Source organism: Salvelinus fontinalis, chromosome 14 (genome assembly GCF_029448725.1).
Source record: "Salvelinus fontinalis isolate EN_2023a chromosome 14, ASM2944872v1, whole genome shotgun sequence".
Taxonomy (NCBI): Eukaryota; Metazoa; Chordata; class Actinopteri; order Salmoniformes; family Salmonidae; genus Salvelinus; species Salvelinus fontinalis.
In genome coordinates, this window is record NC_074678.1 from 40085928 (window position 1) to 40156563 (window position 70636).

The following is a 70636-nucleotide window of genomic DNA, read 5'->3' on the forward strand; positions in this document are numbered from 1 at the left end:
TAAATGGAAGAAGTTTGGAACCACCAACACTCTTCCTAGAGCTGGCCACCCGGCCAAACTGAGCAACCGGGGGAGAAGGGCCTTTGTCAGGGAGGTGACCAAGAACTCAATGATCACTCTGAAAGAGCTCCAGTTCCTCTATGGAGATGGAAGAACCTTCCAGAAGGACAACCATCTCTGCAGCCTTTATGGTAGAGTGGCCAGATGGAAGCCACTCCTCAGTAAAAAACACATGACGGCCCACTTGGAGTTTGCCAAAATACACATAAAGGGCTCTCAGACCATGAGAAACAAGATTCTCTGGTCTGATGAAACCAAGATTGAACTATATGGCCTGAATGCCAAGCGTCACGTCTGGAGGAAACCTGGCACCATCCCTACGGGAAGCATGGTGGTGGCAGCATCATGCTGTGGGGATGTTTTTCACTGGCAGGGACTGGGAGACTAGTCAGGATCGAGGGAAAGATGATTGGAGCAAAGTACAGAGATCCTACCCAAGAAGACTTGAGGCTGTAATCGCTGCCAAAGCATTATGTAAATGTGATATTTCAGTTTTTTATTTGTAATAAATTTGCAAAAATTTCTAAACACCTGTTTTTGCTTTGTCATTATTGGGTATTGTGTGTAGATTGATGAGGGGGGAAAAAACAATTGAATCAAATTTAGAATAAGGTTGTAACGTAACAAAATGTGGAAAAAGGGGTCTGAATATTTTCCAAATTTACTGAATTTATATCTGCTGTTTACTCATCTCAATCACCTCGATATAATCATTTGTGGCAGGAAGCCTAGCGGTTAAGACCGTTGGGCCAGTAACCAAAAGGTCACTGGTTTGAATCCTTGAGCTGGCAAGGTGGGGAAAAAATCTGCTGTTCTGCCCTTGAGCAAGGCAGTTAACCCCCAACAACAAATGCTCCCCAGGCGCCAAAGACGTGGACGTCAATTAAGGCAGTCCCCCGACCCTCTCTGATTCAAAGGGGTTGGGTTAAATGCTGAAGACACATTTTGGTTGAATGCATTCAGTTGTGCAACTGACTAGATGGCCGTAGATGGCCGCTATGGGTTCTAAAGAATAAGGAAAGCTCACCCAAATGTCCTTAGAATGTAAGCAGTCTATGGACAAGGTATGACAAACAGTCCATGCTTTGGTTTTGTTTACCTGGCCACTGTTTCAAATGCAAACTTTTTTTGCATTTGTGGCAACAATCCAATGCAAGTCAATAGTACCTATATACAATGTGTTTACAACATATTATGAACACCTTACTAATGTTGAGTTGCATCTCCTTTTTCAGAACAACCTCAATTCATTGGGTCATGGACTCTACAAGTTGTTGAAAGCATTCCACATGGATGCTGGCCCATGTTGACTAATGCTTTCCAAGGTTGTGTCAAGTTGGCTGGAAGTCTTAGGGGTGGTGGACCACTCTTGACATACAGGGGGAACTGTTGAGTGTGAAAAACCCAGCAGCATTGCAGTTCTTGACACACTCAAACTGGTGCGCCTGGCACCTACTACCATACCCCGTTCAAAGGAACTTAAATTTTTGTCTTGCCCATTTACCCTCTGAATGGCACACATACACAATCCATGTCTCAACTGTATCAAGGCTTAAAAATCATTCTTTAACCTGTCTCCTCCCCTTCATCTACACTGATTGAAATGGATTTAAGTGACATCAATAAGGAATCATAGCTTTCACCTGGATTCACCTGGTCAGTCTATGTCATGGAAAGAGCAGGTGTTTCTAATGTTTTGTACACTCAGTGTATTACCATTCTGTGCACTACATGTCAGAAGCTGTCTGTTTTTCCTATGCTTCATGTTACCTGTTGCAACTTTTTATGAACCAGATAGATATTTGATTGACTACATCTGCAACTGCTCTTTAATTTAAATACATAATTTGATAGCAGAGTACTTAACTGTGATTTGGGGAGTAGCAGGTTTAATATATCCCCATATAAGGTCAGTGTGGCAGCGTGCATCTAGCCACCCTCTGGGTCGGGAATCTAGGCGGGAACTCAACCTTTGTGCAGTACAATCGTTTTGCACCAGATATGGGCCACACTTTTTACAATTAACAATTTTACAGAGGGCCACACATTTCAATTTGATCAGTCTGCACTCTGTGGACCAGATCCTTTTTAATCTGATGGCGATGCAGTATTTGACCCAGGCATAACGTCCAGAAAAAACACAAAGTATGTGTCCCACAGCTGCACCAGAGTCATTTTGCTAACTGGGGCACAGGAGAAAAGGCCAAGAGGCCATTGATTTTAGGCAGTTACCTTGAGATGCATGCCCTGTCAAACACAAAGCATAATTCTGTGAGAAAGACCACCATTTATTCTAGTGTTAATGAATCCTCCATGACATGAGTTTTCCAGTTGCCAATTAAATGAAGTCCTTAAAAAGTAGTGGGCATTCAGTAAAGCTCTTGACATAATAACTATTTTCTTAATTGGCAGGTAGTATGCCCATCATACAAACAAAGAGAAATACTGTAACGGGCCTGCCTAACCCTTTTCTGGGCTACACCCCAACCTTGTCCCAGGACATTACAGGATCCATGATGATGACTAACCACGGAAGGCAGTATGACATCACCAACCCTGCCTTTACATGCCAGGAATCATTTGCTAGTTGTTACTCACGCTTAGCAAGTTGCTTCGAGTATTGTATGTAATGAAAGGCGCAAAAACGACTTTAGACCGTTGAGTTATTTGCAACCGGGGACAAACACAAAAGTGTCTGACCAGTCTGAAACAATGTCTTTCATCCCAGGACAACCAGTTACTGCTGTTGTGGTAAGTTTTGGAATGATAACGTTACTCTTCATTCAATAGCTACGGAATCCATTGTCCAGGCCTACAATCTTTCAAGCAATGCCTCGATGCAAACTATAAATACCTACCTGAGGTATTTCATTAAAAAAATCGGTTTCACATTGTAGTATTACTGTTTACAATAGTGAATGTAATATTGTGGTCATGCTTGCTTGTTTCTACTCTTGACAATGTATCCTGGTTATTCGAATTGACCCTTGTAAAATTGTTACATTCTGGCAGCAAAACTCGTTCGAAACTTTGCTGTTCGATAATCCAACTACCTATCAACGTTTTACTCCTTTCTCTGTTTGTTGTCAGCCTTGTTTCTTTTAGATTCTATGAAACTGCTGTAGCTAGCTTGCTAACAGTTTAGGAGAATTTAATTTAACCTAATGGGCTATGCATTTCCTTTTCATATGCGCAATCTAGTATTAACCTAAAGTAAATTAATCTAGCTAGCTAATGTTACACTTCTGTCTTGGCAACATTTTATTTCTTTAGTAGCCTGTTATCTCTTCACTATGGATAGCAGCTAGCATTAGCCAAATTGTTCGCTAAGCTACATGCATGAAAGTGAAGTGTTTCAGAGGAAGGCGTCACCTAGTTATCTGAGACAACTTGGGTACAAGCACCCCCCCCCCCCCCCGGTCAAATAGCCCTTACATAGCCTGGAGGTGTGTTTGGTCATTGTCCTGTTGAAAAACAAGTGATAGTCCCACTATGCCAAGAGTGTGCAAAGCTGAGTTAACGGAGTAATAATGACCAGCAACAGAACACAATGGATAGATACTAATGGTAATGGCAATCAATAATCATTTTTGCAGCAGTAGTAGTTTTATGGCCAGGGGATAGAAGCTGTTTAGCAGTCTGTTGGTCTGAGCCTTGATGCACCAGTACCAGACGGGAGCATGGAGAACAGTCCATGTCTCGGGTAGGTGTCGCTGGCAATAATTCGGGCCTTTTTTAGACACCGCCTGGCATGTAAGTCCCCAATGGCTGGGAGCTCAACCCCAGTGATGCGCTTGGCTGTTCACACCACCCTTTGTAGGGCCTTCTGGTCGAGAGCGGTGCAGTTGCCATAGCAGACGGTGATACAATCAGACAGGAGGCTTTCGATGGGATTCCTCGCAACACACTGTTTATTCCTAACATCAGCAAGAAATATGAGTCATGGAGTAATTGCATAGTAGCCTAGTGACAAAATTATGTGATTTAGGCTACAGGCTACACGTACCAATCTTATTTAGTTGCATGATTTAGTATGTGTTGCCCACTCTTATGCAACAGCTATCTTCCATACACTCTATAAGTTGAATGCCATAGTATGCTGCTGTTTTCTGGTTGATCTTTTTTGACAAATCTGGTGTCAGTCATGTGAACAATGGGTTACACAGATACTTTGGGTTGATCTTTCTGTTAATATGGTCAGCCTGCGTTATACATTTCCATGAGTGTTTCCGTGTTCTCATCACCAAGAACTTCAGATCCACTGAATGATTGTTGACCATGTTGACCACTGAGTGCAGTGGTTGGAAGAACTTTGAACCACTGACACTATGAACCACACTGCTGAGGCTCCTCTTATTCACCATCACACAGACTGGCTTTGTGCTGTAAAGAGCAGCGAGCTGGATGTGCCAGAACTCTCCATCTGCTCTAATGAGAGGGCAGCTGTCTGAGGACCACGGGGATAGCTAGACTGAGAAATAATCTGTCTCCAGTCAGTTGGTGGCAGAGGGCTTCCCTTTCAGCCGGTCACTCGACTTCACACGACAGTGGGATTCTCTTTGTTCCTTCGGGGGAACTACAGCCTATTCATAACCGTAGTGTTCTACATTCTTAAAGGGAACACAGTGCTCAGCAATCAATTTTACATTCTATTCATTTACCACATTTTTATTATTGCAATGGTGGAATGGGAATATAACAACTACTTGATGGTTGTTGAAGTTCTGAATTCTTTCCTCTCCAAGCTCGACTCCCAATGTTCATGTGTTTTACAGCAACGGATAGAAATCCGCAAACTCCGCCAGGGTGAACATTTGATCCTGGGTTTCAGCATTGGAGGAGGAATAGACCAAGACCCTGGCCAGAACCCCTTCTCTGAAGACAAGTCAGACAAGGTACGAGTTAAACAGGGAAAATACTCTCCCTGTCAGTTCTCACGGAGCTCAGCTCTGGCCAAACTCCATTAACATCAGTCGTAAGGCATCAGAGAAGCAGGTCTGAACACATCAACTGTAGCCTCAGGTAGCAACACCGCAGACCCAGATAGCTCATCTTATACAGTAGCATACAGTGTTACACAAATAGTGGCATTTTATAGTTCTATAATCAAACCAGTTTATTGAAGCTAGTTAGTTAATACATGTTATATGTAGATGCACAGATGTTACACTTTCACATATTTCTCTTTTGTTGTTTTGGTCTTTTTCTGTGGCTGTGTGATCACAGGGCATCTATGTGACACGGGTGACACCAGAGGGACCAGCAGAAGTTGCAGGCTTGATGATGGGAGACAAAGTAATGCAGGTAAACTTCAAAATATTTGTAGAAATGCATGTTTCAAACTTTTGGCCTCGAGACCTGTTACCTAATCCCTCTTGGACAAATTACGTAAACATACATTTGACCAAATTACGCATACTTTTAGTTCTGGGTTAAAGGTAGACTCAGCACCACCGCAGATATTGAAATGAGCGAGATTCAAGACTCAGTCACACAGTATCTGCGCATGGGTTTGCGTCACGCTGTTACAGCGTGCTGGCCAGGGCACCAAAACAGCAGAGAAGTTAAGCCTCACGCTTCAACGCTCTGAGTTGTGGATATTGACCCACCATGCTGTTTACTTTCTGCATCTACGTCAAATCACTGAGTCTACCTTTAACCGGGATGACGTTTTACTTTATTGATACATTTCCACAAGGTGGCACCATTTACTCAGTTTCAGTTGTGATTGGACTTTGCCGAGTGACTGTAAAAGACCAGCACACTATTCAATCCAGATATTATACTTACCTCACATCAGGAATAATACCTGCTGTTTTATTTATTTATTTATTTTACCGTTATTTTACCAGGTAAGTTGACTGAGAACACGTTCTCATTTGCAGCAACGACCTGGGGAATAGTTACAGGGGAGAGGAGGGGGATGAATGAGCCAATTGTAAACTGGGGATTATTAGGTGACCATGATGGTTTGAGGGCCAGATTGGGAATTTAGCCAGGACACCGGGGTTAACACCCCTACTCTTACGATAAGTGCCATGGGATCTTTAATGACCTCATAGAGTCAGGACACCCGTTTAACGTCCCATCCGAAAGACGGCACCCTACACAGGGCAGTGTCCCCAATCACTGCCCTGGGGCATTGGGAACTAGTTTTAGACCAGAGGAAATAGTGCCTCCTACTGGCCCTCCAACACCACTTCTGTAAAGAAGAATATTATAATTATTGATGTCTGTTGCCACCAGGTAAATGGATGGGATATGACCATGGTGACACACGATCAGGCACGCAAACGGCTGACGAAGAAGAACGAAGATGTCGTGCGGCTACTGGTGACCAGGAAATCACTGGAGCAGGCTGTCAAACATTCTATGATGTAATGACTCCAAACAGTAGCAGCAGCTTGGTGACCTCATTGTCTTTCGACAGGTGGCGTCCCTCCTATGCACCGCTAGTCCTTTTTTGCAGACTGAGTTGGCTATCTGACGTCAGACAATGCCAGTGACCGAGAGCACAGTATTCCAAAGCTTTTCTTGCAAACTGTAAGGTTGGGGTGAATTCCATATAAATTCTGTCAATTTAGGCGGTGGTAAGAAAATGATATTCAAGAATTGAAAATTGCCATTTATTTTCCTTCACAGATTTTTCACTTCCTGAATTGATGGAGTTGAAATTAAATTGATTACAGTCCTACTCACATTTTCCTAATTCAAACATGGTACAACTCTTTTATAACATCACTATAGAACCAATATGGTACAAGTTATTGGGATCATTAATGCCTTTACTAGCTGACATGAGCATTACTTAAGTAATTAGTACACTTCATTACAGTTAATGATCTGTCATTTTTCATTTAGCCAACTAATAATTTTATGTTTTCAAGTTGATGTCTTTACAAGCCAAAGGAAAACAATGTCAAGAAACTGTAGATTGATAGAGGATGCTTTGCAAACACATGCGTACAACGCACATAGCATTTATCTGCTACGGTAATTTGTATGTATTCCATAGAGGCTTCCTGTTTATATGAGTTATGTTTGATGTATGGCATTAATAAGAATGGAACACTTAGTGCTTAACACTGCTCTGTGTTGGTCGAAATTAATGAATATTCATCGGGCTTGGACGATATATCTTTATTTTGGTATCTTTATCCATGCAGTGCATCTACCAAAGTAACAAGCACAGCCAAACTGCATACTTTATATTTCATTATACTCTAATTGTACTTGTTTACCAAGTACTGTAATACTCATTTGAGGATTGGACTTTTGTAGGTAGTGTAGCAGGAAGACAGCTACTTCTCATTCTCAACCCTCTGGGTATAATTCATTTGGTGTTGCCATCGTTGCCTGGAAATCAAGGCTAGGGTATAGTCAACTTTAAGTGCCTTCTTTCTCAGGTTTATATAAAGAAAGTGGCATGTTGGATTGTTAATTAGGTTGCTTGCTGGTTGATGTCAGACAGCTAATACACTTTAGTTGCATGCTGAACCAACGTTGAAGGATCAAATGAAATGAGACGTTTGAATACACTTGAATACAAATTACACTCTAGTGAGTACCACTAAATTATAGGGTTTTAGTATTCATGCTCTTTTCCATTCCTATATAGTTCAGTAATATATCCTTTTTCACTGCCTCAGCCATGTTTTACACAGCGATGCCGCACTTTTTTAATCCAAACTTATCAATTACTATTCAAATGAATCAAAGGTAAAGTAATGTTGTAATGTGGATTACAATAGTACCTAATATACATACACATCCTAGTATGTTCTACTAATTCAATATTTTGTATGGCTTTGTTTTTGCTAGAATTCTTTGAATTGGGAGATTATCATTATACTGTATATCATTGGCAGAGTGATGTAACTAAGTCTACACACAACTTTATAAAGAATTAACACTTCAAAAGACTGCCCAACCTTTTGATAAATGTAGCCTTGCATGAACATTTTCTACAAAGTTGATTTCTATCAATATGTCGTTTGTGTTAAAATATCTATTTTATAATTACTCCCAAGTATATGAGGAAAACCTTTGAATTACCATTTTGGCATATGATTGTATACTGGACACTTTCCGAATGTTCTTTAACATAAATCAAAAATGAACTGAAAGATTGCTTTCTTTTTTGTGGTATTATGTGTTTGTCAGGCACTTTACAACATTTGTGGTTGTCACCCATAGACTGTCACCCATACTGTAGGTCCCAGGGGGATGGATAGAGAAAAAGAGAATATTTGGTTATAAGACATGAGCAGGGATATTACCTTCCCAGTGTGCACTGGATGTTGGAAGAAATATCCCAAAACTAGCTGTTTTTGTGAGAAAAAACCCCCAGCATCAGCTAAGCCATGAAGAGCAGCTGTTCTTCACAGATTCACAGCTGCTAATTAAATGGTGTTAATGAGCATAAGAGTGGTGGAGAAAAAAGTGTGAATGTTAGATTTGAAGTAATTGGATCATCCTGGTGTGTGCATAGATTCATGGTGTGTGTGGGCAGTTCCACAGCTTACCATCACCCCGTCATCCACCATTGTATGTAGAATATTAATCAATAGAAAAACAGATGTGTGTTTGTGATACAGTATTTTCATAGGTTGATTCTTCTAATTGTCATATTGAAAGATGTGATCTTCAATATTGTTTGTTCATTGTACTGTATTTTGTCAAATTGTCTTGATCTGCATGGCCTTTATCACCACTATAGATATATTCATGTCACCAACTCGAAAGTAATTGGATGACATTTCAAAGCAGCAAATCTATTACCTGACCTTTCCCTGTGTGCTCAGGCATTTTATATGGGGGGTCAATAGAAACACATTTAATAACACATTCATAGATGGCAAAAGAGACATTCAACAAATGTATCATAAGGAAAAAGGTTTTGAAGTGTCTGTCCTATATCTAGGAGATATAAGAAAGCTCAGGAAATATTTGTAAAAATTGGACACATTTTTGTTGGCACTAAACTACCTCCATACTTCCATTTATTTTTTTTAACTGGTACCGGGTTACCTTCAGATGAGTCCTTGACACTTGTGGCACCATCGAGTCCCGTGACACAATCATGATCGTGTGGTCATATTTGTTTCTAGGCCAAACCTTTCTGACACTACATACGTTTTCGTGAGAAGAGCGATTTTTGGGATGTCTGAGAAACAGTGCTGTAGCTCTGCCACTTTCCATCCCAGTTGAGGAAGGTCGACATACGCGGATGCGGTGGATGGAGACGCAGCCCTCACAAAAAATCTGATATCTCTAGTTTAAACAGACAGATTCTAATGGGGATTTTTGTTCTCGCGGGTGTGTCAATTAACTCTTAAGGATTAATATTGCCACTTGTCTAAAAACAAACATTGTCTAATAACAAACCTTCCCCTTTTAACTGCAGGTGTTGCAACAACACCTGATGCCCCGCCTAGAGCAGCCAGGTCCATCCTCTCCCTCATCTTCCTTTAAGAATAACATCCCTGCATCACATCAGCATCTTTTATCCAATTCAGCATATTTGCATTCATGACTGTCATTAACAAAGATGAAGACATGACACTATTTTTCCCTTAATTGTCTTACTAATGAAGTGGTCCCATCATGGGTTACTGGTCCCTGTACCAGGTCAGGTGAGAGGTAACTCTGCTATCCAAAACATTTTGTGTTTTGTTTGGGGGGGGGGGGGGGGGGGGGTCGATTCAGTGAGATGCTAGCTAAAATCTTTTGAGAAATAATTGATGAGGAAACTGCATGCGCCGCACACATTGTGTGGGTGTGTTTCTCCTTATGAGAGAGAGAGTGAGTCTGTTGACATGAAGACATCAGTAAGAGTATTGTTTGTCTCATCGGGACTGACTTTTTGGGGGGGGTCTACTGCAGAGGGAAGCATGCGGCATTCCACTTGCCTTAACACTGCAGGGAGATTTTACGTGGGGCTACAGTGGATGTGGTTGACCACAGATTTCTTGTTTGCCTGTTGCTAGGTAACTGGATTTTATGAGATAATCACCTTCTAATAAATAATACTGTAGTAACTGTAGTAGAGTAGTTGTTCATGTAGAGGAAATCATTTCATTGAAGTAAACTCAAACCAAAACTATGCCAAAACAATAAGCTTATTGAGAAACTATTCATACTGATATTCTACTAATAACCTGGACTCTTTTTGAAAGCCAGAGATAGAATTGGAGACTTTCTTATTTTTTCTCCCTTATCTGTACTGATTTACATTGGATCAAGCAACCATTTCACACTTGAGAAAATCACATTGATTTAATTAACAATTCAGATGTCATGCAAGACAATGGAGCCATCACCCATCACACATACTTTCCTGCAAATGACATGCCTTAATTATGCACTTCTCTGTAGAAAGTATCTGGCTAAATGTGGATCATACATGGTCCAAACCTCCCACGTTGTGACAGGGCAATTGTGTTTCCATAGTGATGCAATCTGCTCCCATCACTTTGGAGATACCAGATTGGAATCATGTGATCATGGAACCATAGCTTCCAATCTCTGCTTGTTCTGAGGGAAATGGATTTTCAAGCCATTGGTTATGATGATGGTTCACCACTTAAGACAGTGAAATAATGCAGCACACAATTAACAGTATTCAGCTGTTGGACAATTCCAGCCCACTGGGCGCAGATGTCATTTTAACGTCTAGTTTTGATATGCATTTGGTTGAGATGTCAACTAACATGAATTCCACGTAAAATCAACAAAACATTTCACTCTGTCATTGGTTTTAGGTTAAAAGTTGGGTTCAAAAAAGATGAAATGCCCTTATGTTGATTACTTTTTGCAAATCTAATCAGTTTTCCAAGTAGCTTCATCGTCATCACATTGTATTTTTTGGTTGAAATGACGTGGAAACAACTTTGATTCAACCAGTTTTTGCCCAGTGGGAACCTTCACAGTTTGAATGGGAAAAAAACTAGAGAAAGAACCTTGCTCATACTTGGTCAGAACTAGGAGACACACATTTAATTCTAATTAAACACTAAATAGAGGATAGACCATAACCTACTTGTTTGTAAAAAGTATCAGAGAAAAATGGCCTATTGAGCCATTAAGAACTCTTTTGGCTTGAACTTTGTCTAGGCTAAACATTGCATACTATTTTGAGATGGATGGTATTCACGTCTCCATCTGACTTATGTAAAGGCCCCCTGGGACAGTTTTTCTAGAAATGTCAAATTCTCACAGTACAACCAGTATGTCCAATGCACTTCCTGTTTGTCCTTAAAAACCACAGTTGATCACCGTTGTTGTTTTTGTCAACAATAAAAATCAGTCTAATTCACATCTATAAGAGGACAATATCTGAGTTTGAAGAAACAATGGTAAGACTCACATGATTGAATGTCTCAAGGGTATACACCTTTTTCTATTGATAAACATATACTAGCGCATGACCTCACCCACATTACAGCTCCAATACTTAACATTATTTTACTACTTTGGAGAATTTAATGGTGATATTTCAGTGAAAATACTATAATGTCAATAACATGATGATGAGGAGCCAATGGATTCTGAACAAGGAGTTATTTGAAGCCCTCTGAAAAAGTTTTAGAACATCCGCATTGAGGCAATGCTTGTGTACGCAGAGGGCCTAAAACAATGTGTGGGTGGGAGTGTGGGTAGTCAGGAGTTGAATGTTACACATAAGGTTTCCTTGAGCTGCTAAAATCAGACCCGGAGCAATTGCAGGAAGGCAGGTTGTCATGGAAATAAGAGCAGGGTGTATATACCTTTTCACCCCTCTCTCTCCCAAGTTCACAACATTCAATGAGATGTAAAAAAATATATATATATTAAAATGTGTTTTCTGAAGAACAAAAATATCGTCAACCTCACAGTCATCCCTATAATGACAGCAAATCGATTACACTTTTAATTGGTTGAGCAATTACTGTGGCCAGTAGAGAGCAAATTATCTATGTTATTATTATTGCAATAACCACTATACCGCCCGCATTGGGACTCTGCTCCTGTATTTGAGCTCTGCCGATTCGGATGGGCAGCAGGTGTCTTTTCTTCGCGCCAGAAAAACTCTTAACCTCTTTCCTCCCACGCAGACCTCTGCTCGATGTCAAGGCGTGTTTCTATCGCGCCAGAGGGCTGGAGAAAAAGCGCGTACGCTCATGTAGTAAATTAAAATTAACTGTAGATGTGTGTGCTACTGTACTTTATGTGAGTGGAAAGCAGGCAAGGAAAGAATGAACCATACCGTGTGAGGACCGTCTTGAGATAAGGTATGAAAATATAACAAGGCCTACTTTTTTGGGTTGTATTCATTTTAAATGAATGGTTAATTATCACATGCAAAACATGTATTTCACCGGTTTCAATTCTTTCCTTCTCGGTTCATAGCTACATGATTTCATGACTCCTATAAGTGGTACCAACTATGAAAGCTGATTATCAAGTGCTAATATTGCAATTTAAACGCTACATTTGTACGATTATGACCTAGAGTGAAGAACCATCAGTTGAAGACGTTCCACCTGGACCAGAGAACCTCTCCATGACTGTAGACCATCTTAATCCGTGAAGACAAGAAAGGAAGCATCAGAAACAGGGTATCTTTCTCTTTGCCTATTTTATTAACAGTGATTAAATAGGATATACATTTAAATGATAACTTATTAATTGTCCAGATTTGTTGTCAGTCGGTGTTTGGAGAAAAAAAGACAACGACAACAGCTAATTTCCTCCATCATTGAAAAGGGGAAAAAAAGAGCTCCCACAGCTGACACTGACAACTCACTTGCTGATGCTCAGTCAGTATGTCTGTTAACCATTTATTAGGATTACGGCTAGTTGTAAGGATTCTGCTCTGCTGGTTTATCACCACGCCCATGGTAGAGTAGTGTCAGTGGTGTTGATGCAATGTGCACCAACAAAAATAGTATTTATATGAATTAACAAATATGTGGAGGACCAAATTTTAAAAAATTAGTTTGCTTTGTTATGTATTATGTATTGCTATTTCCAGCCCTGAGACTGCCGGGGATACTAATGTTGGCTAGGACAGTGGGAAAGGGGTAGGGTAGGTTGCGGTTAAACTGTACCTGCTGTTGTTCCAGGGCTTTGTAGTGGTGTGTGTGTGTGTGTGTGTGTGTGTGTGTGTGTGTGTGTGTGTGTGTGTGTGTGTGTGTGTGTGTGTGTGTGTGTGTGTGTGTGTGTGTGTGTGTGTGTGTGTGTGTGCATGCTTGCTTGCTAGAAAGGGAGGGCAGAGCAGGCATGTGAAGGTCAGATCAGACGAGATGACAGACCTTTTCAAGTCTGACTACTTCAGATTAGTGAAGTGTCACCTCCAGTCACTCTGGCCCTGAGTCTCTGGACAGCACATGTTATCAGTTTTATCTAGGCTTTGGACTGTTCGAAGAGAATCCCTAAACTAAACCATGAGTGGTGAGTATGCTATAACGCTTAAAGAGTATGCTAAAGGTAAGGCAGATAGAGTCCGCTTGGAAAAAGGGTCCACGAGTGGGAGATTAAGTTGTGTAGCTAAAAGGGACCAGATTATATTTTCTGCAAAAACTTTGTGTCTCTGAGAAACTGAGCTGTTTGATCTCCCACAGTGATTTTGCTTCTTTGTTTCCAAATCTTGCTTAGAAAAGCTTTGATTTGTTTCTGTCGGTAAGATGTTAGAATTATACTGTAAAATGACTTTTAGTACTCTGTGTTCCTGCATATTTTTGCAGGATAGTTGGAAGAGGCTCAAGGCTTTCTTGTTAGGCGTGAAATACTATCTCCTCTAACAAAATGGGGTCATTTCTATGCTAGCCTAGTCCCAGATCTGAATGTGTTTTTTACCCAACTTCTCCATACATGGCATGACAATTCTTCCCAGAGGAGTTGGCTATATCTCAGACAGATCTGGGACCAGGCCAATGTAGGTTACCTGTACCCTGGGAGGAGACGCCCAGGGACTCATCTAGTCAGAAATGTATGCAACTTTAATACCATACTGCTGAGCGTCTGAACCAGGACTGGCAACGCTTGCCAGCCTGCCAGCTTGCCAGGGAGGACACGCAGGGCGTGTTCATTAGGGTGAAACATAAAGAACTTCGCCAATAGAAATATAATGTTGACTACAGAGCTGCCAATGTGGTTGGATCTTCATTGAGTGTACAGTAATGCCTGTATGCTGCCTGAATTCACCCTTTTGGGAGTAAAGGTCGATTATTAAGGTACGTAATAGGTACATTTCCTGGGATCAGTTACGTATATGATATGATTTGGACCTGGCCCATTTCATTCTTCTGGAGGGCATTCATTGACATAGCTTGCACACTGTATATGCAGCACAATAATGCTTTTCTGTTTCTAATGAATAGATTTGTGAAAGGATTCACAAGTGGCCATCCATTTGAATAATAACTGCATAAAGAATTCCGTCATTTTATCCACTTATTGAAGCACACAATGCCCACATCAATTAAGCCTACTATGTGAGACTGAATAGAACCCCATTCACAGTTATTTGTGGCTTTATGATTCATTGTAAAACAGTGTTAGTACGTTTCAATCAAGGTAAGTATCACAATGGATTTTTTTGTTTTTTATTTTACCTTTATTTAACTAAGGCAAGTCAGTTAAGAACAAATTCTTATTTTCAATGACGGCCTAGGAACAGTGGGTTAACTGCCTTGTTCAGGGTCCCCTGTCAGCTCGGGGATTTCGATCTTGCAACCTTTCGGTTACTAGTCCAACACTCTAACCAACTAGGCTACCTGCCGCCCGGATGACTTGATCCGCTGATTCGTTAAAACAGAGACACTGTTTTCTACAGTGCGGGAACAAAACAATGAACAAAGAAGATCAATGGGCAGTAAGACAGAATAGGAGGACATTCACTGTGGACCATGTTGCCACTGGTCACCTCTAGTTAGTGTTGATCCTTGGGGGAAGCTGTAGAGATATAAAGGCCATTCAGAGAAAGATCTGGAAGGGCATCAGCTACAGACACACTGTTTGCCTCCACAAGGATTGCCTTGGACCATGTAGGAAGATCATCATTCAGAAAATAACTCGTATTTCAGTGCAGATGTCACGCCCTGACCTTAGAGAGCCTTTTTATTTCTCTATTTGGTTAGGTCGGGGTGTGATTTGGGTGGGTATTCTAGTTTTTCTATTTCTTTGTTGGCCGGGTATGGTTCCCAATCAGAGGCAGCTGTCTATCGTTGTCTCTGATTGGGGATCATACTTAGGCAGCCTTTTTTCCCACCTTAGGTTGTGGGATCTTGATTTTGTTAGTTGCTGTATAGCCTGCAGAACTTTACGTTCGTTTTGTATTGTGTTGGTTTTGGTGTTCATTTTAAATAAAAGTAAGATGTTCGCCTACCACGCTGCACCTTGGTCTCCTTCCAACAACGGACGTAACAGAAGATCCCACCACAAATAGACCAAGCAGCGTGGTCAGGAGGAGAGTACATGACGGAAACCCGAGAGTCAGCCCCCAAAAATGTTTTTTGGGGGGGGGTCAGATGATGTGGGCGTCGGTGCTGAGGGGTGTCCGAGACCGAGGAGGAATTCTTGGACCGTTTGAGCGAGGAGTGGTTGGCAGTGGAGAGGGACGAAAGAGTTTGGAGGGGTTGGAGTCTGGAGCAAGACAGTCACTTTGAGGAGCGTGTGACCCTTCAGGCACCATGCTTTGCGGTTACACGTTCTGTGTCTCCGGTACGCATCCACAGCCCGGTGCGCTCTGTGCCAGCTCCCCGCATTTGCCGTGCTAGAGTGGGCATTCAGCCAGGACGGTGTGCCGGCTCAGCTCTCCTGGTCTCCTGTGCATCTCTTGGGCCCAGGATATCCTGCGCCGGCTCTGCGCGCTGTGTCTCCGGTGCGCCTTCACAGCCCAGTGCGTCCTGTGCCAGAGCCCCGCAGTTGCCGGGCTAGGGTGAGCATCCAGCCAGGACGCGTTGTGCCAGCTCTACGCTCCAGACCTCCGGTGTGCCTCCTCGGCCCAGGTTATCCTGCGCCGGCTCTGCGCACTGTGTCTCCGGTGCGCCTTCACAGCCCAGTGTGTCCTGTGCCAGCTCTACGCACCCGGCTTCCAGTGGTGATCCATGGCACGAAGCCTCCAGTGATGATCCATGGCACGAAGCCTCCAGTGATGATCCATGGCACGAAGTCTCCAGTGATGATCCATGGCCCGAAGCCTCCAGTGGTGATCCATGGCCCAAAGCCTCCAGTGATGATCCATGGCACAAAGCCTCCAGTGATGATCCATGGCCCGAAGCCTCAAGTGATGATCCATGGCACGAAGCCTCCAATGATGATCCATGGCCCGAAGCCTCCAGTGATGATCCATGGCCCGAAGCCTCCAGTGATGATCCATGGCCCGAAGCCTCCAGTGATGATCCATGGCACAAGCCTCCAGTGATGATCCATGGCACGAAGCCTCCAGTGATGATCCATGGCCCGAAGCCTCCAGTGATGATCCATGGCCCGAAGCCTACAGTGATGATCCATGGCATGAAGCCTCCAGTGATGATTCATGGCACGAAGCCTCCAGTGATGATCCATGGCCCGGAGCCTGCAGTGATGATTCATGGCACGAAGCCTCCAGTGATGATCCATGGCCCGGAGCCTGCAGTGATGATCCATGGCACGAAGCCTGCAGTGATGATCCATGGCACGAAGCGTCCAGTGACGATCCCCAGTCCGGAGCCTCTAGCGACGGTCCCCAGTCCGGAGTCTGCGACGACGATCTACGGTCCGTAGTCCGCGACGATCCACGGTCCGGTTCCTCCGGTGACGATCCACGGTCTAGTTCCTCCGGCGACGATCTACGGTCCGGTTCCACGGAAGCGAAGGGATCAGCGAGCGGAGCGGGGTCTACGTCCCGAACCGGAGCCACCACCGAGGCTAGATGCCCACCCGGACCCTCCTCTATGGAGTCAGGTTTTGCACACCTTTGGAGGGGGGGGGGGGGGGGGGGTACTGTCACGCCCTGATTTTAGAGAGCCTTTTTATTTCTCTATTTGGTTAGGTCGGGTGTGATTTGGGTGGGCATTCTAGTTTTTCTATTTCTTTGTTGATGGTTCCCAATCAGAGGCAGCTGTCTATCGTCTCTGATTGGGGATCATACTTAGGCAGCCTTTTTTCCCACCTTAGGTTGTGGGATCTTGATTTTGTTAGTTGCTGTATAGCCTGCAGAATTTTACGTTCGTTTTGTATTTTGTTGGTTTTGGTGTTCATTTTAAATAAAAGTAAGATGTTCGCCTACCACGCTGCACCTTGGTCTCCTTCCAATAACGGACGTAACAGCAGAGCTGTGATCCTGCACTGTATGTATTTGTCATGCATTTCATCAAAGCTCATCCATCACTTTTTAAATATTAGCAATGACCATCAGGTTCTTGAGTGCTTAATTGATCAATATTTCCAACCAACTCCTCTATCAAGAGCTCCTGTGCACTTCATGCACACTGTTTATTCACTGCATTATAACATAATGCTTATAGTCTCCATCTTCTCTTTTTATTTTTTATTTTATTTCACCTTTATTTAACGAGCTAGGCCATTTGTGTCATGACTTCCACCGAAGTCGGGTCCTCTCCTTGTTCGGGCGGCGCTCGGCGGTCGGCGTCGCCGGTCTTCTAGCCATCATCGATCCACTTTTCATTTTCCATGTCTTTTGTCTTGTTTTTCCTCACACCTGGTTCCAATTCCCTCAATCATTTATTGTGTATTTAACCCTCTGTTCCCCCCCATATCTTTGTGTGGGTTTGTTTATTGTAAGTGCTTGTGCACGTGTTGTTTGGTGCGCGACGGGTTTTTGTACCCAATTATTCTTGTTATTTTTATGCCGTGGGTTTTGCTATTAAACTGCTCCGGCTATTACCATGTTCTGCTATCCTGCGTCTGACTTCCCTGCCACCGATTATGCACCCCTTACAATTTGAGAGTTCTCATTTACAACTGCGACCTGGCCAAGATAAAGCAAAGCAGTGCGACAAAAACAACAACACAGAGTTACACATAAACAAACGTACAGTCAATAACACAAAAGAAAAATTGAAAAATAGAAAAATCTATGTACAGTGTGTGCAGATGTAGAAGAGTAATGACGTAGGAATAAATAGGCCCTAGAGGCAAAAATAATTACAATTTATCATTAATACTGGAGTGATAGATGTGCAGATGATTATGTGCAAGTAGAGATACTGGGGTGCAAAAGAGCAAGAGGGTAAGTAATAATATGGGGATGAGGTAGTCGGGTGTGCTATTTACAGATTGGCTGTGTGCAGGTACAGTGATCGGTAAGCTGCTCAGACAGCTGATTCTTAAAGCAATTCGTTCCAGTCATTGGCAGTAGAGAACTGGAATGAAAGGCGGCCAAAGGAAGTGTTGGCTTTGGGGATGACCAGTGCAATGTACCTGCTGGAGCGCGTGCTACACCTGGGTGTTGCTATGGTGACCAATGAGCTGAGATAAGGCAGGGCTTTTTCTCTCCTCCAGTTTCCCACGAAACCTGCCTCCTGGACCGGGTGCTGGAGCTGATTGTGAATGAGAAGCCCCCCAACACTGGCAGCCTTTTCCTGAACGAGGACGCTGACAAGCCCCCCCTCCCCAATCGAGGCCTCTGGCGGCGGCTACATAGGGTCATGCAGAAGAGAGCGGCCAGCACCAAGGACAGGATGAGCACCATCACTAAGGAGAGCGTCAAGGGCTTCCTGAGACGCAACCTCTTTGTCCTCCTCACCATCTCAGCAGTGGCTCTGGGCAAGTAGACGAGAGGTTTAGGGCAAAGCTTAAGGTGGGGTTAAGGGTTAAGGCTAAGGTTATGGGTAGTTTGTTGATAGTTAATACAATTTTAATTAAAAAACAATAATAACTGCAGTATTATTATAATTACACACGTATATGAGCTGTAGCCATAGGTAAAGAAGTCTGTGTCGAGATGACTTGAAATACAGTATTCTTCATCAACGCACCAGCCTTGAAATCATGTCCCCTGTGTGTGTGTCCAGGTGTCATGCTGGGTTTCGCCCTGCGGCCCCACAACCTGACCCTCAGGGAGATCAAGTACTTTGCCTTCCCGGGAGAGCTGCTGATGAGGATGTTGCAGATGCTGGTTCTGCCTCTCATCGTCTCCAGCCTGGTCACAGGTAGCTGGTCACAGGAGTTCTGCTTTATTAGCGTCATTATTTGCATGTATGTATTGCTTTTCTCAAACTCAAAATGATTGTCATATTATGGTGATCGCTCACCCCTCCTGCAAGCTACTATTTTTCATACTAAGCTACTGTTCTTCACCCTAATACAACTTCTTGCAATGTTGAGTTTCAAAGTGAGTTGGTACAGTGGAAGTACCTAGAGTGTTCATGAGAAAGGAATAAACTTTGTCTTGTCTTGCAGGTATTTCCTCTCTGGACAGCAAAGCATCTGGGAAGATGGGAATGCGGGCTGTGGGTTATTACATGGTGACCACCCTCATCGCTGTCTTCATAGGCATAGTCATTGTGATCGTCATCAAACCAGGGAAAGGCCATAGGGACAGCCCAGTGGCCTCTAGCGGTACCATAGAGCCGGTACAAGCAGCTGACGCCTTCCTGGATCTCATCAGGTGAATAACCTACTGTATGATCTAAATTACGGTGTCAATATGCGGTATGAATCATTTATTGGCCTTTATTCACTGTGATAGATGCTGAAGGAAAAAAACTTTACCATTGTTTATCTTTCAGGAACATGTTCCCTCCTAATTTGGTGGAAGCCTGTTTCAAGCAGGTAAGGGAATTCACTTCAACATGATTGATCATGTTGCCGATTCCCAATACACTGAGTTAAAATGTTCACTCACCATTACAGTATATTTTTGAGGACTGATACTTTACACTGCTACGGTAGATTTTTTTTTACAACAAAATATGTGTTATATATCAGTACAAAACGGTATACAAGAAGACCATCCACACGAGGAACGTGACTGTTGCCCTCAGTCTGACTGACTCCCTCAACGCTACAGAGGCTGCCTTGGCTGTTAACATGAGCAGAGTGCTGCAGACCATCCAGGTGGGTGATACATATTAGTGGTGAATGGGGTGACTTACCCCAAAGTCCTTTGGGGGAGAAAAGAGCTACTGTTACTTTGGAAAAATGTAAATATTATATGGATGGCTGTTCTCCTCCTGCTCCAGGAGACAGTGGTAGAGATGATCCCTGTGTCTGGTTCCTCTAACGGGGTGAACGCCCTGGGTCTGGTGGTGTTCTCCATGTGCTTCGGCCTGGTCATCGGCAGCATGAAGCAGCAAGGACAGGCCCTCAGGGACTTTTTCGACTGCCTCAACGAAGCCATCATGCGCCTGGTGGCCATCATCATCTGGTCAGTAGTCAGATTAGTGTTCACAAAGTAACATGCTAATGAACTCTAACGTGCCCCTACCATTACTTCTCACATACAGTATATCTCTCGAAACAGTTGCTTTTGGGGGAATTGTTGTAATAGGCGAGAGTGTAAACTATCTCTGTCTTTCTCTCTCCTCCTCCCTCTCTCTGTCAGGTATGCTCCAGTTGGCATCCTGTTCCTCATAGCAGCTAAGATCGTGGAGATGAAGAATCTGGCCGAGGTGGGAGGTCAGCTGGGGATGTACACGGTGTCTGTCATCGTGGGTCTGCTCATCCACGGCTTGGTTGTCCTGCCCCTGCTCTACTTCCTGGTCACCAGGAAGAACCCCTACACTTTCATGGCTGGCCTTCTGCAGGCCCTCATCACAGCACTGGGAACATCCTCTAGGTGGGTGTATGAACTGATTCAGGGTGGGTACATAAACTGATTTTGCAATTCCTCTAGGTGGATGTATGAACTCATGAACTGATTCAGGGTCAGGCTAATACATTTCCCTGGGGACATCCTCTAGTTGTTGTTCGGACTATTATGATCTCACAAGGTCTTCCATTATTTACCACTCCTGCCATAGCTCTGCCACCCTGCCCATCACCTTCCGCTGTCTGGAGGAGAACAACCGTGTGGACAAGAGAGTGACACGCTTCATCCTGCCCGTGGGTGCCACCATCAACATGGATGGCACTGCCCTCTACGAAGCCGTGGCAGCCATCTTCATCGCCCAAGTCAACGACATGGAACTCAACTTTGGCCAGATCCTCACCATCAGGTCAGTCTAAAGACACAATCTGATAAGTCACAATGCTATCAATGTGATATAGAATAGAATAAAACTGTATTGTCCATCCAGATGGACATTTATCTTTGGCATCACTTTACATTAAAAGGATCACACACACACACACATACAGTTGAAGTCGGAAGTTTACATACACTTAGGTTGGAGTCATTAAAACCTGTTTTTCAACCACTCCACAAATTTCTTGTTTAACAACTATAGTTTTGGCAAGTCGGTTACAACATCTACTTTGTGCATGACACAAGTAATTTTTCCAACAATTGTTTACAGACAGATTATTTAACTTATATTTCACTCTATCACAATTCCAGTGGTTCAGAAGTTCACATACACTAAGTTGACTACCTTTAAACAGCTTGGAAAAGTCCAGAAAATTATGTCAGGGCTTTAGAAGCTTCTGATAGGCTAATTGACATAATTTGAGTCAATTGGAGGTGTGCCTGTGGATGTATTTCAAGGCCTACCTTCAAACTCGGTACCTCTTTGCTTGACATCATTGGAAAATCAAAAGAAATCAGCCAAGACCTCAGAAAAGAAATTGTAGACCTCCACAAGTCTGGTTCATCTTTGGGAGCAATTTCCAAACGCATGAAGGTACCACATTCATCTGTACAAACAATAGTACGCAAGTATAAACACCATGGGATCACACAGCCGTCATACCGCTCAGGAAGGAGACGCGTTCTGTCTCCTAGAGATGAACGTACTTTGGTGCGAAAAGTGCAAATCTATCCAAGAACAACAGCAAAGGACCTTGTGAAGATGCTGGGGGAAACAGGTACAAAAGTATCAATAACTACAGTAAACAGGACCTATATCGACATAACCTGAAAGGCCGCTCAGCAAGGAAGAAGCCACTGCTCCAAAACCGCCATAAAAAAGCCAGACCATGGTTTGCAACTGCACATGGGGACAAAGATCTAACTTTTTAGAGAAATGTCCTCTGGTCTGATGAAACAAAAATAGAACTGTTTGGCCATAATGACCATCATTATGTTTGGAGGAAAAAGGGGGAGGCTTGCAAGCCGAAGAACACCACCCCAACCGTGAAGCACGGGGGTGGCAGCATCATGTTGTGGGTGTGCTTTTCTGCAGGAGGGACTGGTGCACTTCACAAAATAGATGGCATCATGAGGATGGAAAATGATGTGGATATATTGAAGCAACATCTCAAGACATCAGTCAGGAAGTTAAAGCTTGGTCACAAATGGGTCTTCCAAATGGACAATGACCCCAAGCATACTTCCAAAGTTGTGGCAAAATGGCTTAAGGACAACAAAGTTAAGGTATTGGAGTGGCCATCACAAAGCCCTGAACTCAATCCGAAAGACCTGACTCAGTTACACCAGCTCTGTCAGGAGTAATGGGCCAAAATTCACCTCTACTTATTGTGTGGAAGCTTATTGTGTGGAACATTTGACCCATAGTTAAACAATTTTAAGGCAATGCTACCAAATACTAATTGAGTGTATGTAAACTTCTGACCTACTGGGAGTGTGATGAAAGAAACAACATCTGAAATAAATCATTCTCTCTACTATTATTCAGACATTTCACATTCTTAAAATAAAGTGGTGATCCTAACTGACCTAAGACAGGGAATATTTACTAGGATTAAATGTCAGGAATTGTGAAAAACTGAGTTTAAATGTATTTGGCTATGGTGTATGTAAACTTCCGACTTCAACTGAACATTCTCACATCACACACATTTAAACCAGTCAGTCCATCATACTGCATACACTGGAAACATAGAGGACATTGATAGATTCACTCACAACTGACCGCTGCCCCAACTGCACTGTTAAATAGATAAATAGATACGTGTATATACCGATACAATTTATGTTGCATTTAGTAGTCCAACAGCACAATCAACTAATTAATGTTTAAACACATTGTTCTTGGCTATGGGCATTCTGAAGCGCCGGCCAGAGGGAATCCTCTCAAACTGAGGGTGTAGAGGGTGGGAGGTGTTGCCAACGACAGCCAGTGGCTTCCTTTTGGTTGCCTTGTGGACAGACGGCTCAAATGTGCCTGTGGTTGACCAGTTACTTTGCTGGCTGTGTTTACTATTCTGGTCAGTTTGCTTTTGCTCCTCACGCTCAGATTACCATACCAGACTGAACGTATTGCCATACCAGACTGAACGTCATATTGAACGTGAAGAAGCTCTCCACCAGATTGCTGTACACCCTCTCCACAACCTGGCTGACCCCAAACCCCTTTCAATTTCCTGATTAAAAACAGGCGTTGGCTTGCTTTAAAAAAATACGCTGCATTCTCTGTAAAGCTCAGCTTGTCATCAATTTGTGTCCCTAAGTATTTGAAACACTCAACCACCTCCACTGGTTGGTCATTCAGAGAGAGTGTTTGGGACATTGGAAGGTTGTTGTCATTGATGATCAGCTCCTTTCTCTTGTCCACACTGATGTGGAGGGTACTTGACCGGCACCTTTATTGAAAGTTGTTGGCCTGTTTAAAATAGCTGTCCCCATCTGACTTAGTATCTTTGAAAAATAGTCTCACCAGAGCCATGTCATCCGCATACTTGAAAAGGCTCACATTGTTTCCTTGGATTTTCATCTCACTAGTGTAGATAGAGAACAACAACGGTGAAAGGACACACCCCTGGGGTGCCCCTGCATTCAGTGCCAGTTCATCAGAGAGGGCCCTATTCATGAGAACCCTTTGTGGGTGGTCAGTTAAAAAGTCCTTGATTCAACCTGCAAGTCCTCTGTTGCCCTTCAACTATCAGACCTATTAAGTCATGTTTGAACTGAACTAATCTTACAGTAAAATACTTGTAAAGGCTATATCAGCTAATTTTATGTCCACATTAGTTGAAGAAGAGAAAATAACAAAGACTTTTCTTGGTCTTGATAAGATTGATTTTGTGGTCTTTGCCGAACTCCTCCATGTTATTGATTTTCTTCTATTGACTTCACTACCAAGAGGGTTAACCTCTACCGTGGAGTGTTGATTTATACTTCTCTATATTCATATCACTCCCCGATGTGTGTGTGTGTTTGTCTCTGTTATTAAATGGCGCTGTCGCCACCTCCTCCACAGTATCACAGCAACAGCTGCCAGCATCGGCGCAGCAGGCATCCCACAGGCTGGTCTGGTTACCATGGTAATCGTATTGACATCGGTGGGACTGCCCACAGAGGACATAACGCTGATCATCGCTGTGGATTGGTTCCTGTAAGTCTGGTTAAATGTCACTTTGAGGCCGCCACCCCACTAGAACAGGTTATTGATGCATTATGCACATCAGATTATTGTAATTAATGAAGTGTTTACAACTAGCCCTATCTAATTTTGTGCTGTGGTGTTGTATTGTGGTTGGAAACCATTTGAATACATTTTGGGTTGATTACTTATGGGTGGATTACCCCAAAGACTGCCTTGTTTTTTTGTGTGGCTGAGCAGGGGTTGAGACCCTGACAAAGCGTGTGTATGTATCTATGTATGTGTGTGTGTGTGTGCAAATCAAATCAAATCAATTTGCATTTGTCACATGCCCCGAATACAACAGGTTACAACAACCTTACAGTGAAATGCTTACTTACAAGCCCTTAACCAACAATACCGTTTTAAGAAAATACCTAAGAAAAAAAATAAATAAGTAAGAGATAAGAAAAACTAATAATTAAAGAGCAGCAGTAAATAGCAATAGCTGGGCTATATACCAGTTCCAGTTCAGAGTCAATGTGTGTGTTTGTGCGTGCACTATATAATGTCGGTGTACCTGTGCAGGGATCGCTTAAGGACCACCACCAACGTGCTGGGGGACTCTATCGGGGCAGGCATCGTGGAGCACCTGTCTCGCCAGGAGTTGCAGAGCCAGGATGTTGAGGTGGGCAACTCAGTGATTGAAGAGAATGAGAAGCCCTACCAGCTCATCTGCCAGAAAAACGACTCAGTGAAGCATCGCAACAGTGAGACCCCCATGTAGGGGTCACGAGTCTGAAAACATCCACCAGCCGCTACTGTACTTCTTCAGTGTTTGTAGATATGGAGGAACTGGATAGGTATAAGCAATATGGGGAAAGCTATTGGATGCCTAGGCGGAGCCATTACCATATTGCTAACACTTATCTGGGTAACTTCAGATCTGCAAACACTGTAGGGATAGTGGCTGGAGATTGTTTTGACACTGTTAACCATATCAACTCATATCAACTGTTTTGGTCCTTCCAGTCCAAATCTGAGATGCATCTCAATTGTCTAGAGCAGTGGTTCCCAAACTTTTTATAGTCCCGTGCCCCTTCAAACATTCAACGTCCAGCTGTACCCCCTCTAGCGCCAGGGTCAGTGCACTCTCAAATGTTGTTTTTTGCCATCATTGTAAGCCTGCCACACACACACTATACGATACATTTATTAAACATAAGAATGAGTGTGAGTTTTTGTCACAAACCGGCTAGTGGGAAGTGACAAAAAGTTCTTATAGGACCAGGGCACAAATAATAATATAATAATGATAAATAATTTTGCTCTTTATTTAGCCATCTTACATATAAAACTTTATTTGTTCATCTAAAATTGAGAATAACTCACCACAGGGTAATGAGAAGGGTGTGCTTGAAAGGATGCACATAACTCTGCAATGTTGGGTTGTATTGGAGAGAGTCTCAGTCTTAAATCATTTTTCACACACAGTCTGTGCCTGTATTTCGTTTTCATGCTAGTGAGGGCCGAGAATCCACTCTCACATAGGTATGTGGTTGCAAAGGGCATCAGTGTCTTAACAGCGCGATTTGCGGATACTCTGAGCGCAGCCCAATCCAGAAATCTGGCAGTGGCTTTTGATTAAATAAAATTTTCACAGAACAGCTTGTGGCAATTTCGATGAGGCTCTCTTGTTCAGATATCGATAAGTGGACTGGAGGCAGGGCATGAAAGTGATAACGAATCCAGTTGTTTGTGTCATCTGTTTCGGGAAAGTACTTACGTAGTTGTGCACCCAACTCACTCATGTGCTTCGCTATGTCACATTTGACATTGTCCGTAAGCTTGAGTTCATTTGCACACAAAAAATCTTACAATGATGGAAAGACCTGTGTGTTGTCCTTGTTAATGCAGACAGAGAAGAGCTCCAACTTCTTAATCATAGACTAAATTTTGTCCCGCACATTGAATATAGTTGCGGAGAGTCCCTGTAATCCTAGATTCCGATCATTCAGGCGAGAAAAAACATCACCCAGATAGGCAAGTCGTGTGAGAAACTCGTCATCATGCAAGCGGTCAGACAAGTGAAGATTATGGTCAGTAAAGAAAACTTTAAGCTCGTCTCTCCATTCAAAAAAACGTGTCAATACTTTGCCCTTTGATAACCAGCGCACTTCTGTATGTTGTAAAAGCATTACATGGTCGCTGCCCGTATCGTTGCATAGTGCAGAAAATACACAAGAGTTCAGGGGCCTTGCTTTAACAAAGTTAACCATTTTCACTGTAGTGTCCAAAACATCTTTCAAGCAGTCAGGCATACCCTTGGCAGCAAGAGCCTCTCGTGGATGCTGCAGTGTACCCAAGTGGCGTCGGGAGCAACTGCTTGCACGTGCGTTACCACTCCACTATGTCTCCCTGTCATGGCTTTTGCGCCATCAGTACATATACCAACACATCTTGACCACCAAAGTCCATTTGATGTCACAAAGCTGTCCAGTACTTTAAAAATATCCTCTCCTGTTGTCCTGGTTTCCAGAAGAGGATTAACGGACATATACCAGGAGTTGTGCCGAGCTGTAACACATAGAATTCACTGGTTTGTATGCGAAGCAGTAATTGTTTCAAAACATCTCCTGCCATGTCACTGGTGCGTCGTGAAACAGTGTTGTTTGATGAAGGCATTGTCTGTATAGTTTTTTTGGCCTTTTCCCCCAGCATTGTCCCAGCCATATCCGCAGCAGCAGGAAGAATTAAGTCCTCCACAATAGTATGCGGCTTGCCTGTCCTAGCCACTCGGTAGCTCACCATATAAGATGCTTCTAGCCCTTTCTTATTAATGGTATCTGTTGCTTTTTGCACATATAACACCACGTGGCTGAGGAAAGGCACTACTCCCAATATAAGTGAACCGCAAATCAATGTAGTTCTCATCATATTTGCGCCTCTTCGATGGTCCAATATCCCTGTCTGTTGTTCGGGGCAGAAGCTCTTCGGCTGCATCAGATTCACAATTGTCAGTGTCCATGCTAGCTGGGCTAACAACAAATGTAGAATTACTGGTGCTAGCATTGGATGTGCTCATGGAAGCAGAACAACTTGTGTCGTTGACAGGTGCAGGTGTAGTACTGCTGGTGTGTCTCTATGGACGAGGGCCTTACAAACGGAATGAACAGCAGCTACGTTTGGCTACATACGGACCGTTAGTGGAATTCCCGCGAGCAAGAAACGGTTAATGTGATTGGATGTTAATTATTTGAGTAAGCTACCTGTATTTGACATTGTGTTGTTATTTTGCTGAACACTTGATGGTTTAATTTTATTTTTGGCAGTGAAACGAGGCTAATCAGGCGAGAAAATATAAATGGACCGTTTGAAAATGTGATTTTATTTTATTTTTTGTAAATACATTTAAAAAATGTGTATCACATTTTTTTGGGGCATACCCCCGACGGAATCCCCAGTTTGGGAATACCTGGTCTAGAGGAAACGGATGTGAAAGAACTGGACAGGTGAAATCAAATTTCTCGTAGATATCTAGCTGCTATATTGTTTTCACTTCTTTTATGTGTTCAAAACAGTAGAGACCACTTTTGACTGTTTTTATGTACTCTGTATAGGATTGATTTTCATGAACAAGAAAATAAATGCCATTCAATGGCCTTTTTAGAATTTGTGAATAAATGGGATCTCCATTTGTATACTCACAATCAATTAGCTGGTTCTGTTGCATGGCTTGATTTTTAGTTTATTGTTCTATATTTTGCCAATTTTAGTTGGTGGTTATTCTTTTTCATGCGAATCTACCTCTAACATTCAAGTGTACATTATGCTTTCTCTTGAGTCATTTTATTTTCTGCCCCAAACATTACCAAGAGGTAATTTTATACCGTATTATCCATGCTACCAACTTTGATAAGCATTTTTTTCTAAAGTTTCAAAAACAAATATTGAATTTATGATGTAATGTACTGTAGTTTGCTTGATCTTTCAATTGAATCAACGTGAATGTATACAGTATATGTTTGTATCGATATCTCTAACCATGTTTTATACTTGGGTGATTTCTATGTTACTTATTGAGCTAAATTGGGGTTAGACATTTTGTTGTTTTTCAAAACAATATTTATAACAAAGATGTATTTTCAGTGTTAACTAGTGTTTCTTAACTGAACATATTTTGGTACTAGTCACTTAAGTGTGAAGTATGTGAAAGGATTACTGTATGCTTGCTCTGAATAGGAATGTTCATATCATTGGGGCTGTTGTAGGTTTCTGTGCGTAGTAAATATGAACATATATGGACAAAAGGATGTTACATAGCCTACTGAATTACTTGATATGTTTCTCCCCCAATGTTGCTATGGTTTATATTTTAGGGCTTGAATCCATCCCTTTTTGTTTGAGTGTTGTGAGTCTTTTCAGACAATGCGAGGATTGAATATACATTTGTAGAATATGAGGGAGATCGTCATGTATTTCTCGAATCATAACTAAAAGGCTCACCGGATATTCCCTTTCCTTGATGCTGTAATCTCACATGGCCATTTCAGTTCAACATCCGGTACTTTATCGATGAAAGCACTATAGCCAGTTGTGGTAGTGGTACATTTGATTACGGCTTTTCTCTTTTATTTGACTGTTGAAAAAAGTGGAAAAATGTTATGCCTAAAACATAATTTGAAAGCAATTAAGTTGAATGTTAGGTGGAAAAGGTTTTAAAAGTAAGTAGGCCTACTGTGTATGTAGTTACGTAAAAAAAAAAAAAAACTTGACTGTGGTTGAGAGCATATTGTTGTAATTTGTGACTCTTGTTTTATGTATTAAATAGTTGATATGTTTTTGTGAGATGGCTCAAATTTGGATTGCTTTTGGGAAGTGTCATGATCAGTATTTTGTTGGAAGAATAGAAGTTGCATCAAATAAATGTCTCAGGAATTGACCATTGTGTGAATCTCTGGACTGTAATAAATGTGGTCGAGAGATTCCCCAGGGGGTGGTGGTATCCTCCTGTTGTCTGGCTACCCCTGGTGGAGAATCTCCTGTTTTTGGCCCTGAGTCTCCATGGATTCTTCCTCACGACCAGTCTAAACTGCAGGACTGAACACCTGCATTACATTCCAGTTGGCTTCACACTTACAGTACTGCCTCTCATTGAATAAAGTCTCCCCACTGTTGGTCTAAACCTCTAGGTAGCGATATGGTGTCAAGCTGTCTTTACCAAAATTAATGAACTGTCAAATGGAGTGCCAGAGCCGTTTTGGGCGTCTCAAACAGTGTTGAGCCAGAAGCCCAACGCTATGGGAAGCATCAATTACCTTTTGTCTTTGAGTGAAGGTGCTGGGTACCTCAACATCAAACAGAGTGCACCCACCCAGGGCCAGTAAACAGAAGCAGCGTGGGGCCTCAGCCAGAGAGGAACCAACACCACCTTTGTGTGTACATATACACGCTGCTTCTCTGGGCTATTAATACAGCCGTGCTTTATAGCAGTTACTTTTACAACTGCACCTATAAGAGAAATCATTGAGTAGCTACTTGAACCAATTAAATATAACCACACTAATACTTTGAGTAATCCACTGATCTATATTATAGATTGAGCCTAGGCTACAATAAGGAAGAAAATCTAATTCTTTCAGGTTCATTTATTTATAAAAGATCCACTTCAGATGTCGTGTTTAAACATACAGTGCATTTTTCTACATTACATTGTGTTTCAGGCGAGAACAAGCCCTCTATGAAATTTAACAGGTATACATAGACGGTGAAGACTGGTTTCTTGGGATAGAGTAATCAGAAATACTTAGCAAATACTTTGGCATAGTTAGCGACAGTCAGTGTAAAATACATTTATCTATATATCAAAACCTCTCATGGACTGTATGGCAATGACAGCTCAGCCACCACACTCCCAGGCAGATAGTGACACGAGACGACTGGAGAGTCAGAAAGCTTGGCTGAGTTAGGATGACAAGCCGCTGGAAGTTTACTTGGCCTGCAATGACAGGAGAGAGAGTTCGGTTCAGTTCAATACATCTTTATTGTCCCCAAAGGGCAATTTAAGGGGAATTTCAGTGCACCATAAACGTTAGCTACTTTAGGTCATAACAGAGACAATACAATATTGCTGGAGTAAAAGGAAGAACAGATGTCACCTATGACAATAATTCTCCTGTGGTAACAACAACCTCACACTCATTCCACATGGAAGGCATCCCACCCATCCTTCTTGTCCTGAGAGAGAAAATAAACCTGTTCAGCACTGTATTCAAATGTGGAAAACCATTGTCTATGGAGACATAATCAGGGGGAAAGTCTACAGCACACTTTTGAATAAAGCTAATATTTCCACTCTTTCTAATAAAGCCTTTTGGATGTTCAATCACTCCCACCATAGGAATGTTTATGTAGTATCTTAATGTAGTATAACTGCAATGTGGGTTAGATTGAATTGAGCCCTATGTGTATAAACACAGTGCATATTTCCCACCTCCGACATGACTGGCAGGTTGCCATGTGGGTAGAGCCACATGATCCTATGTGCTTTGGTCCTCTGCCTCTGGAGCAGCTTCCTCAGTAACCTCTTGACCTTTCGGTCTCTGGGGTCAGCACACTTCACCGCCTTCTTGGTGTACAGTCTGCAGCCACAACAACACAGACAAAGAACATTCACCATGACAACCTTCCAACTGAAACATACAGTACAAACTGTAAATATGCAGCATGGTTTTAATAAAGACTTCTCTGAACCAAAGCCTCAACAAAGTTGGCTAGTGAGGATACTTTTTTTTTGGATGGCTTGTTATTCCCACATATTTCCTTCCTCACTTCCCTGGCAATTACAGTAGAACATAAGCCATAACAACAGGACCTGGATAGATGACAATGCCTCATAGCTCTGAGAGGCATATTTTCCATGTCTGCGAGTTGCTTCGGGATAGTTGAAATACTTGCATGATGGCTTTTATACTGCAGTCTGGCCCCTCCGTCTGTACCTCAAACCTCAGCACGTCTTTGGTGCGCACTTTCCCCTGGGAGTACTGCATACAGCACTGAACATCTCTCTGCATCTGTACCCCGTTACCTGAGAGGGGGGAGAGAGGGGCGGGGGAGAGAGAGAGAGAGAGAGAGAGAGAGAGAGAGAGAGAGAGAGAGAGAGAGAGAGAGAGAGAGAGAGAGAGAGAGAGAGAGAGAGAGAGAGAGAGAGAGAGAGAGAGAGAGAGATGGAGAGAGGCAAACGCTGAAGTCAAATTCGTCAAAGCACACTTACGGTGTATGAAGGCTATATGATTGCTATTGGCTCAAAAGGAGGGTTGTTGTGACACTGTAGATTATAAACACAAATATATTAGTAAGAATATAAGGCATTTCATTGCACTGTTCTACACAGTATAGTTAGACTATCTAAAGGTTGCTCTATTTGACAGGATATGTCATCTAGAGTGCAGACAGCCAGAAGGATTTAGAACATCCCATGATCCCCCATAATGTGCTGTTATGCCAGTGGCACTGTGACTAGATGACAAGGCTTTTCATCCAACCAGAGTGAGTAAGCACAATAATATTAGCTGAGATAAACAGTTACCATATGCGTGTCATATGAAAGCTGCTCTGAACCTTGTCATATTTTATCATTGATATAATCTTTTCCCCAATTAAAGTCTGAGGTATTCAGTTAGCTTGTTATTAGCGTTCAATGTTTTGATGTGAAATCAGTCTTCATTCTAGCTCTCTATTTACATCCATGGCTCTCCCTGCTGCTGCTCCAGTATTCCCTCTTCCCCTCTCCTCTAGCTTGCTCTCCTTCGCTTCCCTGCTAAACTGGCTCCCAGCAGGGTGCATGCTGCTAACGGTATACACTGTAGGTGTTATTGTGTCTTACCTTCCACCGAGCCCAGGAGAATGACAGTCAGAGAAATAACAGTCACAGTCTGCAACAGAAACATGGTGAGCCTGGCAGGGAAGTAATCTGCTGTGTTACCTTCCCCTCTATTTCTGTCTCTTATATTTCTCCCTCCCTCCTTTTCACTCTCTCCCTCGCTCTCCCTCAAACACACATGCACTCCCTAACCCTCCCCCCTCCAGCTCCCCCTCTCCTCTGAGTGTCCCACTCACTGTGTTCATTTCCATGTCTTTCCCACTCTTCAAAAAGGTGCTTTCCCAAAAAAAGCTCTTAAAATAATCCAGATTTATGGCATTCTCTAATGCAGTCATGGAAACTGCCCTACCTTGTTGTAGGTGTCCCATTAGTCTTGCAGCTATGTTATGACTGTCACTGCTCAAGCACAATACACGGAACACCAAAGCTTGTGATACACATGACACTGTAATATATTCATGTTGTTTTCATTCATGTAAAATGACAAAAGGCATCTCTAGTACCAACATAGTTCAAAGCACAAGCAAGTTACATGCAGTCCGTTTCCAAAATAAAAACCACTAATACTATAAAATGGCAACCAGCTCTCTACCATTAGATCGATCACAAGAAATGATAACATGTTGAAAACAGAAGCCAATTTGCCAACTAAAGTACAGCTGTGCATGTTCAATACAGTCCAGACTGTGACTGACTTTGTATAGCAGCTACATGCTAACAATCATTCTCAGTACAACACCTAACAACCTTTTCAAGCGGCTTGGACCTTTCTTGGTGTAATGGCAAAGGTCTTGGACTCACAAATGCAAGTCCGAGACGGCTACCCCATAAATTTGCAACATTTGGTGTCAGAAGTGGAACGCATGGGGCTAAGCACGATGGCATCCAAAGTGTAGGAGTAGTTTGTAAGTGTGTTTCTTACTTGCCTTTATGAGTCCCCAAATTCAGTACTAGAACTAAATACAAAATGTCAAATATAAAATGGCCTACGTTATTGGAGGAAATGGATACAAAGTCAACGCTGGTTGGCAGTTGAGGATTGACTGACCCAGAGACCCAGAGTGTGGTTTTGGGTAAAGACTGTTTGCTGTGGCAGGTTGAGTGTCATTAGAACCCAGCTGATTCTCCCCCAGTCAAAAACCACCCTTCTAACCAAGCAATGAAACTACTGCAGAATTACAGCACATTCTCTAATGCCTTTGGTATTCAATGAAATTAACATTGTTGAAAAAAACTGGAAGTAATGCTATGAAAATAATTTTTTACATAATAAAAAGCTGTTACAACAAAACAAATGAAATAACCCTGGTCTGAAAAACAATGGACAGGAAAACACAAATAACCTTTGTATTTAATGATGAGACTGATTACCCGCTGTTTAATGTACCTTAGAAGAAATGCTTCCAGTGACAACAAGGAAGTGTTTAGCTATTAACTACTATTGAGAAGAGTCGCTTCACCATATCTTGTTACCATATCTTGTATTTTACAGCAGTAGCTACTCTTATCTTATAGTACAATGGAATAACACCTGGAGAGTTGCAACATCCCATGAACAGACAATGTGGTAAAACACATGGTAATTGAATACAGGGTAAATCTCTGCTGAATGGTAGGCTTTAGGTAGCGGCATTTATTAGACGACATGGCCAGTGTAATCCATACTATCTGACTGTGCATACCTGAGACCTGGAATTAAAAATATGCAGTCTGAGGTAGGGAGAGGAGAGGGGGGCAGCGTGCAAGAATTCAACCCTTAAGAAATCAAGTTGGAATCTTTCAGCTGCAAAAACATACCTTCCCCTTGACTTCAGTCTGCTCCGGAGCCAAACACATTTCCAGCATATCTTTGGGGCGATTAAGAGATCACTGTAAAAGTATACTAGACACAACCTTTCAAACAAAAGGTCAAAAAAATAGTGACTGTAAATCCACCTATTAAATTATTAACTTAATCGGTGTTCCTCTTTTGAGGAGATAGAGAGCCAGAGGAGGGATAGGTATGTCCTGGGGATGTTGTAGGATAAAGCTAACTATACCTGTGGTCCAGGCCAGAGCAGCTTAGCCCAAAGGGATTTCAGTGTTAGGTTAGGTTTCAGGGAGCAAATGTGTCAAATTTTGAGATGTATCATTTATCAAGCACATAACATTTGGTATGTACTATCTGGAATGCTGTGAGTGGATGGGTGATTATAGCCATCATAGGCCATTGTCTACTCTACAACTTCATGAAGATTGAAAAGTGAACACTTCTCAGCTTTATACACTAAATTACAGGTGGTCCCCAGTTCGTTGTTCATGTTCTGTTCTTGTAAAAAGCACGAGTTGACACAGACCCCTCCAAAAAAAGTTGCCGGTGCCGACTAATGGAATAGTAAACTTGTAAAAAATTAAGTTGTGCATTCTATAAACAGTACTTTAATGGGTATAAACAAAGCTTCTTCAGTGGTACATAATGATTGCTTGAAAGTTCTGATCTTGACAAAAGGCTTGGTGGAACTATACTTACTTTACATGAGAGAAATTCATAATAGAATGTCTTCGTTTACTGTCAAAATAAAATTAAGTCCATCCATGCAACATGTAGTGATTATATTTTATTATAGCCAGGGCACTGCATGCAAGGTTTTTTTCTGCATTGAACAGATTTGGGCGGGCCGCCTAAGTGTTTTTTCGGTCTGCCCATGTCCAAACAGTAAAAAAATAGAAAAAATGCAATCAGGGTGGAAAAACTTTTAGTGTAAACTTAAATATGTAGCTTTTTTGGCCACGCAACCAATTTCACATAGAATGGTGAGTTATAGATCTATAATTCTTCTTGGAAGCAAGTCTAAGAAGCGGTAGATATGTTCTATGTGCACTATTTCTATGCTTCCCATTCTTAAGTTTAGTTTTTGCATCTTTTACTTTCGGTTTAGTACACCAGCTTCAAACAGTTGAAACAATATTTTGGGTTATGAAAAATATATTTCACAGCAGTTTAGATGGTCCAATAATTTTGAGAAATTGCAGAGTGATTTCTGCATAGTGCAAATTTAAAATGACTTAAACCAGATATAAAAGTAGAGAGAATCTAAAATGTAAAACAATTATGCATTTAGGAGTATTTTTGTCATGGCATGTGGCCCCCATTGATTTTGCTATGATGGTTGAGTCACTCATAGCATCAGCCATGGCAAAATGTCTACAATTGCAGGAGATTATCTTTAAAACTGCATATTTTCTCTCGGACCCATAGCAAGGTGTAGAATTGCAGGAAATGTAGCTCTGAAACTGCAACATTATCTCAAACACGTCAAATTTTGCAGAATTGCAGGAAATTAGCTTTAAAACAGCTAAAGTTTGTCACTGCCACCAACAGGGGGGCCTCAAATGTACCTTCGATGACCGTATCATTGGCCACGCCCACCACCTAAGCCCCATTTTGATCCAGAAAAAACACTGGCATGTTCTATGCCTGGCATTCTTCTGGTGGGAGTAAACAAACTCTTTGCAGGCAGTCCTCAAACTAACATCTGTGGTTCACACAGCTTTGTTTCTTTATATACACTGTAAAACTAAACCAGAACATGTTTGGTTAAACACACAAAAGGAATTATTTCAAATCATTGCAAAACATGGTCTTAACTGTGCTTAGAGTTGGGGAACTGAACACTTTTCCAAAATTGGTGTTTTATTTTTAATTTAGGGGAAATGGATGTGCTTAACAAAAGCTGCAAAAGAAAAACAAAATTGCCATTCGAGAAGGTACAGGGGTGGGATCTTAATTTGACCTATAGTCAAAGCAAAATAATCCTGCAGCAACAGGATTTGAACATTTAGTCCATGATGTTGCTTGATCAGTCATTAGGCTATTAGCTGGCCAAAAGTAAGGTAATAGCAGCCTCTGGTAAGACACGGGGTGGGGGCCTATGCATATATGTAAACAACAGCTGGTGTATGATATCTAAGGAAGTCTCAAGGTTTTGCTCGCCTGAGGTAGTGTGGTCTACAGTTTATCATGAGACACTCTATCTACCTACAGAGTTTATCTGTATTTTTCATAGCTGTCTACATACTATACCACACCACAGACCGGTGCTGGCACTAAAACCACAATCAATGAGCTGTATACCACCATAAGCAAACAGGAAAATGCTCATCCAGTGGTGGCGCTCCTAGTGTCCGGGGACTTTAATGCAGGGAAACTTAAATTAGTTTGACCTAATTTTTATTAGCATGTTAAAATGTGCAATCAGAGGGAAAAACATTCTAGACCACCTTTACGCCACACACTCCACTCTCCTTCGCCCTCCATTTGGCAAATCTGACCTGATTCCTGCTTACAAGCTCAAATTAAAGCAGGAAGCAGCAGTGACTCAGTCTATAAAAAAAGTGGTCAGATGAAGCAGATGCTAAACTACAGGACTGTTTTGCTAGTATAGCCGATGTAAGACATTTAAACAACATTCCCCCCCTCCCCCACGCTGCTGCTACTCTCTGTTATTATCTATGCATAGTCACTTTAATAACTCTATCTACATGTACATATTACCTCAATTACCTAGAAACCAGTGACCCAGCACATTGACTCTGTACCGGTAGCCCCGCTATTGTTATTTACTGCTGCTCTTTAATTATTTGTTATTCTTATCTTACTTTTTTAAACTGTTGGTTAAGGGCTAGTAAGTAAGCATTTCACTGTACACCTGTTGTATTTGGCACGTGACAAATAAAATTTGATTTGAAAATGCAATGTTGGGGCCTCCCGGGTGGCGCAGTGGTCTAAGACACTGCATCGCAGTGCTAGCTGTGCCACCAGAGATTCTGGTTTCGAGCCCAGGCTGTCGCAGCCGGCCGCGACCGGGAGGCCCATGGGGCGGCGCACAATTGGCCCAGCGTCTCCTGGGTTTGGCCGGCAGGGATATCCTTGTCTCATTGCGCACTAGCGACTCCTGTGGCGGGCCGGGTGCAGTGCACGCTGACCAGGTCGCTAGGTGTACGGTGTTTCCTCCAACACATTGGTGAGGCTGGCTTCCGGGTTGGATGTGCATTGTGTCAAGAAGCAGTGCGGCTTGGTTGGGTTGTGTTTCGGAGGACGCATGGCTCTTGACCTTCGCCTCTCCCGAGTCTGTACAGGAGTTGCAGCGATGAGACAAGACAGTAACTACTACCAATTGGATACCACGAAATTGGGGAGAAAAAGGAGGCAAATTAAAAATAAAAATAAATGCAATGTTAATATAACCGTGATTTAGTATGAGCTTTCAGTGAATTTATGTAAATCATGAAGCTCCTCTGCATTTGTTGCGGTGCAGGAAAATTCCCAGCAACAACAGAGTGAGCAAATTAAGATCCTACATCTGATAATAATAAATGATCCCCCCAAATTGACTGGTGCCAAAAGGTGGTAGGAAATAAATGTCAATGACTGAATTTCTCAGAAATACTGAAAAGTTACCAAGGGATGAGTTCCATCTATCAGATTTGATAAATGGTTAATGAAAAATTTGAAATAATTTCATCATAAAAAATGTGGGAATTAATTATATATATAATGTTCTGCAGTAATATCATGGGATGTGTATTAAAAATGCACTCAACCCATTATTCTGTTGATACACTAAACCTGAATCTATTCAGGAATGCACAAGGAGCACATACAATTGTGTATTTTTAGTCCGGCCTTGATTTCCTCCAGATTCATTTTATTTGCCGTAGCAGCAGACCACCAGCACAGCCACTTTCCCCGGCATGTGTGTCTGTCCTGGTGTAAGCCATTCTAATATTAAGATAAGCTCATATTATGCTTTGTTAAGTCCCTCTCTCTGGGCTGATGTTTTATTGAAACAGCAAAACAAACAGGATATAATGGTATATCTAAATATAGTCTCTAAGCTACGCGCTTACAGACAGATAGACGTTTGGAAATAATATGCCAGAAGTCTTTACCCTTAGTCTGCAAAAGATAGATCTGGTCATTTGCTAGACCCCCTGTAAAGCAGTGTCTGCTAGAGGTTTTACATTATTTTGGATGGATAGATTCTCAAGTCTTGTACTTTCCATCTTATTAAAATGTAGTCTATACAGTTGAAGTCGGAAGTTTACATACACTTAGGTAGGAGTCATTAAAACTTGTTTTTCAACCACTCCACAAATTTCTTGATAACAAACTCAGTGCCTCTTTGCTTGACATCATGGGAAAAATCAAAAGAAATCAGCCAAGACCTCATAAAAAATATTGTAGACCTCCACAAGTCTGGTTCATCCTTGGGTGCAATTTCTAAACGCCTGAAGGTACCACATTCATCTGTACAAACAAGAGTACACAAGTATAAACACCATGGGAACACGCAGCCTTCATACCGCTCAGGAAGGAGACGCGTTGTGTCTCGTAGAGATGAACGTGCTTTGGTCCGAAAAGTGCAAATCAATCCCAGAACAACAGCAAAGGACCTTGTGAAGATGCTGGAGGAAGAAGGTACAAAAGTATCTATATCCACAGTAAAACGAGTCCTATATCGACATAACCTGATAGTCCGCTCAGCAAGGAAGAAGCCACTGCTCCAAAACCGTCATAAAAAAGCCAGACTACGGTTTGCAACTGCACATGGGGAGAAAATCATACTTTTTGGAGAAATGTCCTCTGGTCTGATGAAACAAAAATAGAACTGTTTGGCCATAATGACCATGTTTATGTTTGGAGGAAAAATGTGGAGGCTTGCAAGCCAGAGAACACCATCCCAACCATGAAGCACAGGGGTGGAAGCATAATGTTGTGGGGGTGCTTTGCTGCAGGAGGGACTGGTGCACTTCACAAAATAGATGGCATCATGAGGGACAATTATGTGGATATATTGAAGCAACATCAAGACATCAGTCAGGAAGTTAAAGCTTGGTCACAAATGGCTCTTCCAAATGGACAATGACCCCAAGCATACTTCCAAAGTTGTGGCAAAATGGCCTAAGGACAACAAAGTCAAGGTATTGGAGTGGCCATCACAATGCCCTGACCTCAATCCCATAGAACATATGTGGGCAGAACTGAAAAAGCATGCAAGAGCAAGGAGGCCTACAAACCTGACTCAGTTACACCAGCTGTCAGGAGGAATGGGACAAAATTCACCCAATTTATTGTGGGAAGCTTGTGGAAGTTAACCCAAAACATTTGACCCAAGTTAAACAATTTAAAGGCAATGCTACCAAATACTAATTGAGTGTATTCTAACCCACTGGGAATGTAATGAAACAAATCAAATCTGAAATAAATCATTCTCTCTACTATTATTCTGACATTTCACATTCTTAAAATAAAGTGGTGATCCTAACTGACCTAAGACAGGGAATTCTTACTAGGATTAAATGTCAGGAATTGTGAAACACTGAGTTTAAATGTATTTGGCTAAGGTGTACGTAAACTTCCAACTTCAACTGTTTTTTCCTCACAATGGAAAATGTGTAGTTGTTGCCTAAACAGTTGACACTATGGTATACTAGTGAGGATGGATTTATTTCTGACACAACTTTTAAAAAATAAGAGTTCCTAATAAAACGTATTTTATTAAAACTATAAATGATCAGGTTAATACACGATGATATGATTTATTTCAACATAATCTCACATTATTTACAAATAAAAAAATGGCAGACTCCTTGCATACAAGACTAACTGAGGGAGGATCATTACTGATGTCTTTACAGTTTATACATGTCCAGGAAGGAAAGTCCTTGTGACCAATACCAACTCAGCGATATCACTTCAAAAGTAAGACAGGTCAGTCTGTTTTTCAAATGCCTCTTATCCTTATGATGAAGAATGCCTCTGATTCTTGAACTGCCTGCTGTCTCCTGAGTGTGTCTAGGCGTCTAGAGTGCCTTTAAAGAGAACATAGACAAAGAAAATCTTGTCAAACCGGTTACACAAACCTACATTCACTGATTCACTATAGCCAATGACTCAGGATAATGCAACACAATGTGAATATTCAATTACAAAAAATCTATTATCAATCTGACGAAGAATAAAATATGGTAGAGGTTTAGTGAAGATGGATGCTTGGATGGGAACTTACCTTCCAAAAAGGCAAACTCATCTACGGTCTCTATTGCATTGTCTGTTAGTGGAAACAACAAAAAACACAATAGCTGGAAGAACTAAAGTCAAAGGCTGGCCTAAATGACCCCCGGTCCTGGCCCTGTAGAGCTACATGGTGTGCAGGCTTTTATTCTAGCACCGCACTAAGACCTTGATCGGTTGAATCAGTTAGGCCTAACACGTGTTTAGTACAGGGATGGAACTGAAGCCTGGCATACCATGTAGCTCTCCAAAACCAGGTGTTGGTGACCATTACACTTAGCAATAATCATATGGTATGATTGGTGTACTATATGATCATGTCTGCTTGACATTACTAACCTAAATCTTTCCTCTGCAAAGTTTTCCTCTTTCCTTGCTGGGCATACACCAGGGCATCTTTGGCAATCATTTCAACAAAGAGTTCCTGGAACACATGAAGTTTAGTATACAGTCAGTAACGTCGCTGTACCATATAACATAAGTGCATTGTGACTACAGTAAAGTGAATGTGCGGCAGGTAGCCTAGTGGTTAGCGCGTTGGGACAGTAACCGAAAGGTTGCTAGATCGAATCCCCGAGCTGACAAGGTAAAAATCTGTCATTCTGCCCCTGAACAAGGCAGTTAGCCCACTGTTCCTAGGCCGTCATTGTAAATAAGAATTTGTTCTTAACTGACTTGCCTAGTTAAATAAAAGGTTAAAAAAATAATACAAATATGTCATCTTAGGTAGCTAAGCTAGATATTGCCTTTACAGCAATGATGTGTTGGTGCTGGGTTGAAACAAAAGCCTGCACACCAAGTAGCTCAACAGTTGATGACCAGTGAACTACAAGGAACATAAAGTAGGTCCTTCCTACAATCCTCCCCAACTTCACTCTGTATCTGGAATAGAGTACCACAGTATGAGTCATAATACCCATAAAACCTAGCGGTCAAACAGGGGAATTGTTCCAATAGTTTTTCCACAGGGGATTTTAGAAACACTTCAAATAAGGGCTGCGTTTGTGTAGGCTTACGTTTTGATAACAGGCGTCAACTGTTGCAGTGGCTGTCGCCCCTGTGGCACCTACTGAGTCGGACCCAGAGCGGTGTTAAGGCGAGGAAGAGTTACGGGGGAACAAGGCTGAAGAAGAGAACAACCAACAAACTGGGCCCGTTGCGTCAGCCTCCTTATTTTAAGCGGTGGAATAACGACTGGAACCATTTGCCTGCTAGGCTCCATGGGTATTATGACTCATTAAGTGATCACGCCCGAGAGGCCAGTGTTTGGAGGATATATTGGCACAGGTGTTGTTAGGCTGGCAAACCGTGCCAATATATCATCCAAACACCAGCTTCTCGGGCGGTCTGCCCAACTCATCACCGGCGGCACATTGCCTGCCCTCCAGGACACCTACAGCACCCGATGTCACAGGAAGGTCAAAAAGATCATCAAGGACATCAACCACCCGAGCCACAGCCTGTTCACTCCGAAGGAGAGGTCAGTACAGGTGCATCAAAGCTGGGACCGAGAGACTGAAAAACAGCTTTTCTCAAAGCCTGTTAAATAGCTGTTAAATACTCCGACATGGCTTGTCCTAATATTTTTCTTATATTCCATAATTTTACTTTTAGATGTGTGTTTTGTTGTGAATTGTTAAATATTACAGAATTAATGAAGCTAGGATGCAATAACATCTGCTAAATGTGTACGTGACCAATCAAATTTGATTTGCACTACAGCTAATTTAGAGTCATGTCAAAAAGTGCAGCCAGAATAACAGCAAAGTATCTGCATTTGCATTTGTTTAAGCTGTTTTCTAGTGACATTTATTTGGATACATCCATCACAATGAGCTAATGAGGCATTCAGGATGAGACCCAGCCGTTGTATAAACTGTGATACTTTATACAAGAACACTGTCCAGATTTTGCATATCGTTTATGAGTCAGTCCCACATATTAATGAACGGTTGAGCCTGATGTTCTTTGCAGTAAGCCATCTCATGAATTTATATAATGTAACCAAGTGAGCAGACACCCAAGTCAATTGATTCATGAATTGAATCCCACATCCTTACCCTATAATTCTAGTATTTCTTTGTGACTAACTTGAATACAGGTAGACCAAGAAAGCCACATCCCTGATTGGCAGATGAGTGACAACCCTGCTCCTCATCAGTTGCTCCCTACAAATGCTGTTTTGAATTAAAAAAAGAATTGCACCTACACACTGAAGGCGGCTGCAAAGCTGAACCGTCTGTGTAGGCTATCCCTGATGCAGTGAAAATAATTTTGAAAAAATCTACACAATTTAAGTAAGCTTTATGCTACAACTTTTTGAAAAATGAATGTTGGAAAAACGATTGGAACCATTTCCCTGTTAGACCGCTAGGTTTTATGACACTTCACCGTGGGGCTCTATAGCCTAACCGTTTAAAGCCTTGCTGAATCCCAAAACCGACTAGGCGAAAAATCTGCCGATGTTCCTAATTCCTAATTGTTCCTGTAAATTACTCTGGATAATCCCGTCTCCTGAATTACAAATGTAAATAAAATGGCTAACAACATGACATTAACCCACCTTGACTGTAGGCTACAAAATATGAAAACAAACGAATACTGTTAGGCGTAACTTAGTGTAATGTAATACTTTTAACTTACTGTGGCTTTAGCAATGATAAACACTGACTCTTGACTGGCGAGGGACACGTCTGGGTCCGCTTTCATCAGTGCCTTGATACGGGAAAGCGGTAACTTCGCTAGACGGTTCTGGGAGGGTGCTGCAACGGGCCCAGTCAGTTGGTTATTCTCTTCCCCAGCCTCAATCCCCCGTAACTCTTCCTCGCCTTCACACCGCTCTGGGTCCGACACTGTGGGGGCGACGGGCACTGCAACAGTTGACGCCATTATCTTGTACACAAACCAGTTGTCAAAAACGTACCTAGTTCTGATTCGTGAATAATACATTCCAATGTTCCTCCCCTTCCACTCCCGCCAACTATTCCTTGTGTGTGATTGGTGGAATGGCCGACTTCATGAGGTGAGGATTGGCTTAAACTATGGGCAAACAAATCTTTGGGTTTAAGCCATTGGTGAATGTTCACAACTCCTTAGCGCTCCTAAACGTTGTGAAACATTGACTACAGAACCGCCAGGCTGCTAAAAAGAAAATATGACAGATCACAACCCTAATGAACAACTTCATCATATTTGTTACATAAAATGTACATCTTCATCTCTCTATTACTGCTCATCCAATACATTAGAAATGTGTTCAATTACTCATTATTTGAATTGTTTGTAGATAGACCTGTGATACATATTGATTTTGATAGGCCCATCAATATTGCTCAATGTTTAAGTGATAATAGGCCTAGATTAGATTTATGTGAAATAGCTGTTAGTGCTGCTTTGTCTATGTCGGTATCTAATTAAGCCATAAGGCCCAAGGGACACTGCATTCGGAAAGTATTCAGACCCCTTGACATTTTCCACGTTTTGCTACGTTACAGCCTTATTCTAAAATGTATTAAATAAATAAAGAATCCAAAGCAATCTGCACCCCATTAGGATGAAGCGAAAACAGTTTTTTATAAATTTTTGCTGACGTATAAAAAAACAAACAAAAGAAATACCGGTTTTACCTAAGTTTTCAGACGCTTTGCAATGAGACTCGAAATTGAGCTCAGGTGCATCCTGTTTCCAGTGATCATCAATGATGTTTCTACAACTTGATTGGAGTCCACCTGTTGTAAATTAAAATGATTGGACATGATCTGGGAAGGCACACACCTGTCTATATAAGGTCCTACAGTTCACAGTGCATGTCAGAGTAAAAACCAAGCCATAAAGTCAAAACAACTGTCCGTAGAGCGCCGAGACAGGATTGTGTCAAGGCACAGACCTGGGGAAGGGTACCAAAGCATTTCTGCAGCTTTGAAGGTCCCCAATAACACAGTGGCCTCCATCATTCTTCAATGGAAGAAGTCTGGAACCACCAATACTTCCTAGAGCTGGTCGCCCAGCGAAGATGAGCAATCAGGGAAGAAGGGCTTTGGTCAGGGAGGTGACCAAGACCCCGATGGTCACTTTGACAGAGATCTAGAGTTCCTCTGTGGAGATGGGAGAACCTTCCAGAAGCACAACCATCTCTGCAGCACTCCACCAATCAGGCCTTTATGATAGCGTGTCCAAACAGAAGCCACTCCTCGGCAATAGGCACATGACAGCCTGCTTGGAGTTGCCCAAAAGGCACCTAAAGACTCTCAGAGAATGAGTAACAAGATACTCTGGTCTGATGAATCCAAGATTGAACTCTTTGGCCTGAATGGCAAGCATCACGTCTGGAGGAAACCTGGCACCGTCCGTACGGTGAAACATGGTGGTGGCAGCCTCATGCTGTGGGGATGTTTTTCAGCGGCAGTGACTGGGAGATCAGTCAGGATCAAGGGAAAGATGAACAGAGAAAAGTACAGAGAGATCCTTGATGAAAACCTGCTCAGGACCTCAGGCTGGGGCGAAGGTTCACCTTCCAACAGGACAATGATCCTAAGCACACAGCCAAGACAACACAGGAGTGGCTTCGGGACAAGTCTCTGAATGTCCTTGAGTGGCCCAGCCAGAGCCTGGACTTGAACCTAATCGAACATCTCTGCAGAGACCTGAAATAGTTGTGCTGCGACATTCCCCATCAAGCCTGACAGAGCTTGAGAGGATCTGCAGAGAAGAATGGGAGAAACTCTCAAAATAGTGTGCCAAGCTTGTAGCATCATACCCTCAAAAATGTGTCTGTAATCACTGCTAAAGGTGCTTCAACAAAGTACTGAGTAAAGGGTCTGATACTTATGTAAATGTGATATTTCAATTTTTATTTTATTTTAACACATTTGAAAACATTTTATTTTTTAAAGTTTTTGCTTTGTCATTATGGGGTAGGTTGAGGGAAAACAGCAACAATTTCATCAATTTTAGAATAAGGCAGTAACATAACAAAATGTGGAAAAAGTCAAGGGGTCTCAATACTTGCCGAATGCACTATATATACAAAAGTATGTAGACACCTCTTCAAATGAGTGGATTAGGCTATTTCAGCCACACCCGTTGCTGACAGGTGTATAAAATTTAGCAATCTCCATAGCCAAACATTTGCAGTAGAATGACCTTACTGAAGAGCTCAGTGACTTTCCACGTGACACTGTCATAGGATGCCACCTTTCCAACAAGTCAGTTGGTCAAATTTCTGCCCTGCTAGAGCTGCCCTGAACAACTGTAAGTGCTGTTATTGTGAGGTGGAAACATCTAGGAGTGACAAAGGCTCAGCCTTGAAGTGGTAGGCAAAACAAGCTCACAGAACGGGAGTGCTGAAGCACGTATCACATAAAAATTGTCTGACCTCGGTTGCAACACTCACTACCAAGTTCCAAACTGCCTCCGGAAGCAACGTCAGCACAAGAACTGTTCGTCGGGAGCTTAATGAAATGGGTTTCCATGGCCGAGCAGCCGCACACAAGCCTAAGATCACCATGCGCAATGCCAAGTGTCGGCTTGAGTGGTGTAAAGCTTGGACTCTGGAGTAGTGGAAACACTTTCTCTGGAGTGATGAATCACGCTTCACCATCTAGCAGTCCGATGGACAAATCAGCCTATGTCTTGGGTGACTGGAGGTTCTACAGCTGCAACATCGAGAGCATCCTGACTGGTTGCCTCACTGCCTGGTACGGCAACTGCTCGGCCTCTAAACGCAAGGCACTACAGAGGGTAGTGCGTACAGCCCAGTACATCACTGGGGCTAAGCTGCCTGCCATCCAGGGCCTTTACACCAGGCGGTGTCAGAGGAAGGCCCTACAAATTGTCAAAGACCCCAGCCACCCTAGTCATAGATTGTTCTCTCTACTACCGCATGGCAAGCGGTACCGGAGTGCCAAGTCTAGGACAAAAAGGGCTTCTCAACAAAAAAGGCTTCTCTTAGGCCCTCATGACATAATAGTCTTCTCAAGTCTATTGTCTGAAGGCTACATTGGTTATACATTACAGAACAATGGGATGTACTTCCATCATATTTTAACATTTCATTTCTGTATTCTTGCTCTTACCATAGCAATGTACTAGGATGGCATGGATATCAAATTAGCATGAAAATACTTAAATGGTCAAACAGGCTATTCATTTATTTTGATTCATGTTTTATTTAATTGAGGGATAGGCCAGAAATAAGATGCTCTGCTCTGAGCTCATCGTACTAAGGCATCATTAGCTAGTCCTGCACATGATAGCAAAGGCGCTGCCAGCCTAATATAAACTGAGTGTACAAAACATTAAGAACACCTTCCTAATATTTAGTTTCATTCCCCCACTTGAGTTGCAGCCTCAGAACAGCCTCAATTCGTTGGGGGCATGGACTCTACAAGATGTCGAAAGGGTTCCACAGGGATGCTGGCTCATGTTGACTCCAATGCTTCCCACAGTTGTGTCAAGTTGGCTGGATATCCTTTGGGTGGTGGACCATTCTTGATACAAAGGGGAAACTGCTTGTCACGCCCTGACCAGAGTTTGCTTTGTCTGTTTTATGTTTTGGTTGGTCAGGGTGTGATCTGTGTGGGCATTCTATGTTGTTTGTCTGGTTTGTCTATTTCTGTGTTTGGCCTGATATGGTTCTCAATCAGAGACAGGTGTTTTGCGTTGTCTCTGATTGGGAACCATATTTAGGTAGCCTGTTTTGTATTGTGGGTTGTGGGTTATTGTCTATGTCTATACGTTGGTCGCCTGTGTCTGCACTTTCGTTATATAGCATCCCATTCGTTTTGTTGTTTTTTAAGTTTGTCAAGTGTTCTTTCGTCTTCGTTTATTAAATTAAGTATGTATTCATCAAACCACGCCGCGCCGATCCTTTCTCCTCAGACGAGGAGGATTACGACGTTCGTGACACTGCTGAGCTTGAAAAACCCAGCACCGTTGCAGTTCTTGACACAAACCTGGCACCTACTACCATTTCTCGTTCAAAGGCACTTAAATATTTTGTCTTGCCCATTCACCATCTGAATGGCACACATACACAATCCGTGTCTCAACTGTCTAAAGGCTTAAAAATCATTCTTACAACTGTTTCCTCCTCTTCATCTACACTCATTAGGCCCTAATATATGGATTTCACAAGTCTGGGAATACAGATATTATACATCTGTTGGTCACAGATATCTTTTTTTTAAAAGGTAGGGGCGTGGATCAGAAAACCAGTCAGTAACTGGTATGACCACCATTTGTCTCATGCAATGCGACACATCTCCTTTGCATAGAGTTGATCAGGCTGTTGATTGTGGCCTGTGGAATGTTCTCCCACTCCTCTTCAATGGCTGTGCAAAGTTGTTGGATATTGCTGGGAACTAGAACACGCTGTCGTACACGTCGATCCAGAGCATTCCAAACATGCTCAAATGGTGACATCTGGTGAGTATGCAGGCCATGGAATAATAGAGACATTTTCAGCTTTCAGGAATTATGTACAGATCCTTGTGACATGGGACCGTGCACAAGGATCTGTACACAGGGGTGCGTCACTTGAGTGGCTTGTGTCACTGACGTGATCTTCCTGTTCGGGTTGACGCCCCCCCCCCCCCCCTTGAGTTGTGATGTGGCGGAGATCTTTGTGGTCTATACTCAGCCTTGTCTCAGGATGGTAAGTTGGTGGTTGAAGTTATCCCTCTAGTGGTGTAGGGGCTGTGCTTTGGCAAAGTGGGTGGGGTTATATCCTGCCTGTTTGGCCCTGTCCGGGGGTGTCGTCGAATGGGGCCACAGTGTCTCCCGACCCCTCCTGGGCCTCAGGATCTCGTCATGGTATTTCTGTGCATTCAATTTGCCATCAATAAAATTTAATTGTGTTAATTGTCCGTAGCTTATGCCTGCCCATACCGTAACCTGACCTCCACCATGGGGCAATGGAGTTGGAGTTCTCAGACAACTATCTGAGGGACCAGTTAGCAATATCTCAGAGACCAGTGGTGCTCCATGGACAAGACACAAACACACCCGCACCCATGCAGACATGTGCATACTCTCACAAATGCTCACACACACACACACTACTCTCTCAGGGATCTGCTGTTGCTTATTCATCGTAGTACAGAGGATAGGTAGATAAATACCACCATCTTGTGTTCACATTATTCCTTACATTTCAGTATGCCTCAGAAATCTGTGATGGAAAGAAACAGTGGTTAAGATTACAGGATCTGGTTTGTAATGTACAGTCCATTAATTCTATTGAGGTTTATGGACTAACAAGGCTACAGTAATTGACTTCAGCTTGTTGTGACCGTCACGTTACTCAATAAGCCTATGTTCTGTTCAATAGGCTTACAGCAAGAGGCAGACTGACGCAAAGGATTAATAGCACTATCTTCCAAGCCTACTTAGTCCAGTGCTTCATCAAAATATAACCGGGGTTGTGCAAGGGCATGGCTAATCTTTCTTTGTTGTGATACAGGAAAAGTGCTTTGTCCAGATATGAATTGTAAGGGAGTCAGGCACCAAGTGCGGGCCCATGCCCTGATATTTTCATTGCAATACTTAGGTCTACAATACTTAGGTTTATCCTTAAACACTTGTATGCCTTAAACATTCATGTAAATATAACAAATATAGTCTTCAGTTTATATATTTGTAAATTATATAATGTGCTGTTCACATTTAAAATGTGTAAAACAGATTTCATGTACATAGTAGAGCACATGCACAGATCTTTATTTTGGCTATTCAATGGCTTGGAAGTGCAATGTTTTGTCTGAAAATTAATGTCTTTACTTTGATATCATGCAATTAAACTGCAGTAACAGATTGCTTATGAAGCTAAATATGTACAATAATTGTATAAATACTTTACTGATATACTTCATTCACATATTTGCAATTGGGGGTGCACATTAATGCTCAAGAGAAACATATCATTTGAATCTGAACCTGATATGAGTATATAAAAAAAATCTATTGCATTGTGTATTACCATACTTTTTAAATAAAAGATAAACAAGTCAAATTCATTGTTATTTTTTATTTGTTATCCATCACTCTTGGGAGTTGAGGGGGCATCCTGCTTGGGGCGTCACATGACAAGTGTATCCTCTCCGAAGTAGGCAGTAGGCACTAACTGTAGAAAGGCCTTTAGGGAAGACTGGCAAGTCTATATTGTGAGTATCCCCTGATTGGAAGTCTTATAAGTAGCATTTGAATATGATCTTTGTATTTGAGGCACGTATTTGTTAATTTATTACATCATGGACCTCATAGAACCTCGGCGTCTTTCAGAAAATAGATACTGAAGAGTATGTTTGTATATTATTAGTTAAAGACAATGAAAGATATACAACTTCGAATGCCTTTTTAGAGGTTTTGTACTTAATGAGTTAAAGTGTCACAGGTTCTTATGAGGTCACCCAACTTACACTCTCATAAAAATCAAGACGATTAGCTTGTATAAACATTAGCAGTTTCTCGATCTGTCCTCTTATCTTACTCAACACGAATTTCCCATGAGAGTATTACTAACCTCTGTACTCTAAGCAGTGATAGAAGCTGTCAACGCTTTCACTTTTCTTTCATTCTTGTGCGTAGGTTCTACAAGTTTGCACCTGCACCTGTCATGTTTCTCCATTAATTGGCAGTCTGACAATGCAGTACATTTTGAAATAATGAGATGAACCCCAATCTTGCCTTTATCCTGTTAAGGCAAGCATGTGAACAAATGATGGAGAGACAAACTATCAAATTACCCCAAGCTAGTGCCAAAGTGGAGTCCTGACTTGACTTGAACCCTTAGAATTGATCATTTTTTATGCTATGCTCAATAGGTCTAAAAATCGCTTTGACTATGTCCTTTTGTCTTCAAGAGTGCAAGCTAATACATCAAATTGAAAGAACACCAGTACATTTTTTTCTGACTGGAGCATTATGATAAGGAATAACTAATCATATCCATCATCCCATGTAATCTTTGGGAATGGTCTGTTTGACATGCTAAGGTTCTGGGTAGCTTAATGTCTTAGCTGAGTCAATGTGGTTACGACTTGAATTCATTGTCCCTCAATGAAAAACAAATGATTCTTTCTACAGTTCAACAGTTCCCTCTCCTGAATATTATAATGACGTGTTGAAAGCACCTGTGCAGAAGATATGTCAAAATTAATAGACAAAGATAATAGCAAAGGGGAACTTTCTACACACTTAATTACACAATTACTCAATTCATTTCAGTTTTAACTGAACATTTTTATTGGAATGACAGTTCGGTATATGCAAAAACTTGTTGAGTGGATGAGCAAGAATGTAATAAAAAGCTAATTCACACCGTGCTTACACAGAGATACTTTAGTCAGTACTTCATATCCCCGTGCTCCTTTTAAATAAACACATCTAACTTGTATGCCCTGAGCACTGAGTCACTAGCAGTGAATATCTGCTCTAATTCAAATGGTTAGCCCTGTTTCCTTTGGACATTACAGCAATAGCTTTCAGATTAACTGTACCTATTTCATCACTTATTATTCTCTCCACTCAGGTGACACTGTTGAGAAACATGAGGTACATGCCAAAAACAACTTTGCCTTTGTTTGTCTTGGCAAATACAAAAAGTCAGAGTTCTGGAACATTGATCATAGATAGCACATGTTCTGTATTTAGAAAATCATATCTTGATCAGTGTAAGTTGGGTATGAGGTTTATACTGGGTGTACAAAACATGAGGAACATCTTCTCTTTCCATGGCATAGATTGACCAGATGAGTCCAGGTGAAAGCTATGATCCCTTATGGATGTCACTTGTTAAATCCATTTCAATCAGTGTAGGTGAAGGGGAAGAGACAGGTTAAAGAAGGATTTCTAAGCATTGAAACAATTGAAACATTGACTGTGTATGTGTGCCATTCAGAGGGTGAATGGGCAAGACAAAAGATTGAAGTGCCTTTGAATTGGGGTACGACAGTAGGTGCCAGTTGCACTGGTTTGAGTATGTCAAGAACTGCAATGCTGCTGGGTTTTTCACACTCAACAGTTTCCCGTGTGTATCAATAATGGTTCCCCACCGAAAGGACATCCAGCCAACTTGACACAACTGTTGAAAGCATTGGAGTCAACATGGGTCAGCATCCCTGTGGAACCCTTTCGACACCTTGTAGAGTCCATGTCCTGACGAATTGAAGCTGTTCTGAGGGTAAAAAGGGTGTGCAACTCAATATTAGGAAGGTGTTCCTAATGTTTTGTACACTCAGTATATACCGGAAGCAGTAATAGTTTCAAATCAGCATTAATAAGTGTTCTAGCTCGCTATTATGCGAAGAAAGTGATATGTCCGCAACGGCAGGGCTCTCCTGATGGTGGTGCGGTCACCCCAACGCATCACCGGGGGCACACTGCCTGCCTTCCAGGATATCTACAGCACCCGGTGTCACAGGAAAGCCAAGAAGATCATCAAGGACCTCAGCCACCCGAGCCACAGCCTGTTCACACAGCTACCATCTAGAAGGCAGAGACAGTACAGGTGCATCAAAGCTAGGATCGAAAGACTGATGAACAGCTTCTATCTCCAGGCCATCAGACTGTTAAACAGTCACCACTAGTCAGCCTCTGTCCTGTACCCTGCCCTGAACCTTAATTACTGTTACTAGCCGGCTACCATCCGGTACGCTACCCTGCACGTTAGAGACGGCTGCCCTATGTACATGGAGTCATTGAACACTGGTCACTTTAATAATGTTTACTTTCACGTTTTAGGGAAGACCCAGATGCAGACAGTGTCGAAGTAAAAAAAAGGATTACTAGAACAGGGGGCAGGCAAAACGACAGGTCAAGAGCAGGCAGAAGTCAGTAACAGGAAACAGGAGACAAAGGGCTGTGAGACATGGGTTTGATTTTAGACACATGAAAAGTGGGATGTATACGGATGGAAGGGGCAACAGAAGACAAACAGCAGAGGGGCTAATGACCTCAGAGATGGGGAAAGGGACGATAAACAGTGGGGAAAGTTTGTGGGATTCCACCCGGAGGGGCAGATCCCGGGTGGACAGCCGTACCTTCTGCCCGAGACGATACCAGGGTGCCGGGGTCCGGTGGCGGTCCGCTTGTCGTCGATACCTGGAGGTGGTCTTGAGAAGGGCTGACCGGTCTCTCTTCCAGGTACGACGACAGCGGCGGACAAACATCTGACCTGAAGGTATGCCGACCTCTTCCTCTTGCTCAGGAACGGAAGGAAGACGTCCCGGGGATATATACAGAGAAATGTCAATTGAAAAAAGGTCAAACGAAACGAAGTGCAACTACTTTGCAGTCTTTCCAGCTTCAGTTTGAAGTGATTGTTTTAGCTGTGTTGTTGGCTAGCTCCTCTGAACAACAGTGTCCTGACGAGTGAACACATTTTTCTATGCCAGGCGAAATCACGCCTCATTAGCTCATTGTGATGGATGTATCCAAATAAATGTCACTAGAAAACAGCTAAAACAAATGCAAATGCAGCTACTTTGCTGTTATTCTGGCTACACTTTTTGACGTGACTGTAAGTTAGCCGTAGTTGGCTAGCAAGCAAGCAAGAGATAAGAACATTTAGAACAAATGACTGGGTCGCATCCATAGATACAGAACAGTGTCGGGACTATATCTTGTGGAAGGATGAAATAGTATGATTAAATTAATCAAAACAATGTTTTTAATGAAAATGTCAATCATTATTTGAATATGTTGTTAACCCGTTGTAAAAAAGTGTTTATGCCCTCGAAGCCAGTGTTTGGAGGATATAGTGGCAAGAAAAAGTATGTGAACCCTTTGCAATTACCTGGATTTCTGCATAAATTGGTCATAAAATTTGATCTGATCAAATATGATCTAAGTCACAACAATAGACAAACACAGTCTGATTAAACTAATAATGCACAAAAAAGTATATGTTTTCATGTCTTTATTGAACAGAATGTGTAAACGTTCACAGTGCAGGGTGGGAAAAGTATGTAAACCCTTGGATTTAATAACTGGTTGACCCTCTTTTGGCAGCATTAACCTCAACCAAACGTTTTCTGTAGTTTTCAGCACAATGGTCAGGAGGTATTTTGGACCGTTCGTCTTTACAAAACTGTTTCAATTCAGCAATATTCTTGGGATGTCTGGTGGGAAACGCTCTCTTGAGGTCATGCCACAGCATCTCAATCGAGTTGAGGTCAGGACTCTGACTGGGCCACTCCAGAAGGCATATTTTCTTCTGTTTGAAGCCATTCTGTTTTTGATTTACTTCTGTGTTTTGGGTCGTTGTCCTGGTGCATCACCCAACTTCTGTTGCGCTTCAATTGACGGACAGATAGCCTTACATTCTCCTGCAAAATGCCTTGATAAACTTGGGAATTAATTTTTCCGTAAATGATAGCAAGCTGTCCAGGTCCTGAGGCAGCAAAGCAGCAGTAGCACTGCGGAACATCCAGGTACTCTTTTGCGAACTTCAGACGTGCCGCAATGTTTTTTGGGGACAGCAGTGGCTTCTTCTTTGGTTTCCTCTCATGATCACCATTATTATGTAGTGTTTTACGTATCGTATACTCGTCAATAGAGATGTTATCATGTTCCAGATTATGTAACGGCTCTCGTTTGTAGAATGAAGAGTGGACCAAGGCGCAGCGTGGTAGGCGTACATCGTCTTTTTATTGATGACACCAAAATAACAACGACAAAAAATGAAGGTGATCAGTTCTGTCAGGCACAGACACTAAACAGAAAACAAGATCCCACAAAACCCAAAAGGAAAATGACAACTTATATATGATCCCCAATCAGAGACAATGATAGACAGCTGCCTCTGATTGGGAACCACACTCGGCCAAAAACAAAGAAATAGGAAACATAGACTTTCCCACCCGAGTCACACCCTGACCTAACCAAACAGAGAGAATAATAAGGATCTCTAAGGTCAGGGCGTGACAGATATTTCTTTAAGCCGTTCCCAGGTGGTGAAGGCAGGAAACAACATCTCCACTCCGCTGATCCTCAACACTGGGGTCCCACAAGGGTGCGTTCTCAGCCCCCTCCTGTACTCCCTGTTCACCCACAACTGCGTGGCCATGCACGAATCCAACTCAATCATCAAGTTTGCAGATGACACAACAGTGGTAGATCTTGATTACCAACAACGACGAGACAGCCTACAGGGAGGAGGTGAGGGCCCTCGGAGTGTGGTGTCAGGAAAATAACCTCTCACTCAATGTCAGCCAAACAAAAGAGATGATCGTGGACTTCAGGAAACAGCAGAGGGAGCACCCCCCTATCCACAAAGATGGGACAGCAGTGGCCTTATCCTGAAAAACTCCCCAGCCTTAACGACTAAAGGCATACCCATAACATGATGCAGTCACCACTATGCTTGAAAATATGGAGAGTGGTACTCAGTCATTTGTTGTATTGGATACAGTATTCCTCAAACATAACACTTTGTATTCAGGACTGTCACGCCCTGACTTTAGAGATCCTTTTTTTGTCTCTATTTTGGTTGGTCAGGGCGTGAGTTGGGGTGGGCATTCTATGTTTTGTTCTATGTTTTCCATTTCTATGTGTTTGGCCAGGTGTGGTTCTCAATCAGAGGCAGCTGTCTATCGTTGTCTCTGATTGAGAACCATACTTAGGTAGCCTTTTTCCACCTGTCTGTTGTGGGTAGTTGTTTTCTGTTTTGTGTTGTTGCACCAGACAGAACTGTTTCATTTCGTTCACTCTCTTTGTTGGTTTTGTTGTTTCAGTGTTCAGGTTATTTTATTAAATTACAATGAACACTTACCACACTGCGTTTTGGTCACCTTCTTTCCAGGACGAACATTACAAGGACAAAAAAGTTAATTGCTTTGCCACATTCTATTCAGTATTACTTTAGTGCCTTGTTGCAAACAGGATGCATGTTTCGGAATATTTTTATTCTGTACAGGCTTCCTTCTTTTCACTCTGTCAATTAGGTTAGTATTGTGGAGTAACTACAATGTTGTTGATCCATCCTAATTTTTCTCCTATCAAAGCCATTAAACTCTGTAACTGTTTTAAAGTAACCTCATGGTCAAGAGTGTGCAAAGCTGCCATCAAGGCAAAGAGTAGCTATTTTAAAGAATCTCAAATATAAAATAGATTTAGATTTGTTTAACACGTTTTGGTTACTACATGATTCCATATGTGTTGTTTCATAGTTTTAATGTCTTCACTATTATTCTACAACGTAGAAAATGTAACCGATTCCCCCTTTCACCAGCTCAGCTCCGGGGTCTATGTCACCGGCCTTCAGTGCGTCACTGAACTGGATCATTACCAGCAACCCCAGACTGCCTTGTCTCATTACGCACACCTGGTTCCCATTCCCCCTGATTACTGTGTGTATATATGTGCCCTCTGCTCAACATTGTTCTTGTTGATTATTGTTCCATGTCCGTTGGTCTTGTGAGTATGTGTGCTCTGTTGTATCGGCTTTCGTGTTAGTGTGTACTTGTTATTTTCGGGTCTCGTCCTGTGTATTTATTAGACGTTTACACGTCGCTCTTTGTTTGGGTTACAGCTCTGTGTTTATATATATATATATATATATATATATATATATATATATATATATATATATATATATATATATTCACACACGTGTTTCCTTTGGGCTTCGTCCCCGTCATGTCCATGACTTACACTATTTTGGGTAGAGAGAAAAAAAAAAACTATTTTGTATTCCTGCTCCTGTCTCCTATCATTATACAACATGACAGAAAATAGCTTAGAGAATAAGAAAAACCCTGGAATGAGTAGGTTTTGACTGGTACTGTATATATACATTATTTTAATAGCAGGACACTGTAAAGTCCATTCCTCTGAAGAGTATGAATTAGGCTGTTTAAGGTTTGACTCCTAAGCAACCTGCCTACACATTGTTTGAAGTACAATATACCAACGTAGCTACTGTTGTATGTCAAAGCTGTGTGCTGGAAAACCTTGGTAGAGCATGGGGGGAGTAGGCAATGTGGTGCGCATGATTCCCAAAACCATTGTTATTAAAGTTGCACTTGAAAACACTCATTATTTACCTATTGCCCCAGACCACTTGTAGAACAGCTGGGTCGTTTGATGCTTTTCTGCCTTTCGTCACTTTATACACAGATCATCTCTGCGAAACATAGAATCAAGATGTTTCTGTCTCTGTGACCGCCGATAACTTCATGGGCTCCCGAGTGGCGCAGCGGTCTAAGGCACTGCAGCTCAGTGCTAGAGGTGTCATTACAGACCCTGGCTTGATTCCAGGCTGTATCACAACCGGCCATGAAAAGGAGTCCCATAAGGCGGCGCACAATTGGCCCAACGTCGTTAGGGTTTGGCTGAGCTAGTCCGGCATTGTAAATAAGAATGTGTTCTTAAATGACTTGCCTCGTTAAATTAAGGTAAGAAAAAGGACGTTGACTACATTAAAGTTACCAGTGTCTTTGCAATTGTTATAAACAAGCAAAGGGTAAAAATATGCTTTAAATAAAAACCAAGATGACTTCATTAAAAGATAGTAGCCTATATACACTGCTCCAAAAAATAAAGGGAACACTTAAACAACACAATGTAACTCCAAGTCAATCACACTTCTGTGAAATCAAACTGTCCACTTAGGAAGCAACACTGATTGACAATAAATTTCACATGCTGTTGTGCAAATGGAATAGACAAAAGGTGGAAATTATAGGCAATTAGCAAGACACCCCCAATAAAGGAGTGATTCTGCAGGTGGTGACCACAGACCACTTCTCATTTCCTATGCTTCCTGGCTGATGTTTTGGTCACTTTTGAATGCTGGCGGTGCTTTCACTCTAGTGGTAGCATGAGACGGAGTCTACAACCCACACAGTTTAGGTAGTGCAGTTCATCCAGGATGGCACATCAATGCGAGCTGTGGCAAGAAGGTTTGCTGTGTCTGTCAGCGTAGTGTCCAGAGCATGGAGGCGCTACCAGGAGACAGGCCAGTACATCAGGAGACATGGAGGAGGCCGTAGGAGGCAACAACCCAGCAGCAGGACCGCTACCTCCGCCTTTGTGCAAGGAGGAGCACTGCCAGAGCCCTGCAAAAGGACCTCCAGCAGGCCACAAATGTGCATGTGTCTGCTCAAACGGTCAGAAACAGACTCCATGAGGGTAGTATGAGGGCCCGACGTCCACAGGTGGGGGTTGTGCTTACAGCCCAACACCGTGCAGGACGTTTGGCATTTGCCAGAGAACACCAAGATTGGCAAATTAGCCACTGTCGCCCCCTGTGCTCTTCACAGATGAAAGCAGGTTCACACTGAGCACATATGGCAGTCTGGAGATGCCGTGGAGAGCGTTCTGCTGCCTGCAACATCCTCCAGCATGACCGGTTTGGCAGTGGGTCAGTCATGGTGTGGAGTGGCATTTGTTTGGGGGGCCACACAGCCCTCCATGTGCTCGCCAGAGGTAGCCTGACTGCCATTAGGTACCGAGATGAGGTCCTCAGACCCCTTGTGAGACCATATGCTGGTGCGGTTGGCCCTGGGTTCCTGAAAGACAATGCTAGACGTCATGTGGCTGGAGTGTGTCAGCAGTTCCTGCAAGAGGAAGGCATTGATGCTATGGACTGGCCTGCCCGTTCCCCAGACCTGAATCCAATTGAGCACATCTGGGACATCATGTCTCACTCCATCCACCAACGCCACGTTGCACCACAGACTTTCCAGGAGTTGGCGGATGCTTTAGTCCAGGTCTGGGAGGAGATCCCTCAGGAGACCATCCGCCACCTCATCAGGAGCATGCCCAGGCGTTATAGGGAGGTCACACAGGCACGTGGAGGCCACACAGACTACTGAGCCTCATTTTGACTTGTTTTAAGGACATTACATCAAAGTTGGATCAGCCTGTAGTGTGGTTTTCCACTTTAATTTTGAGTGTGACTCCAAATCCAGACCTCCATGGGTTGATACATTTGATTTCCATTGATAATTTTTGTGTGATTTTGTTGTCAGCACATTCAACTATGTAAAGAAAAAAGTATTTAATAAGAATAGTTCATTCATTCAGATCTAGGATGTGTTATTTTAGTTTTCCCTTTATTTTTTTGAGCAGTGTATTTAAATTATATTCAATCATGTTCAATCAATTGAGTTTTACTCGCTAATATATACAGTTAAAGTTGGAAGTTTACATACACTTTGGTTGGCGTCAATACATTTTTCAACCACTCAACAAATTTCTTGTTAACAAACTATAGTTTTGGCAAGTCGGTTAGGACATCTACTTTGTGCATGACACAAGTAATTTTTCCAACAATTGTTTACAGACAGATTATAATACTTATATTTCATTATCACAATTACAGTGGGTCAGAAGTTTACATACACTAAGTTGACTGCCTTTAAACAGCTTGGAAAAGTCCAGAAAAGGATGTCATGGCTTTAGAAGCTTCTGATAGGCTAATTGACATAATTTGAGTCAATTGGAGGTGTACCTGTGGATGTATTTCAAGGCCAACCATCAAACTCAGTGCCTCTTTGCTTGACATCATTGGAAAATCAAAAGAAATCAGCCAAGAGCTCAAAAGAAATTGTAGACCTCCAAAAGTCTGGTTCATCTTTGGGAGCAATTCCAAATGCCTTAATACCGTGCTTCTCCACCTGCATTGCTTGCTGTTTGGGGTTTTAGGCTGGGTTTCTGTACAGCACTCCGAGATATTAGCTGATGTACGAAGGGCTATATAAAATAAATAAACTTGAAACTTGAAACCTTAATGTACCACGTTCATCTGTACAAACAATAGTACGCAAGCATAAACACCGTGGGAGCCATCATACCGCTCTTGAAGGAGGCGTGTTCTGTCTCCTAGAGATGAACGTACTTTGGTGCGAAAAGTGCAAATCAATCCATGAACAACAGCAAAGGACCTTGTGAAGATGCTGGAGGAAGTAGGTACAAAAGTATCTATAACTACAGTAAAACGGTACCTATATCGACATAACCTGAAAGGCCGCTCAGCAAGGAAGAAGCCACTGCTCCAAAACCGCCATAAAAAAGCCAGACCATGGTTTCCAACTGCACATGGGGACAAAGATTGTACATTTTAGAGAAATGTCCTCTGGTCTGATGAAACAAAAATAGAACTGTTTGACCATCATGTTTGGAGTAAAAAGGGGGTGCTTGCAAGCCAAAGAACACCATCCCAACCGTGAAGCACGGGGGTGGCAGCATCATGTTGTGGGGGTGCTTTGCTGCAGGACGGACTGGTGCACTTCACAAAATAGATGGCATCAAAAGGAAGGAAAATTGTGGATATATAGAAGCAACATCTCAAGACATCAGTCAGGAAGTTAAAGCTTGGTCACAAATGGGTCTTCCAAATGGACAATGACCCCAAGCATACTTCCAAAGTTGTGGCATAATGGCCTAAGGACAACAAAGTCAAGGTATTGGAGTGGCCATCACAAAGCCCTGACCTCAATCCTATAGAACATTTGTGGGCAGAACTGAAAAAGCGTGTGCGAGCAAGGAGGCCTACAAACCTGACTCAGTTACACCAGCTCTGTCAGGAGGAATGGGTAAAAATTCACCTAACGTATTGTGGGAAGCTTGTGGAAGGCTACTCAAAACATTTGACCCGTTAAACAATTTAAAGGCAATGCTACCAAATACTAATTGAGTGTATGTACACTTCTGACCCACTGGGAATGTGATGAAACAAATAAAATCTGAAATAAATCATTCTCTCTACTATTATTCTGACCTAAAACAGGGAATTTTTGCCATGATTAAATGTCAGGAATTGTGAAAAAACTGAGTTTAAATGTACTTGGCTAAGGTGTATGTAAACTTCTGACTTCAACTGTGTATATATATATATATAAATAACTTCTAACAAATTATTATTTAAAATGACAACCAATCCCAAAGTTTACTTTGCCAATTGTGCTCTGCCCTATGGGACCACCAATCTCAGCCGTATGTGATTCAGCCTGGATTCGAACCAGTGACTGTAGTGTTGACTCTTACACTGAGATGCAGCGCCTTAGATCACTGCACCACTCGCGAGCCACTCTCTGCGTCACTAATATAGCCTACTGTCTGTAACTTTTTCCTCAATTCAACGTCTAGGCCTAACAACGTGCGCAAAGATGTGCCAAATATTCGATTTAGTGCATTGCCTAAGCATTAGAATCAGCCGCCTCAATATTTGCAACCATAGGTGATCATTTCTTTCTAGGAACTGATCCGTCATCAGTATCTAATGTTGAGGTAAGCTTTGAATGGAGAACGCTGATCAGAGAGCAGCGCTACCTTTCTTTCGATCCTTCAGTATTGACACATGCTCTAACCATGCACTTATTGAAAGTTATGTGGTGTTTTGGTTCTTCAGCCATTATAGAAACGATGCGTCGTTAATACACTCGTAAGCTTAAATTCCATTGCCACCGGGAAACCGGGCCCTGGCTACTACTTCATAGACATGCCTATTTGCATTTATGCAAAACATATGGATTCTCCCTTTAAAGAGGGGAGGTGGTGAATATCAACAGCTGCTGGACATTAAGCACGATACCAGTTCCTATAAGTGACTCTGAAAGTATTGAATAAATCGGCTGAGTGAGAATTTGGAAATTAATTAATTAATACAGCTGGGTGGAATATCACATGTTGTGCAGCGAGAGGCTGCATGTTCCTCTAACAGTGGTTGATGTGTGGAGTGAAATAACAGAGTAGCCTACTGGCAGAAAAGTTGCCCCTATTAGCTATTCAAGTGCATAAGGATTACATATATTTTTGTTCTGCCCATTTGATAATGGACCATTCTAAATCGAAACTCATTTTACATATCAGTGAAGACAAGATTAAATTGAGAAGAGTCTGATGGGTCAAAATATGATGACTTGATGACAGAGCGTGTGCAGCCTGAGGCAACTAACAGAGCAAGCTTTCTTTTGCAGAAAAAGTACCCCATTTTCATAATTGAGTAAAAGTAAATATACCTTAAGTTAAAGTGAAAGTCACCCAACAAAATACTACTTGAGTAAAAGTTTTAAATGTACTTAAGTTTTAAAAGTAAAAGTATAAATCATTAAAAATGTCTTATATTAAGCAAACCAGACGACACGATTATCTTGTTTTTTAAATGTACGGATAGCCAGAGGCACAGTTAAACACTCAGACATAATTTACAAAACAAAGCATTTGTGTTTAGTGAGTCTGCCAGATCTGAGGCAGTAGGGATGACCAGGGATGTTCTCTTGATAAGTGCGTGAATTAGACAGTTTTCCTGTCCTGCTAAGCATTCAAAATGTAGCGAGTACTTTTGGGTGTCAGGGAAAATGTAAGGAGTAAAAAGAACATTATTTTCTTTAGGAATGTAGTGGAGGAAAAGTTAAAGTTGTCAAAAACATAAATAGTAAAGTAAAGAAAAGATACCCCAAAAAACGACTTACGTATTTTTACTTAAGTACTTTACACCACTGACATCATGCAGCCCATATATGGTTTGATTTCTAAGACATTCTAAGGTTTCTGTCATTCACAACTGAAGTTGAACAAGCCTACAGACTATGGCATGGCACATAGCCAGATAACATACAGTAGGCCAACTCATATTCTGTTCTTCTGAAATACATTTTCTTCATATCACAACGTTTCTTTAGAGCTGCCTAAAATAAATAATGGATTTATTATGATGGTGTATATTAAATTGATTTATTGACTTTTTAAAATGTAAACGTTCCAATGGCGCGAATCAGTGGTTTGTATGCGGCTGTCACGCCCTGGCCTTAGTTATCTTTGTTTTCTTTATTATTTTAGTTAGGTCAGGGTGTGACATGGGGGATGTATGTGTTTTGTATTGTCTAGAGGTTTTGTATGTTTATGGGGCAGGGTCTAGTCTAGGTGTATGTATGTCTATGGTTGCCTAGATTGGTTCTCAATTAGAGACAGCTGTCTATCGTTGTCTCTGATTGGGAACCATATTTAGGCAGCCATATTCATTGGGTAGTTCGTGGGTTATTGTCTATGTCATTACGTAAGTTGCCTGTACTTGTCGTAGTATAGCTTCACGTTCGGTCGTTTGTTGTTTGTCAAGTGTTCTTCGTTTCGTTTTCGTTAAATAAATTCAAGTATGTATTCAAACCACGCTGCGCTTTGGTCCGATCCTTGCTCCTCCTCAGACGAGGAGGATTACGACCTTCGTGACAGCGGCTTGTATGTATGGAGATACTAAAAGCTTCCTTTGCTTGTAGCATGCTTCTCATCCGACTGATGTTAATTAGCTAATTATAGCTCATAGCCTGCTACTAGCTAGCTGCTGTTGAGCAGCAACCGAGTTGCTGGTCCTGGTTTTGGAACTCTGAAATTGGCTGAAAATATGTTAACATCAGATATGCTTCAAAAAGGTAGCTCATCGTTTGTTCTTAATGGACAGAAGTTAGCCCATGTGAGCGATAAATTATACTTTTTATAACAACTTTTGCACCAACAAACTTTTTTAAGTCCAATGGTCACTTTATGGATGCTATAGTCTCGTTTTAATACGACGTCTAGAATGTGAGCTATGTACTGTAGGTGCAGAGTGAAATTAACATTGAGCTTCAACCAATGCCATACTATATATAGCCGCGCCTATAATTAAGCAATAAGGCCAGAGGGGGTGTGGTATATGGCCAATATACCACGGCTAAGGGCTGTTCTAACGCACGACGCAACGCGGAGTACTAGGACACAGCCCTTAGCCGTGGTATATTGGCCATGTATCACAAAACCCTGAGGTGCCTTATTGCTATTATAAACTGGTTACCAACGTAGAGTAGTAAAAAATAAATGTTTCAGCCAATCAGCATTCTGGGCTTGAACCACCCAGTTTATAATATATATTTATGTTCCGGACTTTGAAATGGCTCGTTCTGATATTTCTTAATTTATTTTTGGATTATGTGTGTATTGTTTTGTATATAGGTAGTACGGCACTTTTAGAGCTAGAAACACAAGCATTTCGCTGCACCTGCGAAAACATCTGCAAATCTGTATACGCAACCAATAAACTTTGATTTGATTTGCCCTGTCCTGGGAAAGAAGTGTGTGTGCTTTCAAACTAAATGTACTGTATTTATTCTTCACCGTGTAATCATACATCTTCCCATGGGAACCTAGTCCCCCCGCAGCATATTGGAGCCTTGGAGTTACTAAAGACATTTCTCCTGGGGCATCACACTCACTGTAACATGGAAACTGGAGCAAGACTGAGCATGTATAAACTGTCATTGATTCTCTGTCCATCATATCACATTTCAGGTAAGTATGTGGCATTACAACTGCTAAGCTTCAAAGAACTCATATAGGTTCATGCTGAAGGCAATAAGATGGGCTAAAGCTTTGAGGCGCGAAGCAATTGTCTGTTTTCTTTTTCCAATGCAATGTGTATAAAGAGTTCAAGTACATGTAGTGTGCAGTGAGCTGTCCTTAGAATCATACAAATGAAAAGTATGAAGGGGAGATTATTTTTGCTTTATTACAAATGTGAAGTTATACAAATATTGCTTTTAACACATAGTACTGATAGAAAAATATGCTATATATACAAAAGTATGTGGACACCCTTTCAAATGAGTGGATTCGGCTATTTCAGCCACACCTGTTGCTGACAGGTGTATAAAATCGAGCACACAGCCACGCAATCTCCAAAGACAAACCTTGGCAGTAGAATGGCCTTACTGAAGAGCTCAGTGACTTTCAACGTGGCACCGTCATAGAATGCTACCTTTCCAACAAGTCAGTTTGTGAAATTTCTGCCATACTAGAGCTACCCCGGGCAACTTTAAGTGCTGTTATTGTGAAGTGGAAACGCCTAGGAGCAACAACTGCTCAGCCGTAAAAGGGGTAGGCCACACAAGCTCACAGAACGCGACCGCCGAGTGCTGAAGCACTCAGTGCATAAAAATGGTCTGTTCTCGGTTACAACACTCACTACCGAGTTCCAAACTGCCTCTGGCACACAAGCCTAAAATCACCATGTGCAATGCTAAGCAGCTGGAGTGTTGTAAAGCTCACCGCCATTGGACTGGAGCAGTGGAAGCGCGCTCTCTGGAGTGATGAATCACGCTAAATCATCTGGCAGTCCGACGGATGAATCTTTGTTTGGCGGATGCCAGGAGAACTCTACCTGTCCCAATGCATAGTGCCAACTGTAAAGTTTGGTGGAGGAGGAATAATGGTCTGGGGCTGTTATTCATGGGTCGGGCTAGGCCCCTTAGTTCCAGTGAAGGGAAATCTTAAAGCTACAGCAAACAGTGACATTCTAGATGATTATGTGCTTCCAACATTGTGACAAACAGTTTGGGGAAGGCCCTTTCTTCTTTTACCATGCCAATGCCCCCTTGCACAAAGTGAGGTCCATACAGAAATGGTTTGTCGAGATCGGTGTGGAAGAACTTGACTGGCATACACAGAGCCCTGACCTCAACCCCATTTAACACCTTTGGGATGAATTGGAACATCGACTGTGAGCCAGGCCTAATCCCCCATCATCAATGCCGACCTCACATTTGTTCTTGTGGCTGAATGGAAGCAAGTCCCCGCAGCAAGGTTCCAACATAAAGTGGAACGCCTTCCCAGGAGAGTGGAGGCTGTTATAGCAGCAAAGGGGGGACCAACTCCATATTAATGCCATAATTTTGGAATGAGATGTTCGGCTAGAGCAGGTGTCCACATACTTTTGGTCATGTAGTGTCTCAAGGTTTAACAAAATAGTAATTGTAGCTTTTCAATGCATTCTGCCCCACCCCCCCACCTAAAATTGATTTCCATTCAAAATCCTATTTTCCCTAACCCCTAACCTGAACCCTAACCCGAAACCTAACCCTGAACCTAAACCTAACCCCTAAGCTTAAAATAGCCTTTGCCCTCAAGGGGATGTAGGAAATGTCCCCATGAGGGAAAATGTTCCCTAATTGACTATCCTTGTGAGGACTTCTGGGGGATTTCCGGTACCCATGATTTCCATTCAAAATGCTATTTTCCCTAACCCCTAACCTGAACCCTAACCCGAAACCTAACCCTGAACCTAAACCTAAACCCTAAGCTTAAAATAGCCTTTGTCCTCATGGGGATGTGGGAAATGTCCCCATGAGGGAAAATGTTCCCTAATTGACTATCCTTGTGAGGACTTCTGGGGGATTTCCGGTACCCATGAGGTTAGTGAATAACCCCCCCCCGCTCCACCCCCTCCGTCCCTCACACACAATAATGCTAAGCTGCCGTGGCACATTACAAGCAGGCACGGTTAGTCACCTCATGCTAACAGCCATCTAAACCATGGAATCTCAGGTATCCTCCCAAAAGCATGTAATATAAACTCATTCAGCCAAACTGTAATATAATGAGTAATATAATGATGAAGTTCACATTCTAGTTACAGGATGATATGACTGTCCTATTTATGGAAATTGGCATACACTGGTTGAAAGTTCCTCCAACGAAGCAACTGATCAACTACATCCCCTCATTCCCTGGAGTCTATGGATGAGAAAAGGCCATAATTAGAAACTGGAAACTTGTCGAACATACATGAATTTACTAAATAATGTAGTTATAAGAGTGAGAGTAGTACCTTATCAACAACAGTCCTCAGATACTGTACCCATTTGTGGCTGGGATTGGCACAAACAGTCTTCCCTTTCTTCAGTGTGAACCTATGGATATTAGACACATGGTGGGAGATATATATGTATATATATATACATTTTTTCATTAGACTCATTGGCAGTATTGTTTTTTAGATTCACATTCTATGAGGAAAAAAAAGGAAAACAAACTATTTCATATTTCTCTTTGAACAAGTCCTCTTGACACAACTTGAGGACATGTTCCTACCAGTGTCACAATGATTGTCTGTTATGCGTGGCTTTGTTTTTATTTGGACACTTAATTGTGCTAAAGGGCAGGCTGACAAGGTGAGGACACGTTGCAACACACTCACACGACGGCCTTGATGTTGCAGCCTCCATCTGTTTCCTGTATCCTGTAGCTTACAACATTCCTCTTGGTACTCTTCTTCAGGCCAGTAACATGCCTCAGACAGCAGTTCTCATACGACCCTAACAACAAGCATGAGGAAGTTCAATGGTTACAATCTTCTCTATACTCTTATTGTGCTGACCCATGACATACTGTCATGTAAGGATATTTCAGTAGCAAATGGTTTGAATTGTGCAATTGTAATAGCAAACTAGTGTAATGAGTAGTTTCTGTAATTTGAGAAAGAATTATGAGTTAAGGTATTGCAGATGTATGCAAGAGAGACATCAAAGGGACTTCATATTTAAGCTGCTTGAAGTTGCATATGAGCTATGTAAACTACCGTCAAAGTGTTGTGAAATCTGGTGCCAGGCGATTTGAGACAATGTTTTGAAAGGATGGGGAGACAGACATATCCAAACACATCAGTTTAAAATTTTCACATAAATAATTATCTACATTATTTTGAGTGGCAAAATATTCCTCTTCTGGACAAAGTATGGACCATTGGAAGCTTGTAAAAAAAACTTTAAATACATAGAACAACTTTTCTCCATTCCAGAGGTACAATGAGGTCTCCAGGCACAACAATGCATTAAGTGTACAAATGTGGAGTATAGGCTACTATGTACAGTTGATTTATTTTCAACAAGAAGTAAATTACAAGAAGTACTGAAAATTAACCAAAACACATGAAAGGCTTGCTTTACGCTGTTACACCAATTTCAGTGAACATATACGTCATAATAATGAATCTACAGAATATGAATACCGTTCCTTAGATTGTTTAATAATGGTGCCTACCTTGAGCCAGAGTGAGGTACATGCATGCCAGGAGCAGGAGAAAGAACAGAGCCTGGAACCTCATGGTGTCACTGGTGCTGTATGGTCCGCTGCAAGAACAGGACAGAATGTAAAGCAAGTGAAGCTTTCTCTTTTTAATACCTCCTCCACATCATCAACGTGATGTTTGTATTGAGACCACCCTGTCTACAATACCAGTATGTTCCCATTCTGGACCACAATACTAGACCCCCACACTGACCCCTTGATTACAAACACTTCTTTCTTGATACCAGTCAACCAGATCCAGATGTCTTCAGCTGTTTTCTCCAGCTATCATTTGTTTGGCTGAAACTCTGACCATGTTCTAATAAATCAACAACCAATCAGATAAAGCCAAACTCTGTCTCTTGAGCCAGCTGTATAAACTTGTGTCTTTTATTAGTTAGAAATGCAAAAGTACAGAATGTTTACAGCATTAATCCAAAAGTTAGTGAAGTATGAATTCAGCATTAGGCAAGGATATAAACACGCACTAGGTCAACATATAAACAGTCCTGACAACCTCTCAACACAAAAGCCTACCCAGACCAACATAGCAGAACATGCCGCAAATAAGCTCCTCAAAACTTACAAAGTATCTCAGCAGAAATGTCCTTGTTGAGTTCCCTTGGCTGTTTTATAGCTGCTATATGATACCTTCACCTCTCCACCAACCCTGTTACCTCAATCAGCCACACCTCCTCTGGCATGAAAACCACAGTATGTTTTACAATTGCTGGGAAGAGGTACAATTTGAACAAGATTCACAATCGAATGCCACTGAACCGTCTTTCTTCGCTCAGTCCAGTGAAAAGACAAGTGTCAAACTGTGGAACCGTTCCCTTCTCAGGAGGGCTTACATAGGGCCCCTCCTTCCTATTAGAGAATGATCTGAGGTTCAGGGAGCCAGGCCAGCACTCAGTATACAGGATCAGAACTTGTTTTAGTCATTTACCAACTGTTAAAATCAACTACATCCTTCGAACCAAGAAAATGCGGACCACACAAAGATTCCTCCTTAAATATATTTTGTACAACAGCACTGAAAGCACTGTCTGGAAATCCACTGTCTGCAATTGATTGAATACCAGCCTGTATGTTTATTTAAGATCCGATGCCTGATCTTTATCTAAGCAATTATGTCAAAAGTATAATAGAATAAAGTTCTGAAATGCAATTGTCCCATCAGTATGGATTTAAATCATTGCACCTGTTTCCTTTTGAGACCATCTTACTTGTAAAAAAAAAACTATTGAAGAGACAAGCCACAATGTGATGTCCCTAAACTTGATTCATATTTCCTTTTAATAGCTTCCCCACAGTCAAATGGCCATTGGGAAAACACTTGTAACTCCTTTTCGCAAAGTGTTATTGAGACACAATAAAATGTAAATATCTTCTGTTCAGTTTGAAAATATGACTTCCTGCCAGTCATATTGTCACGTTCTTGACCTGTTTTTCCTTGTTTTTGTATGTGTTTAGTTGGTCGGGGCGTGAGTTGGGGTGGGCATTCTATGTTATGTGTTTCTATGTTGGATTAAATGTGTTGCCTGATATGGTTCTCAATTAGAGGCAGGTGTTTGACGTTTCCTCTGATTGAGAACCATATTAAGGTAGGCTGTTCTCACTGTTTGTTGGTGGGTGATTGTTCCTGTGTCTGTGGCACCACACGGGACTGTTTCGGTTTCGTTCGTTTGGTTAGTCTGTTCCTGTTCGTGCGTTCTTCGTGTTATATTGTAAGTTCTCACGTTCAGGTTTGTCTACGTTGTTTTGTAATTTTCCAAGTGTTGTTTCGTGTTCGTCTTTGCTTTAATAAATATTCATTATGTCTGCATACAACGCTGCGTTTTGGTCCAATCCCTACTCCTTCTCCTCATCCGAGGAGGAGGAATTAGACAGCCATTACACATATGCTCTAATTCTCCCAGTCTTGTTCATCTTTGATACTTTTCTTCGAAAATGGGAATCTATGATCCATTTGCATTCATTGAAAAGTCAACACCTTACATATTTTGAAAAAGGACTGACAAAATAGCCAATTAAAACTCACAATGGGAAGGAAATATGTTGCCATCCAATGTTGTTGGTATCCTTAGCCCCCCAAAATTGTGCCCTAATGACCTTTAGCATGGAGCAACGTGTATTTTTTTTACCCCATCTTAACATTTGGCAGTAACTTCAGATGTATGAGTTTCTGTTTACTGTGAAACTAAATGTTATGTAAGAAACTGCCAAAGAAATTATAACAAAACTGTTGGGATAAAAAAGTAACATGATCCTGTTACCCTGTTACAGGAAAGGATTAATCTTCTTGTCAAGAGTATAGGGGTGACTTTCAAGTGAACCCTAGGCCTACAGTCATGATTAATTGAATGTCCTGCAGTTCAGGATGTACTTTATTATAAGGATAAGCATGCTTTGGTGTTAATCCCAAAGGAAAACGTACCTAAGATTTCTGCTGTTTCTGCTTTCATTGCAGGATGAGATATTTTGGGAAAATTAAGACTGTACAGGCTACTTTTTAGTGAAGGTGTTTCAGGTTTCAAGTTTTATTGGCAAATGCTATTACAATGTGCAGGGGTACTGGTAACTGGAGTGATTGAGGAAGGAAGGTACATGTAATCAAAAGGGGACCATCGCGCTCTCCCAAAAGCTTGGCTGGTATGTAAAACCTGCGATTTCAGACAAAGAAAAGGTGTAATGGGTAAGCACTCAAAAATATGTTGCATAAAGCTTACTTCATTTTTCATTTTTATTTTCACTGTATCAGGGATAGCGCACGCTGTTTCGGCATTGCAGCCTTCTACAGTGTGTAGGTATGATTATCTTCTTCTTCTCTGAGCTTTATTGGCAGACTACACTCATAAAGTGTATTGCCGCTACATGCTGTACGGGGTAATAAAAAACATTTTTTTGGGGGCATGAACAAACCATACTAATAACCAAAAACAATCAAAATAAACACAAACCAAATTCACGCCACTACCCTGAATTTCAAACAAAAAACGGTACTATTCAGATGCCTACACAGGCTCAGTAAGCTGGGAGGGGGGATCTTCCTGCCCGGGTTGACGCCCTCCTCGGGTTCATGCTGTGGGGGAGATCTTCGTGAGCTATACTCAGCCTTGTCTCAGGGTAGTAGGTTGGTGGTTGAAGATATCCCTCTAGTGGTGTGAGGGCTATGCTTTGGCAAAGTGGGTGGGGTTATATCCTGCCTGTTTGGCCCTGTCCGGGGGTATCGTTGGACAGGGCCACAGTGTCTCTCTACTGCTGCTGTCTTAGACTCCAGTATTTATGCTGCAATAGTTTGTGTTGGGGGTGCTAGGGTTAGTCTGTTATATCTGGAGTATTTCTCCTGTCTCATATGGTGTCCTGTGTGAATTTAAGTATGCTCCCTCTAATTATCTCACTCTCTTTTCTCTCTTTCTCTCTTTCCCTCTCTCTTTCTTTCTCTCTCTATCTTCTCATGGAGGACCT

At 42.0% G+C, this 70636-nt stretch overlaps 5 protein-coding genes and 1 long non-coding RNA gene across 11 annotated transcripts; 2 read left to right on the forward strand and 4 right to left on the reverse strand.

Moving 5' to 3' along the window:
- Positions 1-2596: 2596 nt before the first annotated feature.
- Positions 2597-8186, forward strand: LOC129810833 (tax1-binding protein 3-like). The gene is made up of 4 exons (XM_055861768.1): positions 2597-2811; positions 4836-4955; positions 5287-5364; positions 6307-8186. Exons 1-4 carry the CDS (start codon positions 2773-2775, stop codon positions 6439-6441), a joined length of 372 nt encoding a protein of 123 aa, XP_055717743.1. The 5' UTR covers positions 2597-2772; the 3' UTR covers positions 6442-8186.
- A 2281-nt stretch (positions 8187-10467) lies between these two features.
- LOC129810826 (excitatory amino acid transporter 1-like) lies at positions 10468-29352 on the forward strand. 3 transcript variants are annotated; one of them, XM_055861755.1, is made up of 12 exons: positions 10468-12332; positions 12554-12659; positions 18550-18813; positions 19062-19199; positions 19450-19657; positions 19779-19821; positions 19978-20106; positions 20232-20416; positions 20594-20827; positions 21012-21206; positions 24309-24443; positions 24999-29352. In XM_055861755.1, exons 3-12 carry the CDS (start codon positions 18696-18698, stop codon positions 25195-25197), a joined length of 1584 nt encoding a protein of 527 aa, XP_055717730.1. In that variant the 5' UTR covers positions 10468-12332; positions 12554-12659; positions 18550-18695; the 3' UTR covers positions 25198-29352. The 3 variants fall into 3 exon arrangements, with proteins under 3 accessions (XP_055717730.1, XP_055717729.1, XP_055717728.1); XM_055861754.1 differs by lacking the exons at positions 10468-12332; positions 12554-12659 and adding an exon at positions 13296-13494 and having other exon boundaries at positions 24999-25098; positions 27525-29352; XM_055861753.1 differs by lacking the exons at positions 10468-12332; positions 12554-12659 and adding an exon at positions 13296-13494.
- Positions 29353-30043: 691 nt separating this feature from the next.
- Positions 30044-32472, reverse strand: LOC129810831 (C-C motif chemokine 17-like). Of its 4 annotated transcripts, none has more exons than XM_055861766.1 (5): positions 32296-32470; positions 31368-31497; positions 30904-31051; positions 30602-30647; positions 30044-30408 (listed from the first exon to the last, which is right to left on the reverse strand). In XM_055861766.1, the coding sequence occupies exons 1-4, from the start codon at positions 32357-32359 to the stop codon at positions 30609-30611; spliced, it is 381 nt and encodes a 126-aa protein (XP_055717741.1). In that variant the 5' UTR covers positions 32360-32470; the 3' UTR covers positions 30044-30408; positions 30602-30608. The 4 variants fall into 4 exon arrangements, with proteins under 4 accessions (XP_055717741.1, XP_055717740.1, XP_055717742.1 ...); XM_055861765.1 differs by having other exon boundaries at positions 30569-30647; positions 32296-32468; XM_055861767.1 differs by lacking the exon at positions 30602-30647.
- A 6898-nt stretch (positions 32473-39370) lies between these two features.
- On the reverse strand, positions 39371-43370 carry LOC129810830 (DNA polymerase epsilon subunit 4-like). Its single transcript, XM_055861763.1, has 4 exons — positions 42992-43370; positions 40688-40772; positions 40344-40385; positions 39371-40146 (listed from the first exon to the last, which is right to left on the reverse strand). Exons 1-4 carry the CDS (start codon positions 43295-43297, stop codon positions 40130-40132), a joined length of 450 nt encoding a protein of 149 aa, XP_055717738.1. The 5' UTR covers positions 43298-43370; the 3' UTR covers positions 39371-40129.
- A 7192-nt stretch (positions 43371-50562) lies between these two features.
- On the reverse strand, positions 50563-52783 carry LOC129810835 (uncharacterized). The gene is made up of 2 exons (XR_008752788.1): positions 52387-52783; positions 50563-51832 (listed from the first exon to the last, which is right to left on the reverse strand). It is a non-coding gene; the product is annotated as an uncharacterized LOC129810835 (long non-coding RNA).
- Positions 52784-63807: 11024 nt separating this feature from the next.
- On the reverse strand, positions 63808-67970 carry LOC129810836 (C-C motif chemokine 25-like). The gene is made up of 5 exons (XM_055861772.1): positions 67752-67970; positions 67139-67227; positions 66297-66414; positions 65928-66009; positions 63808-65833 (listed from the first exon to the last, which is right to left on the reverse strand). Exons 2-5 carry the CDS (start codon positions 67200-67202, stop codon positions 65810-65812), a joined length of 288 nt encoding a protein of 95 aa, XP_055717747.1. The 5' UTR covers positions 67203-67227; positions 67752-67970; the 3' UTR covers positions 63808-65809.
- Positions 67971-70636: the final 2666 nt, after the last annotated feature.

Bases quoted from the DNA above. Each gene is read 5' to 3' on its own strand.
- LOC129810833 (XM_055861768.1), top strand. From the start codon at position 2,773: ATGTCTTTCATCCCAGGACAACCAGTTACTGCTGTTGTG. The intron at 4,956-5,286 runs GTACGAGTTAAA...GTGTGATCACAG, and splicing joins CTGAAGACAAGTCAGACAAG to GGCATCTATGTGACACGGGT. The intron at 5,365-6,306 runs GTAAACTTCAAA...TGTTGCCACCAG, and splicing joins TGGGAGACAAAGTAATGCAG to GTAAATGGATGGGATATGAC.
- LOC129810831 (XM_055861764.1), bottom strand. From the start codon at position 32,359: ATGTTTCTGTTGCAGACTGTGACTGTTATTTCTCTGACTGTCATTCTC. The intron at 31,498-32,295 runs GTAAGACACAAT...CCCCCCTCTCAG, and splicing joins TCTCCTGGGCTCGGTGGAAG to GTAACGGGGTACAGATGCAG. The intron at 31,052-31,367 runs GCAAGTATTTCA...TTGTGGCTGCAG, and splicing joins TGCAGTATAAAAGCCATCAT to ACTGTACACCAAGAAGGCGG.
- LOC129810830 (XM_055861763.1), bottom strand. From the start codon at position 43,297: ATGTATTATTCACGAATCAGAACTAGGTACGTTTTTGACAACTGGTTT. The intron at 40,773-42,991 runs GTAAGTTAAAAG...CATGTGTTCCAG, and splicing joins TTATCATTGCTAAAGCCACA to GAACTCTTTGTTGAAATGAT. The intron at 40,386-40,687 runs GTTAGTAATGTC...TTCCACTAACAG, and splicing joins TTTGCAGAGGAAAGATTTAG to ACAATGCAATAGAGACCGTA.
- LOC129810826 (XM_055861753.1), top strand. The intron at 19,822-19,977 runs GTAAGGGAATTC...GTTATATATCAG, and splicing joins TGGAAGCCTGTTTCAAGCAG to TACAAAACGGTATACAAGAA. The intron at 20,417-20,593 runs GTCAGTAGTCAG...TCTCTCTGTCAG, and splicing joins CTGGTGGCCATCATCATCTG to GTATGCTCCAGTTGGCATCC.
- LOC129810836 (XM_055861772.1), bottom strand. From the start codon at position 67,202: ATGAGGTTCCAGGCTCTGTTCTTTCTCCTGCTCCTGGCATGCATGTAC. The intron at 66,415-67,138 runs GTAGGCACCATT...GCTTGTTGTTAG, and splicing joins GTACCTCACTCTGGCTCAAG to GGTCGTATGAGAACTGCTGT. The intron at 65,834-65,927 runs GTACTACTCTCA...TCTCATCCATAG, and splicing joins TGAGGACTGTTGTTGATAAG to ACTCCAGGGAATGAGGGGAT.